The sequence below is a fragment of the Macrotis lagotis genome, chromosome 1 (assembly GCF_037893015.1).
Source record: "Macrotis lagotis isolate mMagLag1 chromosome 1, bilby.v1.9.chrom.fasta, whole genome shotgun sequence".
Taxonomy (NCBI): domain Eukaryota; kingdom Metazoa; phylum Chordata; class Mammalia; order Peramelemorphia; family Peramelidae; genus Macrotis; species Macrotis lagotis.
Window position 1 is genome coordinate 807,247,613 of NC_133658.1, and position 72,089 is coordinate 807,319,701.

Here is a 72,089-nt window from a genome sequence, read left to right on the forward strand (position 1 = left end):
ACAATTATGCATATATAGGGTTTAACAAACTAGATTTTTAAAAGGGCACAGGAAATGAAAGCTAGGTCAAGCAATCCAGGATGAGTATGGCATGGTCCTGTCAAAACTGTGGCAAGAGGGTTACCATTTTGAATAATAGGTTGGGAGAGTCATTAGCAGAAAACACAAGAACAACAAAGTTCAGCAGTCATTGCTATTTTTGCTGTCCTATTTGTTGTAGTTGTTGCTGTTTTGCAGCTATTTTATGAGACAAGAGAGGATTAAAGAAAGGATAAGACATTTGCTTAAGAAAGGTGGGATAATAATTATTGACAATAGGATTAGGAAGAGTTACTAAATTCTATTTGTTTTCCGTTTTCTCTAAAGGGAGAATAATCTTTCCACAGGAAATGATTGAACAAAAACAACTACAAGAAGTTGATACCTCAGATAAGACAACACTTTCCTGCCCTTGGTGACTTCAAATCTCCTTTCTCAGATGAACTAAATCTTTGGATCCTGAAAGAACTGGCAGATGTGACTGCTGAGCCACTGGCAGTGATTGTTAAAAATTCATTGAAAACAGAAGACACACCACAAGATTGGAGCAGAATAAATGTCCTGATTTAAAAACAAAAAAGGAAGAAGAAAATATCTGTAAATTCTAGACCACTGAGGTTGACTTAATTCCTGGGAAAATTCTAAACTGGATCATTAAATAAATAGTTGGCAACATCAAGAAATAGAAATAGGGATTACAACTAACCTCATTTCCTTTCTGATAGGATTACAAAATTGATAGATGAGGAGATTTCTGTGGAGAGAGTTTACCTAGGTGAGCAGTTGACTGTGGTTCTCCAAAGTTTTGTCTATGAATGCCTTGGGGACCAAGATCCTTTTGGGGAGTTTGTGGGATCCATACTATTTTCATATTAATACTAAAAAGTGATTTGTCTTTTTTGCTCTCATTCACTCACTGACATGGTTTCAAATTTCACATTCCAACTAATCTTTAAGAAACTACCATTTGTTATATTTTGGTGTATTATTAAAGAAAAATATTCTGTTATCGGGAAAAAAAGTCATTAAAATAATTCCTTTTCTAATTACATATCTGTGTGAGGTCAAATTTTCATCATATACTTAAACCAAGAGAATATATTGAAACAGACTGAATACAGAAGCAGATATGAGATTCCAGATGACTTCTATTAAACCAAATTATAAAGATATTTGCAAAGTTATATAAAATACTGTCATTCTTCTTACTAATTTTTTGTTCTGAAATAGTTACTTTTCCAAAATATGTACTTTGTTACCAAAATTATGTAATGAAATTATATTAAATAAATAAAAAATGTTAAAATTTTTTCATTTTAATTTCTAATCCAGAAAATATGGAAAGATAAAATCCAATTAAACAAAATACTTCACAGGTTTTGAATAATTTTAAGAGTTATAAAGGGTCCTGAGACCAGAGGTCTGAGAATAGCTTACCTTGATTTTCATAAAACTTTTGATTTCATACTAATCTCATGTGGAAGTTGAAGACAGAGGAGAATATGTTACAATCACATACATTAAAAATTTGGAAGACTGGATTCAAAGAGTAGTAGTAATAATTCAATGTCTATGTGACAAAAGTTCCCTAGTAAAATAGCACAGGGTTTTGTGCTTGATTTTGTTAGGTTTAACATTTTTACCAATGGCTTGGATAAAGATGGAGTGGGCATACTTATCAAATTTCCCAGTTACTCAAAGCTAGTCAATGTAGCTATCACACTGGATAAAGAGTCAGGATTCAAAAAGGTTTTGGCAGGCTAGGGTACTGAACTGAATCTAATAAGATGACATCCAACAGGCATAAATGTAAAGTCTTTCACTTGAATATTAAAGAACAACACAATTTTGTAAATACAATGAGGGGGGAAAGCAAGATTAGATAGCAGTTATTCTGAAAAATATCTTAGTGTATTTCAAGTTTAATGGGAGTTAACTATGTGATAACATCTAGCAACAAAAGCTAATACAATGTTGTGCTGCATTAAGGATAATTCAGCTTGGAGGAATAGGAAGGTCTTAGTCACCCTGTCCACTGCTCTTATCAGACTTCATCTAGAGTATTGTGTTTTGTTCTGGGTACCAATGTTCAAGAACGACATTGACAAGTTCTAGAGTGTCTTGAGAAAAGCAATCAGGAAAAAGAAATGCTCTTAGATAATGAATATAGAAGGATGTACTGAAAAGTGGGAATATTTATTTTTTGAGGAAAGAAACTGGAAAGAAAGTATATTTATTGTGAACAAAAGTAAACTCTAAGGTTGGGGGGAAGACATGATAACCATCTTTAAGAATGTGAAGTATTATTCATTAGATTGTAAGCTCTTTGAGATCAGGGATTGTCTTTGGTTACTCTTTGTATCCTTAGCATCTAACACAGAGCTTGGTATATTGTGAATCTTCAATAAATATTAACCAATTGATTGATTGTTATGTGGAAGAAGGGTTAGATTTATTGATAACATAAGTCAATTAGGAGAGAAGGGAATAGTTTATCTATTTGATCTATGGAGATGGGGAAAACTTATGACCAAACTAGAGATCAAAAACAATATAAATGCAAAATGGATAATTTTGAATACATTAAATTAAAAAAAAAGATTTTGCACAAACAAAATCAATGTAACCAAAATTATAAGGAAATCATAAAATTGGGATGCAATTTTTGTAGCTAGTGTTTCAGATAAAGACCTCATTTCTAAAATATAGAGAAAATTGAGTTAAATTTATGAAAATACAATTCATTTCCCAATGATAAATGGTCAAAGGATATGAACAGGCAGTTTTCAGATGAATAAATTAAAATCATCTATAGTCATATGAAAAACCTATTCTGAATCACCATTCAAGAGAGAATTGCAAACTAAAACAACTCTGAGGTACCACCTCACCCCTATCAGATTAGCAAATGGGACAAAAACAGGAAAATGATCAGTGTTGGGGGGAATGTGGGAAAAACTGGGACATTAATTCACTATTGTTTTTTTAGGGGGGTTGAAAGGCAATGGGTTTAAGTGACTTTCCCAAGATCACACAGCTAGCAATTATTAAGTGTCTGAGACCAGATTTGAACTCAGGTCCTCCTGACTCCAGGGTCAGTGCTCTTTCCACTGTGCCATCTAATTGCCACATTAATTCACTGTTGATAGAGTTATGAACTGATCCAGTCATTCTGGAGAGCAATTTGGAATTATGCCCCAAGGGTTATCAAAATTGTACATACCCTTTGATCCAGAAATACCATTAATAGATCTGTATCCCAAAGAGATCATAAAAAAGGGAAAAGGACCCACATTTCAAAAATATAGAATCTCTTTTTATGGTAGCAAATAATTGGTAATCAAGGGGATTTCCATCAATTGGGAAATGGCTGAACAAATTATAGGATATGAATGTAAAGGAATATAAAAAATGATGAGCAGGTGGATTTCAGAAAAACGTGGAAAGACTTTTATGAACTGATGCTGAGTGAAGTGAGCAAAATAAGGAAACAATATATACAACAACACACATTGTGTGGTGATCAGCTATGATAAATTTAGTTCTTCTCAGCAATACAGTGATCCAAGACAATTCCAAAAGACTTTTGATAGAAAATTAACTAAGATAAAAGCATAATATTTTCCCTTTTTAAAGTTTTTTTTTCATTTTTTCATTCTCATGTTTTTCCCTTTGCTTTGATTCTTCTTTCACAACATGACTAATATTGAAATATGTTTAACATGATTGTATATGAATAACCTATATCAGATTGTTTACTGACTCAGGGAGGGGAGAGGGAAGAGAGGAAGAAATAAAAATTTGGAACTCAAAATCTTACAAAACTTAATGTTGAAAATGATCTTCACATGTAACTGGGAAAAATAAAATGGTACAGAGAAAATGAAAAATATATATTGATTCTCTTTGACCCAGAAACAAATGAACCAGGAACAAAAGAGTAAAAATTCTAAGAGGAGGGGTGGCTAGGTGGCATAGTGGATAAAGCACGGGCCCTGGAGTCAGGAGTACCTGGGTTCAAATCCAGTCTCAGTCACTTAATAATTACCTAGATGTGTGGCCTTGGGCAAGCCACTTAACTCCATTTGCCTTGCAAAAATCCTAAAAAAAAATAAAATTCTAAGAGGAACATTTAAAACAAGTGGCATGTAAAGATTCCTAAAAATTAAAACACTCCAAAAGGAAAATGGTTGTTCCTGAGAGGTGGTGGGTTTTCCCTCTTTTCATACAGAGCTTGAAAGATCATATGTCATTTGTGTTATGGGGGAATTCCCTTTTGGATGTGAGTTGGATGAAATGGTTATTGAAGTCCCTACCATCTCTCAAATTCTGTTATTCTGTGACTTGGTGATCTCTAATCTTTCTAGCTCTATTTCCAGTATAATCCTAATACTTACAATAGTTTATGCCTAAATTCCTTGATGCCTGAGTCCTCTGTAAAATTGTTGGTTAGAGTAGATGATTCTTGATTCCTTCTAGTTTTAAATTGGATGATTCTTTCATCATATCTGCACAATTTATTGGTTTTCAATTAAATGTAGGGTAAAAAGAAACTGAATTTAAGAGTCAGAAAAAATGGATCTGCTACTCAAAGAGTCAGAAGTCCTCTAGTCCAATACTTTCATTTTCAGATGAGGAAATTGAGTCACATAGGTGGTAAGTGGCAGAGCTAGGATTGAGATGTAAAGCCAACTGACTAAAAACCCAGGATTCTTTTCACTGAAACACTCTGCCTTTCTCACTAAATGGGTACCTGAAGGGAAGCTATTCACCTGCATCTCATTTTCCTTGCCTTCCTTATTATTGGCATCATCTCTTTGGATCATATATTTCACATAGATATAAAAAGATGTAAAATATGTAAGATGTATGTGAAAACATTTCATAAATATGTAAAGTCATATTAATGTAGGTGAAATTTAGACAAAACTTCTCAATCTTTTTTAATACTATTTCCTCCTCTAAGACTATATCTATCTTATCCTGTCTATATTTTATTTATCTATAGTTGCTTTCATCATCTCTCCCAGAAATAATTATTTGTGTTTTGCATTTCTTATGTCCCTTGTTTAGCAATGCCAGGTAATTTTGTTGTTGTTTAGGCATTCAGCCTTATCTGATGCTTCATGATGTTGAGGACTATACTATCTATGGGTTTTCATGGCAAAGATACTGGAATGACTTGCCATTTCCTTCTCCACTGGAATAAGACAAATAGAGATTTATTTGCTCAAGGTAATACAGCTTGTAAGTATTTTGAGGCTGAATTTGAACTTAGGTTTTCAGGACTTTGAGTCTTAATGATTTCAGATCCAGCATACCACTTAGCTGACTGGTAAATAGTAAGAGTTTAATATTTAATTTGATTTGACTTGACCTGCAGGTTTCTTCTAATTATAAGACATAGAAAAGATCTTAAACATTATCAAGCATGATTCTCTCATTGGACAAATGATGTGGGGAAAAAGAGCATCTTGAGAGAAATGATTATCTGACTTTAATTAATTATTAACAATTTACTCCTGAATTTTTTCCCTTTCTCTTTCTTCATTCTCTGCTGGGTCAGATCAGCTCCTGATAAGTGGGACTGATAATGAGATTGGATTTAACTTTCTTCTCAATCTTGTTCAGATTCCACCCAAATGGGAAAGTTTATTGTTCTCTGCTCAGGCTTGGATGAGAGGGAATAAAATCCTTTTTCTAGAGAACTTGGGTTTGGAAGTGGTCTAGGAGTAAAAGCAACATAATCAAAGCCACACCTCCTCCCACCCTCTCATTATAATATTTATTCTCATTAATTGTTGATCATTTAGAGTTGATTGCTGTCTGTTAGATCATCCACACTTCTAATGGCATATAATAAACCTCCAAGATCTGTTTTTGGGCATTTGAGAATGCCACTACCTCCTTTTATTATCTACTAGTTATAATTACTAAAATGATTACTCAGAAAGTATGTTTTTTACACTTTTTATACATCACAGTCTTAAGGTTTACTGTTCCTTTAAGGAAAATATGAGTCTATGGCAGAGCTGGGACTAGCTTTACCATTGTATTGGGTAGCACAAGTTGACTTAATGTGCTCCTGGAAAACAGAACATGTTCCTGGGGGAGATAAACACATTGGAAATGAGAAGCTGAAACCAAGCCATCACAACTGGAACATGTATCATCTTGAATGTGAAGCAAAATTTAGCTCATGTCTTTGGAAGAGAGAAGAGAGGATTATAGACAAATATGTATGTATATTTTAAAAACAGGACAACATTCTGTAAAAATCTCCAGATGCTAGCTCCTAACTCCTAGTCTAGCTATTAAGTCTTGAACTCTCAAACACAACCTTATGATAAAAGGTCAGAATCTTAGAACAAGTATCACATTCAGAAGGTAATCTAGTCTTTACCGGGAATGTCTACTCATTAAAGACACATTGCTGAATGGAAAACTCTGGGTATACCATTTGGAAGGCTACCAGGTAACATGATGAGTAAGGTTCATACTGTGTCAACAAACTTCTACTCAAAACTCAAACAAGATAGCCACATTTTTCCTGAACTATAGAGGATTACGCCCAACCTACTTTTCAGTACTTTACAGGGAGAACTTGCTGGAAAAACATGATAATTATTTAAGTGAATGCAAGGATTAAGTGTGCTTAAAATAATTATTTTTTCTCTAAGTGACTTACAAGATGGATATTAGTTTTTACTATTTAGATAGGGACATACGTTAGTGGCAAAGTTAGAAATATATTCCATCTAATATCACTGAGTTATTGCTATAGTATTATCATTTGAGGAAGCATCAAAATTGATGATTTATGGAGTATAATTTCAGAGGATTTCAGAGAATATTAGGAAATCCCATGCTACTCAAGGATAACAGAAGATATAACTAGAATAAGTTTAAAGGGATAAAGTGGTCTTATAATCACAGACTCTCAGAAAGATAAGGGATCTCACAGGCTATAGAATCATGAGATTCAGAACTGGAAAGGATCCCAGAGAATTCTAATTCCCTCACTTTACAGATGAGGAAACTAAGATCTTGAAAAGTGGTAATAGGGGTAAGAAAAATCAGAATCAGAATTCAGATCCAGAGCTTGGAAACTCATCTAATCCAATCTGTATTTCACAAGAATTACCTTGAGAACATTCACAACAGGTAATCATTCATCTTCCACTAAAGATCTCTAATGATGGTGACTATCTCCCAAAATATGGTGCTTTTAAAAAGCTATTGTTGTTCTTTTATTATTCCTATAAATAAAGTCTATTTATTGCTTCTAGTCCTACTGTATGATATAAAGCAGAATAAGCTGAATTCATTCTCCATGGTATAACATTTCAGGTATTAAAATCTTCAAGAAGAATATCTAATCCCTTTACTTCAGGAAACCCTTGGATTCCTCAGAAAACACATCTATTCAATCCTCAAACCAAATAAATCATTTGTGTGGTTTTTTTAATTCTGCATCTCCCATTCCTGGTATAATCAACCAACCATCTTTCAGCTAGTGCCTAAATATGTTCCCTATGTGGTGAAGCCATAAAAAAAAAATAAACTTTACAATTCAATCTCTAGGTAGGGTGGCTATAAGATTGAAGGCATTCCCTAGTTAAGAATTTCCAGTCCTTTCAATAGAAAATGGAGGAGGAAAAAAAAAGCTATTATTTGGCTGAAAAACTCTAGCATTTAACAGCCTTTGCAACTTTTGTTTCCAACTAGAGTCATATAGCTTAGATCACTCTGTGTCATGGATGTAGGCCAAATATGCTCCATCTTATAACTCAAACACATAATGTTTCTCCCTCCAAACTTATTTATTTAGGTTTTTGCAATGCAATGGGATTAAGTGGTTTGTCCAAGGCCACACAGCTAGGTAATTATTAAGTGTCTGAAACTGGATTTGAACTCAGGTACTCCTGACTCCAGGGCCAGTGTTCTATCCATTGCGCTACCTAGCCACCCCTGCCTACAAATTTGTTGATAACTTCTAATCAGATTGAGACAAACCATGGCAAACAGAGGTCAAAGAGAATTCTGTTCCCAGAATTGCCACTGTTGGAAAATTTGAACTTTTATTTTTTCTATTTTTCCTCAGTGTATTGCTCAGATGCCTCTTTGTACCTGAGTCAGTCCTGAGTCCTCTCTCCACAGTTTTGAGTGTTTTCACACTGTTCAAATTACTTTATATACACTATGTTTATTATTTGTGTATATAGTAGACTATAAACTCCTTGTAAAGAGAGATTGCTGACTTTTCATCTTCATATCTTGTGCTTAGCACAATTACAAATTTAACACATTAATTGAATTGCACTTGAATGATGCAGTTGGATGCCAGGAGAATTTAGTTACTAGTCAAAGGACAGCAACTAACTATGATCCTAGAATTTACTGCTCTTATGATCCTAGACAAATCATTTTTCATCTCTTGGCCTTAGCTTCTTCATCTGTAAAGTGAGGGGTTTAGGCTAAATTTGCTCTAAGCAGCTTCCTAATTCCACAAGTCCCATATACTACAGTCTTTTATAGAAGGAGGAAGATCTCTTATGCTTTCTCTTTTATAGAAGGGGGAGGAAGATCTCTAAGGTTCTACCAACTTAGAAAATTCTGTGATCCTGTGCCTCTCTAGAACCCTTTAATACCAACAGTAGTATGCACAAGATACAATAAATGTGAACAAGTGCCATAGAAGAATACATAGGAATAGCATATTCAATTTCATTCATTCTATTTGATTGCTATTGCAAATCCAGAGAGATTATGAGAAGACAAATTTCTCTAAAGAGATTATGAAAGACAAATTCCACAAGAAATTTAGCATCCCAATAGAATGACTATATATTTACTTCATTGTTGAAGATACAATATTTTGCCATCTTGAACCCTTTATCTACCATTCACTCCATGCCATTGTCATTAAGAATTTCAATGAATTGGGGCGACTAGGTGGCGCAGTGGATAGAGCACTGGCCCTGGAGTCAGGAGTACCTGAGTTCAAATCTGGCCTCAGACACTTAATAATTACCTAGCTGTGTAGCCTTGGGCAAGCCACTTAACCCCATTGCCTTGCAAAAAAAAAAAAAACAACTAAAAAAAAAGAATTTCAATGAATTAATTTCTCAAAATCTGAGAATTAAATTAAAATCCCCAAATTTTCCCTTCCCCAATCAGGGAAAAGAACTCATTCATAAATAGTATATGCAAAATATGTATAGAATAATTAGAAGATAACCTCAGTGGGATTTTTTTTAACTGGGGGGAGGAGAGGACACAGGAATGGTTTCTTGCAGAAGGTAGCATCTGGCTTGAATCTTTAAGAAAACCTCAAATTCTGAAAGAGAGATGAGGAAGGACGGCATCACAAACATGAGTAGATAATCAGTACTAAGGCATAGAGATAGGAAAAATATGTCATATAGGAAGAAAAAGTTAATAGGGCAGCCTTGCTGAACCAGAAAATGGGTGAGAATGATGCATAAGAAGACAGGAAATATAGAAAAGGGTGAGATCATGAAGAAATTTGTGTTAACTTGAGGTATTTTTAGTTTATCCTAGAAATAATAGTGAGCTAATTGTTGATGATGATGTCTGTCCTTTATTCTGGAAGAAGACCATGACTTTGAGGGGGTGCTGGGCAAAGTCACCGGTCTCACTTTCTCTTCCAGAGCCATCTAAGTCCAGTGGCCAGATATGAGTCAAGATAACTTGAGATGGCCCTGGATGTGAGTTAATCAGGGTTAGGTGCTTGCACAAGGTCACACAACTAGTAAGTGTCTGAGACCAGGTCCTTTTGATTCCAGGGCTGGTGCTCTATCCACTGCTCTGCATAGCTGTCCCTAATGGTATTAATTGAATGTATATAGAATAGAAGAGACTATGAAGGGGCTTAAATTCCCTTGTCACTCCCATAATAAAAGGAATTAAAATTTAATACTGGAACTAACTGGAAAGCCCTGGTGTTTATTAAGAAGAATATTTATAACATGGTTAGATATGTACATTAGAAATATCACTTTTCCAGCTGAGTGGAGAATGGATTGAAAAAGGGAGAGACTTGAGGGAGGAAGATTAAATAGAAAGCTCCAGTATATTATTTTGCAACAGTTCATAATGAGAAGTGATGAGGGCCTGAACTTATGTATATGTTTGACTTCCTTTATATCACTTGTATTTAGTACAGCTCTTAATAACACAGTGCTTAATGGATACCTGTTAACTGACTAAATTTGGATGGTGGCTTGATGACTAGTTGGAGGGAACATAGTTTAAGATGGGTATGACATGAATGGAGAGTCACCAAAAGGTATTGAGGAATGGTCAGACATAGGAGAAAATCTACCTATCATACATAAAACATCACTGAATATAGTTTAATATTCAATATTTATATGTTGTTTTTTCAGTCCTGTAAATTGATTTATACTTCTTATCTCTTTGGAGACTTAGAACCAGTTAATTAGCAAATATTGAAGAAACAGGCTTAAAGAAATTGAACAATTTGCCTAAATTATAAAGTCAGTAATAGTCTAGATTAGAACCCAGGTTTTTCTTATTCCAAGGCTGGCACTTATATACTATGCTATGTTACCTCTCTAGCAGTTTAGGCAACATACTATCATCAGTATCCCCTCTTAACACCTCTGAATTTCTCAGACTGCTAAAATATAGACTGACATACGTGTAGATGTTTCTATACTACTTCTTCACTCTACTGTCTTCCAAGGAAATGAGCTACATTGCCTCAAACTCAACATGGCACCTTGATTTGTTACATTTGTAGTAATTTGATTTCAGTTTCAGATTTTCAATACCTTTACACCACAGTGACATTTTCTGCTTTCCAATAACACATTAAAACAACTTCTGCTTCTCTAGTGCCAAATGCGATTTCAACGTTGTGGTTTTCTACCCTTTTACTCAAATTGTCATTGGTGTGATCGTGGCATATTGCAGATGCCAACCAATATGTCAGACACTATGAAGCCTCCAAGGTGGCTGACTTTGCCAAGCCTCATTCTAAGCTTTGAGGATATAAATATAATGGACTATAAAGTGTGGTCACACTCACGGGTAACCTTCTATTCCTACCCCCAAAACAATAAGGCTGATAATACATACATATACATATGTATTAGCACTGGAAATTTCTTCAGCGCAAATAGTTCTATATTCATCTTTGCTAATTTTGAAAGAGGATAGTTGTTCAGTACGGACTGTGCATAGATAGAATAAGGGTACTCACACAGAACTGGGAACCAAGAGAATGTTTCCTTTGGCTTAAATGCCTTAGACCAGAATGGTAGGAAAGTTGGTGCTATATTTATTTCCTGAAAAAGAATCCCCATCACTTTTTGTCTGACTAAAAGAAAAAAATTCAGGTCAAGGAAAATCACTTAAATGAAAATGGGTTATTGTATATGGCATCTACTGGTGAATGCTGACCTGCAAATTAGTCTCATCAAAATCATGCCTAATAGTGCTATTCTGAATATCTAAAAAAAGTAAAAACTAGTAAAAATACACAGACTCCTAAAATACAGACTTGTCGCAAAATACTAGGAAGTATTATTTTTCTACACATAATTGCAAATATTTAATTAGCATTCAAATAGTATATATTTATTAGTGGAACATAAACTTGAAAAAAATTGGGGTGTCTTGTTTTTATGTCATCTACATATATGATATATACATGCACAAGAAATACAAACATGCATACATATTTGTATGTGTAAATATGTATATCCCTCCAAGATTAAAAAATAAAACACAGCAAAACAATTCAACAAAACTAACCAATACATGCATGAATAAAAGAGAAGTAGATGCATTTTCTCTTCTTTAGTATCATGTTTGGTCCTTGTAATTACATAGAGCCACTCAAGTTTTGTTACTGGTTCTCTTCCTTCCATTAACATTCTTATAATCACTGTGTACAAGGTCTTCCTGGTTCTGCTCACTTCATTAGATTTTAGTTCCTAAAAGTCTTCCTCCATTTTTCTGAATTCTCTATGTGACACGGTAATGTTTTGATATATTTCTATATCACAATTTATCTATTCCTCACTAACTATTTTGTTATCAGTTTTTGCTACTACGAAAAAGCTCTGCTGTAATGCTTTGATATATATATATATATATATATATTATATATATGCATTCATTCTTTCTCTTTTACATCATTGGTGTATATGCCTCATAATGGAATCTCAGATTAAAAGGGTAAGGACATTCTAATCATGTTCATAGTATAATTCCAAATTGCTATTTAGAATGATTGAAAAACTGGTGTACTTGTATTTCAATGACTGGTCTGAAATGTAATCTCATCTTTTGTCATTTTTTGTAGATGTGATAGGTGTGAAATAGAAATTCAGGAATTTTTGATTTGCACTTCTCTAAATGTTAATGATTATGATCAAATTCATATGATCATTAATAATTCCTTATATTTTGAGAACCATGTGTTCATGTCACTTGACCATTTTTTTTTGCACTGGTGGGTAACTTTGTATCTCATATATTTATTAAATTTCTCTCTTTTGAATATTGATCCTAATCAGATATTTTTAAAGCAAAGAATATTTTTCTCAATTAACAGCTTCCAATCTTATTGTTTTCTGAGATTTTATTCATGCAAAAGCTTGCCAATTTTTTGTAATTAAAGTTATCTTTTATATTTGAAATCCCCTTTATCCCTTTTTAGCTTGAGAATTCTACCCTTACATTAGTCATTGCTATTATAATATTTGGTCTAGTTTTGAAAGGTGTTTCTTTTGTTGGTTGGTTGTTGTCTTTAATTCTCAATGAGGATTGAAATAACAGCACTATATTAGAGGCAAGTTACAGTGTGTCCAACTGCTGTGGATCAGATCAATATGATCTCAGATTGCTTTGCCATAGGTTGGGCATAAATGGGCCATGTGAAAATGAATACATACTCAGAGCCATTAGATACACAGTTGAAGTCTCATTAGGACCTTAAAGAAATAAAAAGAAAGTCTCAAGCATGGTGGGTATATCATTTATGGGATCTATGCAAGGATACAGATGAGAAATACATAGGAAAAAGAATCATACAGGAGTTATGAGCTATAGCAGTGGAGTACATACCTGCCTCAGTATACCTATTCCAAAATTACATCAAAATACAGCAACCTTACCCTTCCAAAGACAATGATGTCTCATATATTTTAGATTGAGTCTTTGTACTACTTTGAAAGGCCTAAGAGTTGGAATCTCCAATAGTGTGCTAATGTAAGGTATACACTATTATGCATTGGCCTTTGAAGGACAAGTTATTCTCTTCTTTACCTAGTAGGCTGTATGTCCTCCCAGCTTATGAAAAAGCATCAGAGAGACTTTAATTGCTCTATGTAGTTTTCTTTCATAGAAAATTGGAAAAACCTACTGTAGTCATTGGGGAAGTCAGGTGTCTAGTGGATAGAGGGCTGAACCTGGAATCAAGAAGACTAGTTCAAATCCAACCTCAGATAGTTAGTTACTCACTGTGTGACCCTGGGCAAGCCACTTAACCCTCATTGCCTCAATTTCCTAAAGGAAAACCCCAAATATGGTCATGAAGAACAAAACAACAAACTCCTGACATATCTGGACTGTTTTGTGATCTCCCAGGATATGACTTGCTATATCAAGGGGATGACTCAAAAGAGTTCTCAAAGCCAGAAGTTTTATTTGAAAGTTAAAAAAAATATTCCCTTAGCAATTTAGGGCTAGAGAGATGGATGGGCAAGGGTGGGGATGGAATGAGGGAAGGAATCAAAGGTGCAATTACTACTATTACAGAAAGAACCCTGGATTTAAGATAAAAGGATCATGAGATCACAAATCTAGTGATAGAATTTACCTCAGAGGTCATTTAGTCTAAAGATTTTATTTTATAGATGAAGAAACCGAGGTTCAAGGGGAAACAAAAGGGTTAAGTGATTTATCTGAGACTGAGGCCAGGGAAATTGGAGATACTATCTCAAGTCAACATTAAAAATAATGATTTTCCAGTCCTCAAATCAATTTTTTTTCTTACAAAATCTAAGTGTGCAGGTTTGGCAGCACTGAATCATCCATTCTATTCATTTAATGCAGCAAAGATGAGAAAGAACTATTGATATACCTTTACTGGACCCCCTAACACATAGTACTTCAATGTCTTAGTACTTGAATAATATGCCTTAGAGGCTAACTGGACATCATTTTAAAACTATAATCATTTCTATTTTCATTCTTTCTTTTTTTTTAACTTTTAACTTTTTTTTTTTTTAGTCAGCATGTTAAAGTGGAAGAAATACAGGACAAGAAACCATAAGGTTGGAGATAGCTTGGGATAGGAATTTAAAGTATTGAATATGGAAGCAGAAACACTTGGATTGAATCCTTTGCTGAGACTGACTACCTGTGTGATCCTAGTTAAATCTCTTATCACACTGTATCTTAATTTTTCCTTCTGTAAAATAAGAGTGATCCTTCCAATTTTTACTCTATGATCCTCTGAGACATAGATTCAAATTCATTTCCACCAGTTACTAGCTGTGTAGCTTTGGGTTAATCAAAGACTTTCAGAATGGTTCTAGAAATAATCTTAATTCTCCATTTGCACAAACAAAATACCAGTTGGTCAAGATGATCCATTTATTTGTTTTCCTTTTTCACAGATGTAAGTACCATGCAACCCCCTCTGTACTGTAGGAACAGTTTTTTTCAAGATCTGACAATTGTTCATTCAATGTTCCAATCTGCCCATAGTTAATTCACATACTTGACTTACATTCATTTAATGCTTACTTGTGACAAGGATTATGTTAACCACCAGAATGGAAAGCATGACTTCTCAGATTGCTCAGTCCACTGCCATGAACTTGGTTCAGTCTTATTTTTTTTTCTCAGTTAAAGAGTGATAATACACTCCCATACATAGGAAGCCATATGATACAGAGAAAAGAACTCAGAAGCTGTTTTTAGGAGATTCTATTTGAATTCTACCACTTACCAGATAGGGCGTTTCAGTCCTTAATAATGGGATTAGATTGAAAACATCTCAAATTCTTTTATAATCATGATATTATATAGATATAGATATAGATATAGATATAGAGATAGAGATAGAGATAGAGATAGAGATAGAGATAGAGATAGAGATAGAGATAGAGATAGAGATAGAGATATGATTTTTATATACAACCAGGCCCAGCACTCTAACCACTGTACCACCTACTGCCACCTATTTCCCCCTCCTAATTTTAATATGCTAGGAGTTATAACAGTCTATATTCTCTACTGTTTATTAATAATGTCAATATTGTATCTGGAAGACAACAGCAATAGGCATTTTTAAGTGTCTATTGCATCTTTCTTCTTTCATTGTAGAAATGAAGCAAAGAGAGTAGGAAAGATTTTAGATTGGTCGAAGTGTTTTTGTTTTTTTGCACTGTTGTTTCTCTCATCAATGTCATTACAAAAAAGGAAGGGAGGTTTATTGGCAATGAGAATTGGGAGAGTTTTACCTGAAAATATATATAGTAAGGTTAAAAAAAAGCATCAATGAAAGGTTATTTTAATAGATATATTAAAAAATTCTATATTTTAAGATAGACTCCTACTCCAGAATGCTGCATTCTAGGTAGTAACATTCCACAATCTAACAGCCATTTCAGGTCTAATGTTCTAGTGTTCTGTGAAGTACCATTACAATATATCCAAAACAAGGTTCAAGCTGAAATTCCACTGTAGAACAAGGTGGATTGAATTCAGTTTCAACTTATCAGGAACATCTACACAGATTCTACAGTATTTCACATTTTTCTAGTTGGTAGTCATTAAGTGGGGGGGGGAGTGAAAAGAGGGTCTTAGTGAGTGGTGAACAGCTGGTGTTGCAGCTGTTGACAGGGAAACTGAGTTTGAATATGAATGAACGTTCATCCTTATGTGCAAGTATTGTTCCTAGAAGATAGAGTAATTCATTTGTCAGTCCCAAAGAAAGGATGATTACAGAGCCTATCTGCTATCACTCTGAGCCCTTTCCACTCATCCAGTTCAGCTATTAGGGCCTTTGTTAAACCTTGATCTCAGTTAAAACACAGAATTTGAACAGATCCTATAATGTGGTTAACATTTAAAATTTAAGTTAATGAAAAGATCCCTTGACTTTGAGCCAAAAGACTAGACTTCAGGTCCTAATTCTAATGCTCACTACTTGGGTGAACTTGCTCAATTCAATATGGTCATTCTAAGACACTTTATTCATCTGTAATGTGGGTAAAATGCTATAAAAATATTTGCACTACCTCCTCATGGAGTTGTTATATTCTGCTAACTGTAAAACATCACATTGAAGTCCCATCAACAATATCTTCCTCCTCATTAGCTGCAATGTAACTTACTGCAGAATTCTCTAAGGTTATCTCCTCTAACCTATAGGGAAGTAAGTTATTACACCTAGGGGTGTTGTGAGACTCAAAAGAGATAATGAAAATAAAGCATTTTGCAAATCTTTAAGTACTCTACAAATGCAAGTTATTATCATTAACCTACTGACACTCAACCTTTAGTCTGTTGAGGAGTTACTTCCCTGAGTTTTCTACTGCATTCCCACCAAGCATAAGGAACATCAAATAGAGGGGTGTCCTGGCAATTGTTTAATAATGCAGTTCTCTAAGGGAAAAATAATGTATGCATACACAATTTTAAGTTTAATCTTCATTATTAATTCCTTTTTAAGTATGAATAATCAAAAAACAATTTTTGTCATGTCTTTTTTGATTTTTCAGGACCCCATTTGGGGTTTTCTTGGCAAGATACTAGAATGGTTTGCCATTTCCTTCTCCAGTTCATTTTTCAGATGAGAAACTGAGGTAAATAGTTAAGTGACTTACCCAGGGTCACACAGCTAGAAAGTGTCTGAAATGAGATTTTAATTTCCAGATCTTCTGGAACCAGGACCAGCTCTACCACCTACAGTACCAGCTACTGCCAACAAAACAAGGAATAAGCCTTTACTTGTAACAACTGCTGATAACAAGCAAATTACTTTATGTGTAAGAGCTGCTGATTAAAAGAAAAAAAAAGAAAAAAAGAAATTAAAAAAAAGCAGCTAACAAAGCTAGAGTACTGGGTTTGGAGTCAGAAAGAACTAAGTTCACATAGAATCTTAGACACTTACTAGCCTCATTTCTCTGAGCAAGTCACTTAGCTCTATTTGCTTCAATTTAATCATTTAAATAATAATCTGGAGAAGGAAATGGCAAACCAAAAAAGAAAACCCAAAAGGGGTCATGGAGAGTTAGACTTGACTTAAATAACTCAACAACAACCAAGTATTTTTATAGACAGAGATAGGGAATAGTGTTACTACAGAATCACAGAAAGGTTAGATCTAGTAGTTAGTTTACAGATGATCCAGACTAAGTCCCTTATTTTGCAACTGAGTAAATAGTTTTAGAGATATGGAGTGAATTGCTTAGAATGATATAGTAAGTGGGAGCTTAGGAATTTGAACAATAGTCTTCTGAGTCTTTTGTAGTTGGGGAATGGGGAAAGCAAAGACTTGAAGGTAGGAAAGTATAGGGTACATTTGGGAAATGGTCTGTTTTTGGCTAGATTCTAGGGTAAATAATATGGAATAGTGAGAGATAGGTATTGAAAGGTAAATTAGGATCAGATTAACAAGGATCTTCAAAAACAAGAACAGAATCTATTTCCAAGTCAATAGGGAGCCACTGAAAGTTTTTGAGCAGCAAAAGAATGACATTTGAAGGCCATTAAAGATGATAATTATAGGGGATTAAACATGGAATACACTGCCGAAACAGATGAAGATTTCACCAACAAAGAAGGCTGTCAAGTAAAGGTTGAATTATGTCTCTACAATAATGTTTTAGACAGGATTTGTGCTCATGGCTAGTTTAAATTAAATGACGTCAAGAGTTCCTTTCAACTCTAATAGTCTATAATTGATAGGATACATAGAAAACACTAACTTTTAGATTTGCAGCCTGCTGTTTTGAAAGAAAATAAATGTAATAAGAAATCCTACTTCCTACTCAATATCTGGCAAATGCTACTTTTGTCATGATTTCCTAACTTGGAGCAGTTTTCTCCTTATCTGTTCTTTTAGAATTTTTAATCCCTTTTATGTATTTAAAAATTGATTTTAAATCCTGTTTATGCCTTTATACATCTTACCTCTGCTATTGGATGGTAAATTTCATGGGAACAAAGATCATGTCTTATGATTCTATTTACTCTTCTCCTCTACTCATAGCCCAGGGCAGAACTCTGCAAGTTGTTGGAGCTTTCAGATATTTGTTGAATCAATCAGTAAGCAGAAAACTGAAACTGATTCAATTTTCCAACAAAAATTTAAGCACTCATGAGCACAGAGTACTTTCTAGCTATTGTGTATTTTTTATTTAGGTTTTTGCAAGGCAATGGGGTTAAGTGGCTTGCCCAAGGCCACACAGCTATGGGGTTATAAGTGGCTTGCCCAAGGCCACATAACTAGGTAATTATTAAGTGTCTGAGACTAGATTTGAACCCAGGTACTCCTGACTCCTGGGCCAGTGCTTTATCCACTAAGCCACCTAGCTGCCCCCTTTCTAGCTATTGTTAAAAGTATAGGGAGATAAAATTTTTTGTTGTTCAGTCAATTTTTTCAGTTGTGTCTTGACTCATTGTGACACCATTTGGGGTTTTCTCAACAAAGATAATGAAATGGTTTGCGATTTCCTTCAGTTTATTTTACAGTTGAGGAAATGAGAGGCAAACAAACATATGTGACTTGTCCAGGATCACATAGCTAGCAAGTATTTGGGACTTAAACTCAGGAAAATGAATTTTCCTGACCCCAGGTCTGGCACTTTATCAACTAGCTGCTCCTACAAAGCCTTAAAGAACTGATGTATGCAATTCCAGGTTGGAAACTGACAGTTGGTATTGAACTAAGCTGACCCAATACCTGATAGATGCTTAAATCAAAAGTCACCAAGAAGAAAAACCCAGATTGGAAATTCACCATGAGGTTTTCTTCTATGCTGAGATAGAGTGACTCCTTATTGAGGAACAAATTATATAAAAAGTTTTGCTTTTGGCAATAGAGAAATTAGAATTTCAATACACAAATATTTCTGAAATGAAAAAGGTATTTCAGAATTTATTTAAGAAAAAAGAAGCAGACTTGTTAATCTTCCAGGTATCAGACAACTTGACTAAGGCTCTTTTTACTTTGGATGTTAACATTTCAAAGTCATGCTTAGATCATCAAGGGAACTGCCAGTTTTTTTTTTTTAACAAGTAACAAAAGTACAATTGTCATATTATACTGAAAAAATAAATGCACAGAATTGTTCTTTTTAGGTAGGAAGCAAGTAAAGCAATGGCTTCCTTAGGCAGCCTACAACATAAATTATATCTTAAAAATTTTTCATGAACAGTTAAATAGGGGGAAGTATTCTGGGAATAAGAAGACTTGGACTGAAGCACAGTTCTGCCAATGTCTTACTTGTAGAACCTGGGAGAGTTCATTTGACATAAGTGGGAAAAAAACTGGATTTGGAGTCAACACCAGACTGAATCCCAGAGACCAGATCAGATGATCACTAAGGTCACCTTCAGTACTAACATTTTGGATATAAATGTAGGTATTTAAAAAAAATAAGTCTGTGATTTCAGTCTATACAAACTTGTCTTCTTTTTGTTCACACAGGATACTTCATCTTTTTTCTACCTTTTCAGTGACTAGCACCTGGTTCATCTCTGATTCCCAGAACACCTCTCTCTTTAAGATTCAGTTCAACCACCAAGTCCTATGGAAAGACTTTCTTCATTCCCTCTAGCTGCTAGTGCCCTCTCTTCCTAATTACTTTGTACTTAACTAACTCATATTTATTTATGTGATGTAGAGTTATATATGTCCATGTTGCCTATCTTGTTACAATATAAGCTGCCTGAGAGTAAAGACTGATTTTCATATATATATATGCTCAGTGGCCACTATAGTGCCTGATACCATACATAATAAATCTTGCAAAAGTGAGAGAGAGAGAGTTCTCAGCAACACAAAGAGGAATAGAAAAAGGATGAAATGATATAGTTTCTAGAGGCTTTCTGGTGGGGAGTGGGGTGGTTAAAGGAAAAGACATCTATAAGTACAATAAACCAGGCAGCACGATATTTATAGCATCCTCAGCAAGGTCATGAGTCTACAGCTTCTGCTGAAGATTGTCCTTAAGCTGGTCAAAGCTGGTTCTGTGGTCCCAGGTAGTTACAGGCATCTTCAAATGCAGTAAGAGTTTACTCACAAAGAATCATTGGTATGGTAAGTAGTTTTGAGCTTCACAAATCCTTCCAATTGATTGGTTCTTATGAAACTTCATTGTCTTATTCCTTTGTGAAGAAGGGAAGTTCTAACATATAGTATAATTATTGTAGAGCCCATGATAACCCCATAGCTGACTTCCTTTTTTGCAGTTTATAATCTTGGAGAATTGTCTAGGTTTATAGTCTATTTGATTTCCTCAGACATGTAGGCAACATGTTTCAGATTAAATACTTGGACCCAAATTTTTTTGACTCCAAGACCAGCCATACTAATGGATCTCAATAAGATTTTTTTTTAGGATTTTGAAAGGCAAATGGGGTTAAGTGGCTTGCCCAAGACCACACAGCTAGGTAATTATTAAGTGTCTGCGACCAGATTTGAACTCAGCTACTCCTGACTCGAGGGCTGGTGCTCTATCCACTGTGCCACCTAGCCGCCACTCGATGATATTTTTGATAGCTTGATATTGTAATATATTGGTGTTTGCCCACTTGCCTATTTAGATGAAAGAAAAGAATTCAATCTGTATAATTGGGTTGGCAATTTTAAATTAACATTATCACGATTTTGCTGGTTATATGTTATCATCACTCCCTTGAATTCTGGTACCACAAACATGGGAGGGTAGAACTTTTACAAAAATCTATAAGGCTTATTGAAGATCACCTAGTCACATTACTTTCAATAAGGGAATAAACGTAGAAATTCTAACACCTTTAGGATACCATTATCATATTCTTTCAAGTCTCCCTCCCTCTTGATGAACTATCCTATCTGCCATGATATGTAGACTATTTTATAGGTTTATAAGTTCCATTTCCTCTATTTCCCTTTCCTCAAAACTGTGACCAAATGAAGAACCAGAAGGAATTTGGGGTATAATATGTCTGAACCTTGACCCAGAAGTCATTTATAGCCTTGTCCATTAAAGCATCATAAGAAAGGCATCCCTATAGACTCATCTGTGTCTACTTACCACCAAACTTTTTGATACCTTTGTCTCTTTGAACTCTTTAAGCACTGTTTTCTATAGGCTAAGTTTCCTTCCAGCTCTGACATTCTATGTTTTAAGGTACCTCCTAGGTTCTTTTTCTACCTTTGACATTCAATTTCTATATCTAAGTTTTCTGGGTCTGGCATTCTATGTTCTGAAATTTTTTTGTTTCAAACTCTATTTCAACTCTCATATTCTACCACAAAACTTTAAAGAAGGGGGTGTATGCTACCAACTCAATGTTGTGCTCTATAATGATTAGGAATCTTATCAGGCTATTAAGTAATACAGCTATATTAAAATATTTTAGTTGAGCTTATTATCCGCTAATAAAATTAATAGTACTGCTGAAGGGTAATACAAAGTAACATCTGCTTTATTAACAATTGTACTTTCCATCACTTGTTTAGACCCTGCTTGAACAATGATGATAGCATATGAAGGGAGTGGACAGATTGGGGGGAAAAAAAGGTCACAATTCTCAACCATGAGAGACTATTTTTTACAGATTTCCATCTATGAAGCCAATTTATTATTAAGATGTTATGCCCAAATTGGCAGTCAGTCTTCTGAATGAGTTTAGAAAATGTACGTTATTCCTTTGAAAATCCCTTCATCTTTTGCTTTAATCCTACATTAGGTTAACAAATACAAGCCATCAGTCTTCATTTCTCATGTGGGCTATGCTCTTACTAGGCCCTTTTAAGGGTGTGCATTATTTTCCTTTTTCTTCACATCTGTGTGAAGACTGGTATTTCCTCCAATTGCCTATGAATTGCATAAATAAGCAAATTCTCCTAAATAATCTTAGCACACCATTGGATGTTCAATCTAGAAGGGTTTTTGGAGATCATCTTGTCACACTGCTTTGATTTATTTAGTAGGTGAGCAAACTCAGACCCAGAGAGAGGAAAAGAAATTTATTATGATCATACAGTAAATTGTAAGCAAAGCAAGATCCAGAAACAGGTATGGCTAGATCAAGAGAGTTGATTCTTAAATTTTTAAATTTTGACATGAGTATTCACACTTCAGAGCTCATCATATACTAAGGATCAAGGTTTGATTTTATTATTTGGTCGATTGTTTAAATAAAGAAAATGATGAAGAAAATAATAATACAGATTAAATTTAAAGATATTTGACCCCTTTTCATAAAGCTGGCTGTTATTTAACATAGGTCTCAACTCTAAATCCAGTGCTCTCTCCATGTACTTATTGCCTAAAGGTCTGTAAGGTTTCAGGGAGTTCTAATAATTGGCATTTCTAAGATTCTGTGTTTCCTGAGAGTATTAATAAAGGGACAAAATCAGTATTCAAGCTTGATCATTGAAATGATTTGGTCCCCAAATTTCTGCTTGATTGTTTCCATAAGTTCTTCCATTGTTTATAAATATATTAGCTCTCACCACCCAAAGAGCAATCTCCTTTCCATTCTTTTCACTCTCAGTTTTCTGAAGAGTAAAGTCAGTCCATCACCTGTATCCCAAGATTCTTGTATAGAAGGCAAGAATTCTTAATAACCAGTACAAAATATCCATAGAGTCTGGCTGATGGACAAAGCCTGGTTTCCAGATGGGAAATCTGTCCTAAATAGGGCAGGGAACTGACCCACACATGTTCCTCTTAATGGATCAGAGATAATGGTCAAGTGTCACTTGCTTAGCCAAGGGGGAAATAAGATGTTAGAATGTTTTATGGATCATCATTACAGAGCTGCAGAATTGTAGAATCTTGGGGCTGAAACAAAATCCTACAGTATCTCAGAGAAGTGGTTATTTAGTCTCTGGTTGAATAGCTATCCTCTGCCTTTGCAGAGAAGTTCCACTAGTTCCAATGTCAGATTCAGCCTTCCTGGGTTTCAGGACTAGGGATGAGCAAAGAGATGGAGAGAAAACCATGAGAAGAAATTTAGAACCAGAAGTTGGGATATCTTAGGTTCAGACACAGGAAAGCAGTTGGGAGATACAGAACCGGAAAGTATACATACAAAGGGACTCAGGTTTGAGGAGAGGAAATGAAGATAGGAAGGATGGGAAAGAAGAAGGAGGGAAGGAAGGAAGGAAGGAAGGAAGGAAGGAAGGAAGGAAGGAAGGAAGGAAGGAAGGAGGGAAGGAAGGAAGAAAAGGAAGTAGGGAAGGAGAAGGAAGGAAGGAAGGAAGGAAGGAAGGAAGGAAGGAAGGAAGGAAGGAAGGAAGGAAGGAGGGAGGAAGAGAAGGAGGGAGGGAGGGAGGAGGGAAGCAAGATATCATTAAGTACTTGTTATGTGCCAATCACTGTGCAAAACATTTTTCAAACCATAATCTCATTTAATCCTTCCAACAGCTCTGGGAGAGTGATTGTTATTATTCCTACTTTATATCTGAGAAAACTAAGATAGGAAGTGTTTAATTGAATTGTTTAGTTTCACAAAGCTCTTAATTGTGACTAGGTTTGAAGGAAGGTCTTCCTGATTCAGTGCCCAGGATTCTATCTACAACACCACCTATCTGTTTCTCAAGGGTTGTGGTGATGGGAGTGAGTAAGAGATTGGCTCATTCTCAAGATGACATAATCACTAAAAAAGTTTCCTGAGTCTGTTCCTGGGTTCTTCTAGAATGTAGAAGGAAGCATTTTGGTTTGTAATTCAGGAGTGATGAGTTCAAAATTAATTCTGTGTCTGAATGACTTTGCACAAAATTTTTACAAATAACTTCCCCTTGGCGAGGGGCGGGGGGCTGGGAGGTTGGACATAGGAACCTTTCAACTCCCTTCCAGTTTCAGCATTCCAGGTTCTAAATGTGCCTTCCAGCTATGACATTTGACATTCTATTTTTTTTTTCTGTATTGGTAAGGCAATTGGGATTAAATGGCTTGTTCAGGGTCACACGGCTAGTTAAGTGTCAAGTGTCTGAGGCTGGATTTGAACTCAGGTCCTCCTGAATCCAGTACTGGTGCTCTTTCCACTGCACCACATAACTTATATTCCAAGAACTTGGGGGTACAGTTAAAACTGACAAGAAATTTTCTCTAAATCAGAAAGGGAAAGGTGCTCAAGGCCACCTCCTTCCTTGTGACATGACGGCTGAAAACCACACTCAGGTTAGCAAGAAAGGTAAGATTTCTCTCTCCTTTGCAAAGTCATTTGCATGTGTCAGCACTAATTTCCAACTGGATCCCAAGCAGGGAAATTGAAACTTGAGACTGGTAGCAGCTTTCAAGTAGCATTATCCCACAGCTGGCTTCAACTTCTACTTGTTATTAAAAAAATAAGCTAAATTGGTATTTTTTTTTATTGCTCTAATTAAGCCTGTAAAAGTTAAAACTACACAACAGAGAGGGGGAGGGACTGAGAGGATGGGAAGGAGGGAGGAAAAACTCCCTTTTCAAAAATGATAGTGCCAACTCAATAAGACTAATAATTAAAAATCTCTGGGGAGGCAACTGCCTTTCCCCACCTCTACAATCTGTAAATGTATGTGGGTGGGTTTGGAGGAAGAAAGACATTTTTTTTTTTAACCTTAAAAAGGAAATTTGTTATAGATAAAAGAACTCAGGTCTGGTCATTATTGTACTAAGTTTGAAACCTTAGCCTTTCCCCTATTATTATTAGGGCTGTCTGATTCTGAACTAATCATAATATCTATCTGAGATTCCAATTTTTCAATTGTAAAATGGCTTCTGTAACATCCTATTTAGTAAGTTTAGGTAGTTAGCAACAATAAAATGATATCAAAATGAAAGTTGTTCCTTGATGGACTTGCTCATTCCATCAGTGTAACAATCAGGGACAATTTGGGGCTGTCTGAGATGGAGAATACCATCTGTGTCCAGAAAAAGAACTATGGAGTTTGAACAAAAACCAAGGACTATTACCTTTAATTTAGAAAAAAAAAAACTGATATCTTATTGTCTGATCTTGCTCTCTCTTATACTTTATGTTTCTTCCTTAAGGATATGATTTCTCTCTCATCACATTCAATTTGGACCAATGTATACCATGGAAACAATGTAAAGACTGACAAATTGCCTTCTGGGGGGGTGGGGGAGGGAAGTAAGATTAAGGGAAAAACTGTAAAACTCAAAATAAATGAAATCTTTAAAAAAAGAAAAGAAAGTTGTTGTCACTGTCATTTAGAATGCCAATTTGTCATTTAATTGTTAATAATTATATGTAATTGTCATTATTAATGATAATCTAATCTTTCTGAGTCTTACCCTTGCAACATTAATAATAATGAGAATAATAAAGTTGCAAGGGTAGGACTTGGAGAGATTAGATAAGGTATAACAGAGAGTTGACATGGGAAAACAAGGACAAAATAATTCTTCATGTTTGAATACTGCTTTATAGCTTGTCACTTTCAAATATCAAGTCAAAGTAAGTGAAATAGCTTAGTTTTGGAGGGAGGACCTTAAAAGCTGTAGGAATCAGGTTTTCAAGCTTGCAGAAGATAACATAATAAAGCTGACATTTATAAAATATTTTAATTAATTGCAGAGTCATTTATAGCTATTAATTACCTTATTGGATCCCCACAATCATCCTAGGAGATAGATTCTATCATTATCCTTATTTTACATATGAAAAAATTGAGGCAGCTATTAAATGACTTGTCCAAGGTTACACAGCTAATAAGTATATGATGCTGGATTTGAACTCTAGGTTCAGAGTTCTATCCAATGAGCTACCAAGCTTCTAGGTGCTTGATATATGTTCTGAAGGAAACCAGGGTTTCCAGGAGGCAGAGGTAAAGAGAGAATGCCTACTGAGTATGAGGCACAACTAGTACAAATTTACACCCATGAATGGGAAGGCTAGGGGTGATTATTTTACATATTGGGATTTGCATCATAAAGGAAAATTAATAGTAAGAGGAGTAGTGCCTTGCCCAAGTTCCTAAATTAAGTTCATTGTCCTAAATTAGATACTAGAAAATCTTTTCCTCAACCCCAGGACATTGCTCCCTCCTTTGTCAGTGTGGTGCCAGGATCTGAAGGCCTCCATCTATTAATAACTCAGATTTTGTGGAAAGAGTTTTTGTTAGTCTAAGTGCTATTTGCCCCAAACTATGCTACTTATATTCATATAATTTAAAGAGATCTAGGGTAAAGCCCTCAAGAGATTATATGGCCCCTCCTCCCTATCTTGTGTCTCTGAGTGGAGAGCATGGACAAGAATTGAAAAGGGTGAGATGCTGCAATGCAGGGTTCATGATCCTATCACTGAGCCCTGATCATCAAGATCACAAGTCCAGAAACCCCTGAAGTATCATTTTCTCCTTTGTTACAGAGAAGAAAATTGTGCTTCCAGTAAATTTAGTTATTTGCTCTAGTCCTGTGATTTTGGGATAATAAGAGTTGGAGTTTGAAGGGATTTTAAAGGGACTGAGACCAACCCTTTCATTTTACAGATGAGGAAACTGTGGGTGAAGTTAATTAACCAATAAGGTTCTGAGACAGAATTTGAATTGAAGTCTTCATGACTCCTAATCCAGTATTCTATCTAATGGGAAACACAGAGGGGAAAGTGGCAAAAGATAGGACTAGAATTTAGATCTCATCACTCTTTTACCAGGAAACTTTTCACTGACCCCATGAACCTCCCTACCACCAAAAAAATCCTTATATGGCATATGATTGTTAATAAGTACTTAATATCTTTATAAGAATTGTGACATCCCACCTCCCACCTATCAGATTAGCTAAGATTACAAAAAAAAAACCTAGGAAAATGATCAATATTAGCAAGAAGGTAGGAAAATTGGGACATTAATTCACTATTGGTCGAGTTGCGAATTCATCCAGTCATTATGGAGAGTAATTTGGAACTATGCCTAAAAGGCAATAAAACTGTTTCATACCTTTCATCCCGCAATACAATACTAGACCTATATCCCAAAGAAATCATAAAAAATTGGTAAAAGTTTCATATGTTCAAAACTATTTATAGTAGCTCTTTTGTAAGGGGAAAGATTGGAAATTGGGGGATGCCCATCCACTGGGGAATAGCTGAGTAATTTATGGTATAAGAATATGGAGTACTATTCTCTAAGAAATCATGAGCAGGGACACTAGGTGGCACAGTGGATAGAGCACCGGCCCTGAAGTCAGGAGTACCTGAGTTCAAATACAGCCTCAGACGCTTAATAATTACCTAGCTGTGTGGCCTTGGGCAAGCCACTTAACCCCACTGCCTTGCAAAAAATAAAATAAAATAAAGTAAAAAAAAGAAAAAAAAAGAAATTATGAGCAGTTGAACTTTAGAGAAGCATGGAAGGACTTGAATGAATTGGTACTGAGTGAAGTGAGCAAAATCAAGAGAAGACTGTACACATTAACAATATTGTGAGATGAACAAATAAAATGGATGCTGCTCCTTTCAGCATTTCAGAGAAGAAGGACAATCTGAAAAACTGCTATGGACAATGTCATATTCAGAGGAAAAACCATGAAGACTGAAGGCAGAGAAAAGTATACTATGTTCACTTTTTAAAAACTTCTTTTATATTTTTCCTTTTCTTTCCTTTCTTCCCCCTTTGTTCTAATTCCTCTTTCACAACATGACTAATATGAAAATATGTTAAATATGATTGTACATGTACAACTTTTGCCAGACTGCTCACCACCACGGGAAAGGGAGAAGGAAGGGAAGGTGGTAGAAAAATGTGGAACTCATAAATTTGCAAATGGATGAGTGTTGAAAAACTACATTTGCATGTAATTGAACAAATAAAATAAAATTTCATTTAAAAAAAAGAAAAAAGCTCTCTTCCTCTATGGCCTGCAAACATGGCCTTGTCTTCCCCTATTTTTAAGTTTCTTAAGGAACTTGCCTTCTTTACCAAGCTTCTTAAGAAACTTTGCTAATTTCTATGTGAAATTTAGCCTGTGTTGCTTTCCAAATTCTTTGCAATTTGTCATTTGTTATCATAAACATTTTCAGTAACCTATGAAATAAAATTTATGCCCTTCCTTATACTTCTGGGTCAAAGAACCATGTGAATTTTTCTTGAATTGATGAACCCCACCCCCCCACCCTATCTCCTTTGATCTTTGGCAAACTTCTACCTCCAGCTGACCTCCAACTGGCCTAAATTCCCCCCTCCCTCCTTTCCCTCCTTTCCCCCCTCCCTCCCTCCCTTCCTCCCTTCTTCCCTTCCTTCCTTCCTTCCTTCCTTCCTTCCTTCCTTCCTTCCTTCCTTCCTTTCTTCCTTCCTTCCTTCCTTCCTTCTTTCCTTCCTTTCTTCCTTCCATCCATCCTTCCTTGCTTCCTTTTTCTTCCTCTATCCATCATTCACTAAAATATGGGTACTTGTTTGGGTTGTGATGGCTCAGGGTGAGTGTAAATAGTAATTGTTTCTGTTCTGGCCAGGAACCCTAAGGATCTTCCTCTTCCAAATTGATTTTTTTTTGACTAGGCAAATGAGTTCATCTTTTATTTTATTTATTACCCAACCTTAAATCACTGAGTGGGTGCTGTCTCAGACAAAATGAGACTTAAGAAAGATATTGCAAGGAATATAAATTTCCTGAAATAGAGCTTTGGAAAACCAGGCATAGATAAAGCCATTGGGATTCAAATGGAGCTACTTGATCATGACTTAAACCCAAATCACTCTGACTCCTTTTGACTGGCTAATAATAGTTCCCAATTCAAGCTTCAGTTGTTTATTGTTTGGGTTTTGTTGGCTCAGAGTGAGTGTAAATAGTAATTGCTTCTTTTCTGGCCAGAAAATCTGAGAGTCCTGCCCTCCCGGATTGACTTTTTTTCTTGAACTGGTAAAAGAGGCCATCTTTTTGCTCATTTCTTGCCTAGCCTTAATCACTGAATGGTCATTGCCTCAGATAAAGTGAGACTTGGGAAAGACTTTGGCTTAAAATGGCCAGGGTTTCCCACTGAACCTGGGGCCATCTCCAATCATTTTGATCAATATTTTGGCACTATACAGTAAGGCTGATATGGTCCCTTACTTAAATCCAATTCATTTTCAAGTTAAGACATCACTTCCTGATGTCTTTGATACTCTTCAAGAATGAAAGACAAACAACAAAAACACAACAAAGCACTAACTCACTGTGAGTGATATAAAAGACAATAGATTAAGGGGTATTCTCCTTTTGCAAGTAGGAAAACTAAGGGTGAGAGAGATTAAGGGATTTGCCTAAAATTAGTTTTATTGTATGTTGCACTCACTGTTATCAGACAGCCCTTATTGGAGTTTAATTTGGGGACTGAGTGAAGAGTGTAAGATGGTAAGTTTATTACACTTCTCCAAGTGGGCTGAGTTCTAAGAACTAGCAACTTGTGAAAAGATAAACAAAACTTTTAAAGGGAAAAGCAAGGGAGGGGGTGGGTTGCAAGGGGTTTGGGGAAGGCCTAGGAAAAGATGCCTTCTGCACAAGTATTTATGAAATCATTTCAGAAATTTTCAAGGATAGTTTGCTCATTATTTGGACAATATTGCTACCTCAACATTGTTAGTGTGCCTCAGTGGACCAGATGGTTATAGTCTATATCTGAGGCATGACAACTTTGACATAATATACAGTATGCAGTGTATATGAAATGGGGAAGTTTCTGATCAGATAGATTAGTGATATATTCTTTATCAACTCAAGGAGAGGCACAAAACAATAAGTTTTCCCAGAGATGTTAGAAAAGACATAACTTTACACAAGATGATCACTTTGTTCGATGAAAGTCAGCATAGAAAAGTGCAGGTTAAGTTATTTGCTTTCTGTTTAATATTTCCACTTCGTCAGCCCACTCCCAGAAGGAAGGATTAAGGCAATTGGTGATATTAATGGGGAAGTAGATGCCAGTTTAAATTGGAACATTTTATAATAATAATAATAATAATGATAATGATAGCTAGAATCACAAAGGTGGAAGTCAATAGAACTGAAATTCAAATCCACATCTTCTAATTACAATATTCATTCTGCTTGAGTATGCCTTTGAGTATGGGCACAAAACATCAGTCCCCACCTTGATCTGCGTTAGCTCCCTCAAATTGAGGGAGGCTCATTAGCAGAAGGTTGAACAGCAGAAGCTCCACATCTACATCTACAATTACATTTATATTGCATCATTTATATCACAAACACATACACGTGTGTATTTATATAACATAACATGTTGTTCAGTTGTTTCAGTCCTCTCCAACTTTTTTAACCCCATTTAGGGTTTTCTTGGTAAAGATACAGGAGGGGTTTGCCATTTCCTAATCCAGTTCATTTTACAGATGAGGAAACTAAACCAAATAGGAATAAATGACTTGTCCAAGGTCACATAGAAAGTGTTTAAGGCCAGATATGACCTTGGGAAAATGAGTTTTTCTGATGTCAGGTACCAGCACTATTCACTATGCCGTCTAATTAAATGTTTGTGTGTATATATATATATATATATATATATATACACACACACACATATATATATGAATATACATGCACACATGTGTTTATCATGTACACACATACATATGTAATTCCATATATATTTATATCTGTATCTACATCTATAGCCATGGACCATGATAACTCATGAAGGTCATCTACTGTGATGTGAGGAGGTGCTATCGTTGGCATTGATAGAGGGAGGCAATTATATAGGTCTTTTGAAAAAGTGAATAAAATCCATAAAAGAAACAAGGAAACCAATAGATAAAGTAATCACGGGTGAGTGGAGCCACATAAATGAGCGAGGCAATCTTGGGGCTGAACATAGAGCAGGCATTTCATAATGGGAGGTCCCCAGTGGGAGAGCAGTCAGAAGGGCTTAACTTAGGCCTCCACTGGTTATAGAGGAGAGAACACTGCTTTCTTTTTCACACTCAAGCAGACTCAGAGCTGACACATTTGAATGATTTACAATGCAATACTGGAAAGGAAGGCATAAACAGAATGCTGAGCCTAATCGGAAACACAGTTTGTATATTTTTTCCATTATCTGCAAACCTAATGTTGAGAAATAAGATGCTATGGTTTATAAATTCCCAGTGTTCTCCACTCCCCAAGGAAAGTGGCCATCTGGCAAATGTTAGATGATTATGGTCAAGAAGTCTGTGTGTTTTCAAAACCTAGGTTTTGTATTAGGTTCGTATATTCATGCAATGTCAGTGTTGGAAGGGACCTTGGGAATCCTTTGATCAAAGCCCCTCATGTGAGAGATTGGATTATCATGGCCATGTCTGTAAAATGCAAAAATCTAGTAGATTTAAGGAAAGGTCAAAGGGTTCCACCTAGGGAAATATGACTTCGTCAAGGTCACACATAATAACAAGACAACAGGGTCATGACTAGCAGACTGACACTGTACCCCAAAACTCCTTACTCCCCTATTTTTTCTACTGCTGCAGATTGCTGGTAGAACTAAATTGAAAGAAATGTTTTTCAATTAAATTTGACTTATTAGTATGAATTACATCGGTTACCTAGATATTTTGATTTTACTCTTATTTCCATGTACTCAATATCTACATACTCAGCCAATATGTCTAATCCAACCAGGTTTGTTATTTAAACAAGTTTGAGTTTTTGTTTTGGGGGCTTTTTTTTTTTGAGAATTTAACATGGTCAATAGTATCCATAATTTTTCTCCACAACATAATAGAGTATTAGCAAAGCTGCTTCAGAGAAATATAATTTATCAGATTTCTGTCTTTAAAGTTTTCAGAGTATTTTCCTCAAAACAACCCTGTAAAATGAGTAATATATTATTAATTCCAGTTTAATGGTGAGTAACCTAAAATTCAGAGGAATTAAGGGACTTGCCTAAAGGCATGTATAGGAAGTGTTTCAAACAGAATTTGAACTCGAGTCTCCTGACTGTGAGTAAAGTGTTGTTTAAACTTTTCTAATTGATTATAGATATATATATATAAATTTAAAAGAAACAATAATCATTTCTGTATAAGAAGCCAACTAGGATCTCATTACCTCTCATATTGAAGACCTGCATGAAACTAATTAAAAGTAGAATTGAAGGTAGGGAAAAGATGAACTTCCTAAAGTAACTGACCAAGATAAGAAATTAAAAGAAGCACAGACCCAAAAGGTTCTAGGATTCATTAATAAGAAGAGGAAAGAAAGGAAATAAAGAGGAAAAAAAGAAGAAAAGAAACAAATATTCATGTTAACTTACTTAACATCAATACACTAATTAATTAATTTTAGCAAATATTCATGTTAAGCTCCTTATGAATAGCATTTCATTTTATCCACAAAATAATACTGTTGCTGTTATTATTATAATACACATTTTACTAGAAACCAAGACAGATTGTGCCCAGGACTACACAGCTAATAAATGTCCTGACTCCAGGTCTAGTGTTCTACCTACTCAACCATTCAGCTAGTTCTAGAAAAAAATGGATTGGTAAGATTTACCACTGGATAAAGAAATTGACTTACTCTACATGCTTAACTTCACACCTTCCCTCCTGATATTCCCCCAATCAGTACATTATCCTTTCTGTTAAACCTTGAGACATTTAAAAATACAATTTCCTTCTAGGAGAGACTTTGTAAGAGGACTACACCAAAAATCATTAACCATTAATGCTATTCCTGGTTCAGCTACTTAAATTGCTGGGAGATATTGGACAAGTCCTTTGCCCATCATTTTTCTCTCTCTGATTGTTCTTCTCCTCAGTAAAATGAAGTGGGAAGTATTATCTCATGTCTTAGATGCAGATGCAGCTAAGTGGTACAAAAGATAGAGCACTGGACAGAATCAGAAAGACCCCAATTTAAATCTAGCCTCAGTCATTTATTAGCTGCATGACCCTGGGCAAGTTTACTTAGCCTTTGCTTGCCTCAGTTCTCTCAATTGTAAAGTGAGGATGATTACAACACTTCCAAGGGTGACTGTGAAGATCAAATATGATAATATATTTAAAATATTTATGACAATGTCTTGCACAAAGTAGATGCTAAATTTAAATGCTTTCTTCCTTGCTTCTTCTTAGGTCTCCTTTAGCTCTAAATCTTATGAGTAGATCTTGCAAGGAACATAGATTTCATCTACTTCTACCTCCATGTCTACTTCCTCTGTTTTTAAAAATCCTTATTTCTCACCTGGTTGCACTATTCTGGGACATCTCTTATTGGAAACTCATCTTTCAGGTCAACTCATCATCCTATAAGATCTCATTGGTCTTGATTAATCCACTTCATTACTATCCTTTGCCTCTTTGATTGGAGTGTAGAATCATGAATCCTAAACCTCCATTTAAGGAGAGAGAGCTTAGTTCAGAAAACTCATCGCTTCTTACTTGGTTGTACCACAATGGAACTTTTCTGATTTCTCCATGATACCCCTGCATCTACTCTCTTACCTCACATACCTTTTCAATTTCCTTTTGTGTTTTATTTTCTCCCATACTTTGAGGAATGGACTATATCCCTAAGACAGAGTATGGAGTCTGCCTCATAGGAAACCCTGGTCCCTTCCAACACTGACATTGCATGAACTATTAGGAAGAGCAGCTATGATTGGCAGACCGAGAGTCTTTTAGAATCTCCCAATTAACAAATGGACCTTCGTACCCAAGTTGTGTTCCTGTGCTATTGAGTTGTGTTTAAGAGAAGGTGCAAAGTAGACCAATAAAAACAAATACTGATGTGAATAGAACCCAATCCTGCCTACTCCCCCCCTCCATGTCCAGAACTCTCCTTCATATCAGTTGTTTTTGCTTCATCTGACAAGAAAGCTTATTCCTTCTTAACATCTCTTCTCAGTTGACTTGCATTTCTCATGGACTTTCTTTCTACAGATATTGGTGAATATAACTAAATCATAACCAAGGCTTCATCTTTGACTTTTCCTCCTTTTATCTCCAGTCTCCCCATAGTCATGTCATTATGTGATGTAAACTCTATCTCATTTGTCTTCTCTCTCTTTACCACCCTTTCTCCTGGGTGATTTAATTACTTTGTAGCTATTGATTTGATTCCTAGTCCTCTATTTCCAATGTCTTCCTTTTTCAATTCACCCTTAAAGTTATTGCCTAATTAATCTTATTACCAAAGGGTGGAAAAAGACTTTGAAAGCAATGTTTTATATTGGGAAATAATAATGATAATTCTGATTTCCATAGAGCTTTGAAATGTCCAAAACTCTTTCCACCAGAGGACGAGAAGTCCTGGATTTGGAGTCAGGAAGACCTGATTTAAAAACTGCCCTCAAATTCTGAAAATTCTTAAAAATTTCATGAACTTGAATAAGGCACTTAACCTCTGTCCACCTCAGTTTCCTCAAATATAAATTGGGAATTGTTGTGAAGATAAAATAAGATAATATTTGTAAAGTGATTTGCAAGTCTATCAAGCATTCTTGCTCTCTCATCACACATACAATACATATGCATATAGATACATATATACATATAAACACACACAATGTCATTTTTGTTAACAATACTGTGATCACAGGAATCTTGGTGAGGAGAGTAATGTGAGAATTATTGTTGCTATTTTGCAAATGAATACACTAAGACAAATGAAGTAAAAAGGTCTGTTGAAGTTCATGTGGCTAATGAGTAGTGAAAATAGCAGAAAGTCTTTGAATGTCTATTTCTAAAAACTTTTATAATAACATTTTATGTTTGTTAAAATTTTACCAAGCACTTTGCACATATTGGGGCTCAAAATAAAGACAGACAAATATTATAGGGTATTACAAACATTGTAATTAAAAAAAGTTTGTGGGGGAAATGAGGTCCAGATCTGTGCTTTGGTTGGCATGAAAAACTCTTGGTTGAGAAACTCTCTTTCCTGATTCAGATTCTCAGTTTTTTAGCAATCTTATATTGTTTTCCAGGACATTGTTTTTACTTGCAGAGGGTTGAAGTCATTAGGATTCAGAGGCAAGACTTGAACCCAGATCTTCTAGAATCTGAGGCTAATTCTTTAGCCACTATTCCATGATACCTATCAGGGCAGCTAGGTGGTACAGTGGATAGAGCACTGGCCAAACCACTGGCCATGGGTTCAGGAGGCCAGGAGTTCGAATCCAGCTTCAGACACTTGTAACTTATTAGCTGTGTGACCTTGGGCAAGTCACTTAATCCTGATTGCCCCACATCCAGGGCTGGCTCCAGTCTTCCTGATTCATATCTGACCACTGGACCCAGATGGCTTTGGAGGAGAAGTGAGTTTTGTGACTTAGCAAAGTATCCCCCTCATTCAAATCCAATTCACATGCTAGTCACAGCATCAACTCCCTGATGTAATAGTCTTCTTAGAAAATGAAGGAAAAAAAAAAAAAGAAAATGAAGGACAAATATTGGCAATGATACTTATCATCCCTTCCCTCTTGCTTATAGAGGTGGCAACTGAGGCTCTGCAAGACTCTGAAACTAACTTACTCATCAGCACAATGCTAGAAAATGTCTACAGCAATATTTGAGCTCAGATCTTCCTGAGTCTGAGTCCAACAATCTATCTAAAAATCAAACTTTTTACAGAGAACATTTCTTCCAGAATGCTATGTCCATCCATTTGTCTAGGTATTTAAGTTTAATATATAGGTCATCCCACAAATAGTTCAATACCTAATACACACACACACATACACACACACACACACACACACACACACACACACATACATATATATGAGATAATTGTCTTATCTTGGAGGGAAGTAGTAGGGTTGGATTCTTCTGTAAATAATTTGGGTCTAGCAATACAGATTTACTTTATAGAGTTAGACAGAGAAATAGAATACTATCTCCCCTCTCCCTTGGCCCAAACAGCAAGAAGAAAAGCCATTTTTATTAAAGATTAGAAAGGGTGCACACATTCCATTATTCCTTCTACATTCCCACTGTTATTTCCTTAAGACCACTCTAAACTCCCAGCATCTAGACAGGTATTTTTGTAAAGAATAACATTTTCTAATCTCAACTACCCTAGGAGGTAGGAAGACAGTGAAGGCATGACAAGGCTTATAGCTTTGAAGTTTGACTGAAAGAGCTAACCCTCTTCTGGTTACTGGTTTGAAATCTCTGATGTATTGCCTATTCTCCAGTCATTGGCATTTAGGAATGGGAATTTAAAAGAAGTCAAGAGGGATAGGGACCCGGATAACCTCTTAGATCACATTGAATCCAATTATGCCATCCACAGGAGATTGCAATGTGATAGAGAAGATGGTAATTGAACTTTGAATAATTGGTAGTTGAGTCAAATTCCACTTTGGATACTTCCTAGTTATGTGATTTTGGACTAGGCATTTAATTTTTCTGTGCCTGTTTTCTCTGTAAAATGGAGAGAAGGGACCTGATGGTTTCTAAGTCTCTCCCAGTTCTAAATGTATAAGATCCTACCATCTATGTACCCCAAGGAAAGCAAGAAAACCCTATTCATCAGTATTCCAAAGGAGAAAAAATGAGAAGAATTGAGTTCTATCAGTTACACTAGGTGGGTTCAAGCAATGAACTTCACTCATGTGAAAATCTATGACTTCTACACCAAATCATAATCTATATTATTTATTTTTCACATGATTTTGGGAGGAAAAAATCCATCCATTCATCAAATACTTATTAATTATCTTCTAAGTATGATATGCTATACTCAATGATGGAAGTGGGTAGATCAAACAATAATAAGCTCCAGACTTACAGCATCGAGGCATACAAAAAGATAGAGATGATGCAAAAAGAATAAGGAAGAATATAGTTGATACAATAAAGGAGTATATAAAGTTATGCAATCATAACAATTTCTACTCCTGTGGCCACATAGGAGCATGCTGTGGGTAGAAACAGGCATTTGTAGGGTCTTTGAAGTATAGTAGAAAGAACCCTGGGTTAGGAATCAGAACACCTGGTTCAATCTATGTAATTTTGACTGGGTCATTACTTTGTCTGAGGAAGAGAAACATTTTGTATATGTTATCCCATTTGATGCCTACAGCTGCCATGTGGAATATGTAGTAAAGGTATTACCGTGCACTTTAACAATTTTATTTATTTAAGATAATGGGGTTAAGAGTGACTTGCCCAAGGTCACACAGCTAGGCAATTATTAAGTGTCTGAGACAGGATTTGAACTCAGATCCTCCTGACTCCAGGACTGTTTCTTTTTATCCACTGCATCACTTAGCTGTCCCCTACACACTTTTTACAGATAGGAAAGTTGGGGATCAGAAAGAAATGATTTTCCCATGGTCACAAAGAATATGAATGAAATTGCCTTGCTCAATAATCAGTTTTCATTCCACTTTGATTGACTTCATTCTGGTATTGGTCCTTGAAATATAAACAGAGAAGACCTTGAAAATACCTCCAATTCTAAAGTTCTGTGATTCCTCTAAGGTTAACAAGAATTCTCTTTAAAAGCTTCTTTCCAACCTATTTATTGATACTATAGAGCTATTTTGTAATGTTGAAGTCAAAGGGGAAGAGTAACTCCATCTTTTGCTTTTTAAAATGGGCTCATTTATGATGGGAACTAAGCAATGAATCAGAAGGAAATATAGCAACTGGTGGAGAAAACAGGTTGGTTATTTTTGAGTGTAGTGTGTTGGTTTTATTTGTTTATTTGATTTATGGCACCTGAGTAAGAGAGTCCTGCTTTAATTCTTGCTGAATTGGAGTCCAATCAGGTCCTGTTTATGCTGCTCCCTTATGGAACAGTGTTCTGTAAGCATAGCAATGGAGTGAAGGTGGGCTAAGAGGCCAAGGGCAAAATCCATTTAGGGAAAAAAAGACTCTTGCAAAGAAATCATGCACAGATTTATACATGAATGCATGATATGTGCAAACATGCATATTTATATGTGAATATACAGTGGTTAGTACATGGTTAGTGCTTAATAAATGTTCTGTCTCTAACTCTTTTTCCTTTTTTTCTCTTTTACTTTCTTCCTCTCTGTATAGAGAAATAGATACAGAGATAGAGAGAAACAAACTGACAGGTCAGAGAGGCTGGGCAGAGAGAGGGACAATAAACCAAGGAGTCAGCTAGGTGATCAGAGTTCAAATCTTGCCTCCACAACATACTCTCAATTTCTCAAGTCCTTTGAATTTTTAGAACCTGGTAAACTCTCTAGAATCAAAAGTAATAGATGAATTGCCAATCTGCCTAATGAGAAAGAGCTTCTGGCCCAGGTGTTCCATGCTTCTGTCAGATTTAGATGGATGTGGATGTGTGTAATTCATGTATATATGACTATGTGTTGGACAGCCAGGAGCTGCAGTGGATGGAGTGTCAGGTCTAGAGTCAGGAAGAGAGCTCAAATCTGGTTAGCCTCCTATATTTAGTATCTGGCTGACTCTGGGCAAGTCACTTAACTCTGCCTCAGTTTCCTCATCTGTTAAATGAGTTGGAGAAAGAAATGGCAAACTACTCCAAGTCCTTTCTCAAGAAACCCCAAGTGGGGTCACAAAGAGTCATACATGACTGAACTGAATAACAGCAAAAGTCTATATGTAAGAAATGTTATATATGTATGCTTGTGTGTATATTATGTTGCATACATGTATATTCATACACATGTACTATAACAATAACAATTTATATTTATAAAGAGCTCTAAGCTTTGAAAAATAAATAAATCATCTCATTTTGCATAAATTATCTCATATAATCAACCCGTAGAATTGATGCTATTATTATTCCCATTTTACACTGGAAAAAGCTAAGGTTTTATAAAGGTTAAGTATTTTGTACAGGGTAATATAGCTAGAACTTGTCTAAGGAAGGATATAGGGAAAGGCAGCACAGAACAGTAGAGTCCATTATGGAATAAAAGTTCAAATCTATTGTCTTCTAGTTGTGTGATATGTGAAGTTGCTAAAATACTACTTTCTTAGGTAACTGTTTAAGCCTTATCTACTAAATGATATAGGGGGTTGTGATATGCTTTGGTGGAGGGAGTTCCTATACTGAGAATTCAACCATACTGAAGAAAGAAATTATAGTTTCTTTAGGATGTGAATAGATAGGTACACATCAGTCTGTTTAAGATTACATAACTTATAAGTGTATACATTCAGACTCTCATTTTTTTTCTACCTCTGCTCAAACTCCTCAGTTAGAGACCACCATAGTAGAGAGTGACTCTAATCCTTGGGTTATGTCATGAGAGCATTAGACCTGTCAAGGGCCACTAGGCTCAAAAACCTTCATGTATAGTTATGAACTATGCATGAAATTTAACAAGCAACTTAATCAACTCTGGAAAGGTCAAAGGGTTAACTAACAGACCACAATGACTCAGAAAACAAATTAAAATTCTAATGTCCCTCTATCCAATGTAGCTCCCCTTTACTTTATCAGGGAGTTTGAAGAAATGAAAGAAGAGAGGACCTGTAATTAGATGATAGTCCTCCATACAATAATAGATGGCCTCTTAGACTTACCATGACTAAAATACTCATCTCCAAAAATGGAGAACTGAACCATTCTCTCCTATAAAATCCTCTTGGGCTTGGAAATAATCCTGGATTCTGCTCTGACCACTGATATGCAAATTCTGATGGGTTCTTTCAAACTGGAAGGATTACATAACCTAAGGATAGAGAGGATCTTCAACAGAAGGTTAATAGTAGTAGTGTAAAATCATGGATCAAGAATTGTAAGGAACCTCAGAGGGAATTTGGTTCAGCTCCATCAGTTTTTGAATGAATGAATGAATGAATGAATGAAAATGAATGAATGAAAATATTTATTAATGGTATGTACCAAGCACTAGTTTAAGTGCTGGTGAAACAAAATGCAAAAAGAAAGGAAGTCTTTACCATCAAGGAATTTTAGTCTACTTGTTGTTCATTCATATTTAGTCATTTCTTATTCTTTGTAACTCCATTTGGATTCTCTTGGCAAAGATCCTGGAGTGATTTGAAACTTCCTTCTCCAGATGATTTTATGTATGAAGAAACTGAGGCAAAGTTAAATGACTTGCCCATGGTCACACAACTAGCAATTATCTGAGGTCAAATTTGAATTCAAGATTAGTCTTCTTAACTCCAGGCTTAACACTTTATCAAATGCCGTCAGACTTCTCTTTCCATTCTTAATTGCCCTTGTATCTACTGTAGCTCTCCTTTATTTCAGCAGGGAATTTGGAGAAATGAAAGAAGAGAGGACCTGTAATTTTGTATAAATTCTAACTCTATTCACTTAATGGCCAGAAATTAGTTTGGTTTGTTTTTGTTGTTGTTGTTGTCGTCTCTGTGTGTGTGTGTGTGTGTGTGTGTGTGTGTGTGTGTGTGGTGTGTGGTAGTGTTGGGAGAAGTCACTGGGTAGATGGAGCTTGGCTGGTTGGTTGATTCTTGTCCTTTGTTATTGAAGAAGACCAAAATGACATCACTATATTTGAGACAAATGACAGTGTGTCCGACTGTGGCAGATCAGACCAACATGAGCTCAGTATGCTCTATCACAGGTTGGAGAAATAGTCCATGTGAACACCTGGGGTGGCTATTCTAAACTTATGTTTGTCACATTTCCTTTGAGCTCCTTCAATTCTGCCTTCCTCAGAGAGTGCAGCACCCTCACTGATGATGGCATGCCATGGTGGGTGGTCCTATGCCAGTGTCTCCCATGCTGTACAATCAGTTCTAAAGATCTTCAATGACACCTTCAGATGGACTACAGGATAATTGATTGTTATGTAATTTCCATAAATAATTGTATTTATTAGATTATTTGATTTCCATATGGAAAATGGTGTGGGAGAGAGGGAAGGATACTTAGACCCAAAGTGGTTAAGTGAGTTGACCAGAGTCACATATGTCAGAGGGGAAAATTTGAACTCTGGTCCTCTCACTGCGGAGTTGATGTTCTTTCCACTAAACCAGACTGCTGCTAGATGATGAACATTTGAATAATGAAGATGCTAATGGAAGGACTATGATTTGTATTCACAGAAGGAGGACACACATAAAGAAAATCACAGTTTTGAAGAAATATCAATCAACCAATCAACAAGATATTTATGCCAGGTGCTTTGCTAGATTGGTTTAAGCATAGACTGTCTCTAAATGCAGCCTGTGGAACTGACAAGAGATCACCTTGAAGGAAAAGTGTTTACACATATTTCCTGAAAAATAACACTGATTATAGGTTGCTTTCAACTTTTCTAGAAGCCAAATGTGAGGGGGAAAATAGCATAACCTATATCCGAACCAGTGTGGTATATGTAGCTTCAAGCACATGAAAACACTCCACCTACAGAGACTTTCTTCATCTTAGGGCCATTATATCAGAGTACCCTGTGGTCCTTCCCTATATCCCAGCCAATCAACTGTCTTTGTTCTACTTCTAGTATATTTCTGGTACCTGTCTTCTTCTTTGTCCTCCTAATTGCTACCATCTAGTTCATCATCATGCTGGACTATTGCAATAGACTCCTAATTGGTCTCCCTACTTTCAGATTCTTTTCTCCAATACTCTCTATAGAGCAACCAATTTTGTCTTCCTACAATACAACAATAACACATATAGAATGCTTTTGGCTTTATGTGGTACTTAATATACATTATTCCATTTAATCTTCTTAACAATCCTTGGTTTTTTTGGAGGGGGGAAGGTGCAAAGGGAACCCCTCTAGCATATCAAAATGGGGAACAATTTATAGACTTGGAGAGCTCCTGAGAACACTGGGAGGTCAAAGGACTTAGGCAGTTATTGTCAGTCTATGTCTGAGGTAGGAAAACAAAGAGATTTTCCTGATTCTGAGGCAGCCTTGCTATCCAGCACAGTATGGAGCCTATCATAAAGCAAAGAATAAGTGAGGTATTACTATTCTCCAATAGAAAAAAGAAGCTAGAACTAAGAGAAGTTAAGGGACTTCAGTTGAAATTAATTCAATTTAATGATAGAAACAATGATTCAATGCCTTCTACCTGAGAGACACTTTTGCATAAAAAGTCACAACCACCAAAAACTCATTCTCTCAAAGGGTTATATGTTACCCACTGATCCATTTTCATACAGCCACTAAATATCAGGAATATGGATCAAATTTAACTTTCTCCTGGCTCCATTTGAAATAGTTGACCTTTCATTATCTCTATGTGCTTAAGACTAGAAGTAATTGAAAACATGTGTGTGTGTGTGTGTGTGTGTGTGTGTGTGTGTGTGTGTGTATGGGGTGGGAAGTGGGTGGGTGGAGGGGTTATTATAGTTGTCTGGGTACAGAGGAAATATTATGAAATGCAGAATACCAGCCACATACTTTATCAAAATACTGAGATATGGGTTAAGATGTTTCAAGTGACAAGACATCACTGGGTTGGTAATTAGTATCTTTGTCTTTGTAGAGGTGCATCCTTGCAGATACTCCTCCCAGTAGTTAAAACCAAGTTAGAAATCATGGCAGCTGCCAACTATCTTGGCTTCTTTGGAGTTAACTACCAATGATATGGTCACTCTGCATATGCCTGTGATTTAATATTGTGAATTTGTAGAGATTGATGAAATATAGAAAAAACAGGCAAAGACATTTGAAGAAATAGCTCTTGATGCATCACTAAGGATGGTTCATAGTGAAGGGAGATTAACATTGAAAGTTCAAGCAGAGGAAACTGTCTAGGTCCATGTATCTCCAATTTATTTTTCCTCTTCAATTAAGACAGAAAATAGCAAAGTGTCAAACAGAGGCTTCCAGTTCTGAATTTCTCCAGAAAATTATTCCCTAGAAATTTCCATGAAGTAATTTCTGGATAAGGGATTTCTCTGTGCAGCTCTAGTAACATGATGATATTTAATCTCCCACAAGACGTGTTTTCTGCAAACATTGGAGGTAGTTCCATGTGAACCTGAATTAATAGCTATTCCACCTGAATGAAACACAAGGATATTTTTTTCTGGAATAATAATGTATGTTGTTTCCCTTTCCTTCTTCTTCTTCACTAACTCAGATATAAGTTTTGAAAAGTTCATGGATCATCTTAGTAAGAAATATCTGGCCAAAATTTGTCAGTGATGAAGTTCCAGCTAGGTCCATCCCTCTGGTTGGGGCTCCAGCTCCAGGCCTCCAGTGTCCCAGCATGCCCCCTAGATCTTTCTATCACACAAAAGAGATCTTTCTATCACACACCCTTGACTGGGTGCCTGGGACTTCCTGGAGAGTGCACAAAGCAAACCTTTCTAACTCACCCTTTGTGTTCTATCTTTAGCAAGATGGGAGGTGTGGAGGCAGCCCAGGCAGCACTCTGAGAGGCAACTGAAATGTGAGCTGGATGACAGCACAGTAGCCACAGCCAAAGAGATGACCTAGAAGAAGAATGGCAAGGTGGTGAGGCAGCAGGACAACAGGATGTGGAGGGAGAATTGGGGACTTCAAGGGATGAGGTAGCCAAATAACTGGAAAAATAGGCTGGAGAACAAAGGAAAAGAGAATACTGAAAATGAGAAGGAAGGCATTTGGTGATATGGTATTGGAACTTTAGAAAGAGACTGGGTCAAAAAAAAAGAAAATGACTGGGTCATGGATCTATAGATCTGAGAATAATGTACATGGAAATGGTCTTTGAATCTCTGAGAGTTGCTGAGAGATCCTTGGGAGATATACTGTGTGACAGAGATAAAAGTAAGTATGACATGAATGAAGACATAGAAAAAGGGATTGGGAAAGTGTCTGTAGATAAGTAGGACAAGAAATGAGAATGTGCAATGTCACAAAAAAAAACCTGATTGATTTAAGAGAATGTATCCTGGAGGAAGTGATTACCAATGTCACATGGTACAGTAAAGTCAAGAAAGATGGAGATAGTGAAGATAAAGCAGCAGGAAATAAGGAGAAAAAAAGAAGCAAATACCAAGGCATCCTCAGTTCCCATTTGTGATCTATATTCCAGTGATGTATTTCCAAAAGGCCAAGAATACACATACCTCTCAACAGAAAATAAGCATGGGTAATTTAGAGCACCACAAGTGAAGAAAAGAAAAAAAAAGTTTTAGAGGCCAATGAAGAGATATGGAAGGATTTAACAAAGTTTCAGAGCCACAAATGAGGAAATACATAATGAACTGGATCAAGCCCCCAAAGACAGTGATAGAAATATGTGAAAAATCTGTGGAAAACTGGAAGATTGCTTCCATAAGCTAATAAAAGAAAATGGCCTAAATGCTGGCCTCTTCTTCCTTATGGGCTACCTTCACAATAACTATGCAATCTACTCCACTCCCAAAGCTGGAGATCCCATAGTCTTGCAATCTGACAACATCTACAAAATAGATTTTGGAACACACATCAATGGTAGGATTATCAATTGTGCTTTTATGGTCACTCCAAATATGATACATTGTTAAAGACTGTAAAAGATGCTACTGGCACTGGAAAAGAGTGCTAGAATTGATGTTTGTCTTTTTCTGACTTTGATGTGGCCATCCAAGAAGTGAAGTAATTCTATGGGGTTGGAACTGATGGAAAAACATATAAAGTAGAAACCATTTGAAATCTTAATGGACATTCAATTGAATCATATAGAATATATTCTGGAAAAAATGGGAGGAATGTGAAAGGAGAAAATGGAAAAAGGTGAAGTATATGCCATAGAAACCTTTTGTAGTACAGGAAAAAGTGTGGTGCATGATGCTATGGAATACTCACTTTATATGAACAATATTGGTGTTGGACATGTGTCATTAAGGCTTCCAAGAGCAAAACACTTATTAAATGCTGCAATACTATTAGATGAAATGTAATGTTTAAGTATGCAACCCTCCCCCCCAAAAAAAATTTCAGTGTGAAGGATCATATTTACTCTGACTGTCTGCCACAGATGGCTAGATCACCTAAATACTTAATGGCTTTCAAGAACCTGTAAAACTTGGGAATTTTTGCATTATTATGCTCCAACTCCCTTATGTGACGTCACAGGCTCCTATAAAGTACAATTTGAGCACACCACACACACACACACACACACACACACACACACACACACACACACACACTCTCCATGAAAAGGTTTTCAGCAGAGGAGAAGATTATTAAATGTAACCTGAGGCTACCTCAGCAACTTTATCTAGGTTTTGTTGGAATATATTATATCAGAATTAATTTGCAACATATTGTCTGTTTTTAACAGTGGCCTTCTGTAATAATTTACCACGTGTGAAAAGGAAGGAATTTAATCAAAGACAACTCTTCTAATGTAACTTACCAAGGAAAAAGCTTCCAGGGTTTTAGAGATATATCACAAATGTTTAGTTCAATATTTTGGCTCAGAATAACATGCTAGGAAGTTCAATTTTTAGTTTGGGATGAGTTTTATATTTTGTTTTGAACATTTACTGTAAAAGATGTACTTCAGATATTTATATTACCATATTCCTTGAATGCTTTGAATGACCACCCAATTGTACTATACTTTAGACCTCTGGGACATTGACTTTTAAATTCCCCGCGTTCCATTTTGCAAATAAATAAAGACAAATTTTCAGATCTAAGAGATATTTTGTGGTTCTAATTCTGAGCAAGAAAAACCTGTATTTAACATAAGACAACCCATGTATTTCTCTTATAATCTGAAGTGTAATACATTTCCTACTGTTTGTGCAATGAATCATGCTGCCTCAGTGTGCACCAAGCAAAGTTGGCTCCTGTTTTTCTACTAATGGATACCCAACATGAGTAGTCACTGGTCTTCAAGAATTCATTTTCTTTCTAGGACCCTATTAATCCTCATTTTCTCCAATCAATGGAAAGATACATTAACTTTCAAGCATTCTGCCAATCTTAAAAACTGGCTCACTAAAATGGAATCTTTGTCCTGATTGTATCCACACTTGAAAAAAAACAAAAAATCTTTTTTTTTTTATTCACTTTCCTAGTAGAAAATGTACCTGGAAAAGGAGTCTTTTGAGATTGAAGAATCATAAAGGAAAGCAAGGAAGTTTTTAGGTTGAATTATTGTTTTAATAGAACAATTAAAATTGTAGTCACTAGACTCTTTGATAGAATGAGCCAGTTTGATGAGGTTAGCTTATTAGCATTTCAAGTCAAACCAACATCAGGGACTTACAGAGATGATTTTGCAATGCAGTTAGATGAAATGTAATGTCTAAATATGCAAATCAGTGTGAAGGGTCATATTTACTTTGGTTTGATCTGAGACTGCTACTTTTAAAGGAAAATTCTAATTTTTCTTACTTGTAAATACTCATTGGGACTTCCCAAAACAACTTTAAAATTATAATGACTTTTTTGGCTTGGTATTTTGTACCAGGACAAAGCATTAACAATGGGCATACTTTCTTGAAGTATGCTTCAGTGCTGTTACCATCAGTTCACAATGTGATTGCCTGTGGGATATTGGTTTAGTTTTCTTTATTCTTGGTCACCATCACCATCCTATCTCATACAAAGAAACCTATGACTTCTTCAGTGAGAAAGGTGTGTTGTCTCTCAAGCTTAAACAAGTAGTCTATCTAAAGAATGTTACTGCCATATCAGTAGCAGATCTTCCCCCTTGACCTTGGATGGTGAATAGAAAGCTAGTTCCTCCTTTTGGGTTAAAAGTGTCTTGGAGAGAGAAGAAAAAAGTTGGGCGGGAGAGAAGAGATGTTGAAGACAACAAAAAGCATACTGTACAATGGAAACAGTAATTCACCTCCACTTATGTTTAATTACAAATAAAACACAGCAATTTTGTTACTGATACCAGTATTTACAAAGCTGGAGCTTGATGTGATGCTAATATATACAGATTTCTTGGATCAATTATGAGCACAATATCTCCTCCAAGTTATTGGGTATGTTAAATCCTTTAATATCCTAGGATATTAAGTCCTAGATTGGCTTAAATCTGGGGAGATGTGATCTAGTTAAGGAGGAAGGCTATGGATTTAAAAAATGTTTAGCTACTCACTTGGGGTACCTAGGTGTTATAGTGCACAAAGCATGAGTGCTGGAATCAAGAGGATCTGAGTTCAAATTTGGGCTCAGACACTTGGTACTTACAAGTTGTGTGATTTTGGGCAAGTTACTTAACCCTGATGCCTCACATCCAGGGCCTTCTCCAGTCATTCTGATTTATATCTGATCACTGGATCCAGGTGACTCTGGAGGAGGAAGTAAGGTTGGTGACTTACCAAAGCATCCCTCCCTAAAATCCAATTCATGTACATGTCATGTTATCACTTCACTGATGTTATAATCTCCCAGAATGGAGGACAAACAACAAAATACAATCCATGCATTATCTCTTAGGATCATTTTGTCATGTTAAAATAATGATGATGATGTACTTTATTAGATAATGTGATTAGTTTAATATTTAAACAATAGCATCCTTAGTAAATTACTTTACAATAAAAAATGTCAATGATTCATGAATAAGTTAAATTTTTACTCCTTTGTCTAGAATTTGAATTCATGTATTCTGGAGGTATCTTACATTTCCAGCTAGATTTCATCATGTTTTCCTCTATATATTCTACACTTCAGCCAAACCAAATTATTCATCATGTTCCAGACAATTTATGCCTTTACTCAAATAGTTGCTAACAACTAGCACATACTTTCTTCCTATCTGTCAGTAGTATCATGTCTGTTAATAGTAGATCGCTAGGAAATACTTGATGATAAAATTTTCTAGTGGAGATGCTCCATGAGGACAGAGGTTGGATCTAGTTTGCCTTGTTATGTCCCTCAGAGCTGATGAGCACAATGTTGGTAAACCAGTCATCATATATAGCTACTGATATAAATTAAAAACTCAGTCTTTCATTTGATTTAACAGATCACTATGTGCCATTATATATACAAGGTAAAAGGTAATATGGCATACTAGGAAGACAGCTGTCCTTTGAGTCAGTAAAAACTAGGTTCCAGGTTCACCTCTGACAGGTCCAGGTTTTGTTATCCTTGGATCTTAGGCTACTAAAAACTCTTAGATGATAAGTTTTAGAACATGTCTTCTTGTGTACTGACAAAAGAAGTTCCTCCCCATGAATAGTCTATGAAATCATAGGACAGGTGATCAAGGGATTGTGCATACAAAAACTTGAAAAAGAAAACACCTTTGCCCTTTGACTTAAACTATTTTGGTAATATATAACAGATTCACAGATAAATAAATACAATGGGCAAACAAAAAAAGTAATTTCTGAAGGTATTTCCATTCCCCTCCCTCTTTTTAATGACCTTCACTTCAATGAGATTTTTCTCCCAGAATGCCTCTTATAGACATCATATTCCAGCCAAACTGAAATGATTGTTCTTTAAACATGTTCCAGTTTTTCCCACCACTAAGCCTTTGTTCATATCTTGCCAGCTCAAATGAATTTTTATTTACTTAACTTTTATAATATTTCATTCCCCAGTAAATGTAAACTTCTTGAGAGCAGAGACTGTTGCTTATTTTCTACTTGTTTTGTTCTTATCCTTGTTCCCCAGACTCTTGTCTTAGATATCATAGGTCATTAATAAAAGCTTAATTAACCAAATTGAACTGTTGAATATGGATAAAGGTAAATGATACATTTCTTTTTCCTTGGAAACTTTTTTTTAATATTTTGGAACCAAAAGAGGACTGTAGTCACCAACATAGAGTCCCTGCCTCTTCCTCTTCCTACAGCTAAACGTAACATTTGGTTTTTTGTTTATAAATCTACCACTGTCCCAGGGTTGGTTTAGAAGCACTGAAAAATATAATCATAAAATCTACCAACTAGAACAGAACTCAGAAAACAACTTGTCTAACCTGTAGCTGACCAAGGATCCTCTCTAAAGAAGCCCAAAAGCAGTTTTGAATTTGTTTTGGGGGACTTAGAGTGACAGAGAACTCATTGCTTTATGTGGTTTCTCTCATTTATGAATAACACATATTTTTAGGAAGTTTCTTTTTGTCACATGCACATCTGCCTCACAACATGTCCCTACTATGTGTTAGACACTGTGCTTCCCCTACTTTGGAGGAAAATTAATACTTCTTCTATATGACAATCCTTCAAATTTTTGAAGACAATTATCATTCTCCCCGCCTTTCACAGCTTGGGTAACTCCTCTTGTAATTAAATATCTCTGGTTTTATCTAATTTTTGTATTCTCGAGACTTCATACTATCCTCAACCCTTTCTTGACAATAGTCATCATCATCCTAATCCTCATCCTCATCTTCCTCATTTAATCAACAATAATAATAACTAACTTTAATATATATTATCTCATTTGATATTAATAGCTAGGGGATGTAGATTTTATTGTCAGCCCTACTTTATAGATAGGGGAAAGTGAAACAGAGAGGATTTACTCAGGGTCAGATCCTGTAAGTGTCTGAGCAGGATTTAAATTCAGATCTTCCAGGGGGCAGCTAGGTGTCACAGTGGATAGAGCACCTGCCCTGGAGTCAGGAGTACCTGAGTTCAAATTCGGTCTCAGACATTTAATAATTGACTAGCTGTATGACCTTGGGCAAGGCACTCAGCCCCACTGCCTTAAATAAAAAAAAAATAAAAAAATAAATTCAGATCTTGCTGAATCCAAGTTCAATTTCCACCTGGCTACCAATGACATTCTCTAACTTGTCTAATGTCTTTCCTACCATGTAGTGATCAGGGATAAACACAGTTATACAAATGTGACCTAAGCAGGACAGAATACAAAGTAACTATTACCACTCTCATTTTGTATATTAAATTTCAGCGGGAAGACTCATATACATGTGTTCTATTCTAATCTAGATACTTCCTTGTGATCCTTTTAAATTAACTTGTCCCTGTTTACCTCAGTTTCCTCAAATGTAAAATGGGATTTTACGTGTCTTTGAAAAAAAAAGGGGACATGAACAACCAGATATAATTTTTAAAAATGACCAAACAATAACAATAGCAGCAATAAAACCAAGGCTAGAGAACCTTTAGCATTAAATTGTGACTTCTTTGAAAATAAGGACTATTTCTTCTTTTCTTAGTAACCTCAGCCATATGACACATTGGCTGACCTATAGTAAACACTTAGTAAGCACATGGTAAGCACTCATTAACTTGACTTTTAGTGCTATATCAAAATATAGATAACTATTAAGCTAGTATGTGTTAAACCCTCAAGATTTTTTCCCCTTGAGAATTGTTGTCTGACCATACTAATTTTTTTTTGGCAAGGCAATGGAGTTAAGTGACTTGCCCAAGGCCATACAGCTAGGTAATTATTAAGTGTCTGAGGGTGGATTTGAACTCAGGTACTTCTGACTCCAGGGCCGGTGCTCTATTCACTGAGCCACCTAGCTGCCCCTACCATACCGTACTTTTGAAGTTGATTTTTTGAAACCAAATATAGAACTTTGATTATTTTCTCCAGAGTGGGAAAGAAAAGAGGAAAAATAATGTTACATATCAGCTTTATTATATATTTAAAAGGAATAGTCAGTTGCACATAATAGATTTGCGGTTTCATGTGCAATAATCTTTTAAAAAGTTCTACTCTGTTATGGAAATGGTTGTTTTGCTTCAGAAATTAATAATAAAATTAAATTAAATTAAAAGAATATCTATTCATATATGTGTGTTTATTGTGTATATGTATGTAATGTGTGTGTGTATGTAGTTGAGAAGTAATGGTTTAATATCAAATTAAAGCCCCTCCAAAAGAGCATCATCTACCTCTCAATGAAGTTTATTCCACTTTGGAAAAAATCTTATTGTTAGGAAGTATTTCGTGACATCAATCCTAAATTTGTCTCTTTGCAGGTTCTAAAACTATTTCTGGTTCAGTTTTCTGAGGCAAAACAGCACAAATCTATTCTCTCCTATACATGGTAGCTACTCAGATATTTGAAGATCACTATCATATCTCCCCTGAGTCTTTTCTTCCCCAGTCTAAATATTCTCAGTTCCATCAAAAGGTGATTTCACATGGACTCAAGGACCTTGATTCTCTTTTTTATCATTCTTTTGACATTTTCTAACTTATCAATGTTCTTCTTAAACATGATGCCCAGAACTTAACGCAATTCTCCAGATATAGCTGATGAAGACAGTGTATAGTGAGTGATGCTGTTACTTATCCTGTGCCTAGAAGCTATGCTCCTCTTATTACAGACTAAAGACATAATTTCCCTCTCATATTATATCTTGATGATCCTTTCCAAAACAGCCAGTGTCCAACCCTACATCTACCATTTTAAACTTAATATAGTTGATTTATTTTAGGGACAAAAAGGTTTATTTAATTATTTATTTAAGTATTAAGTAGTGTGTGTTTATATATATATATATATATATATATATATATATATATGCACATATATGTATGCATGTATATATGGTATAGTACATATGTAAGATAGCAGAAGCTAAGGGAAAGAAAGAGTAAAGGCAGTTGGAAGCCAGCAGCAGCACCTGCTTCAACATCTGCCACTATGAGAGAAAGAGCAGCCTTTAAGGAAAGGTATAGGATCATAAGAGGTTACCTAGGGAATCAACTCATAGTTGATTTTTTCAGTGCATTAAATATAAAACTCATATTTCTCCTTATTGACTTTTAATCAAACAATGTCTATTTATTATGTGTCTACTATGCTAAGCACTAAGGATACAAAAGAAGACAAGAGGCAGTTTAAGATGCTTATAATCTAATGATCATGATCATCTTCTTAGATGCTTAAAACCTAATGCTCTAGCCTGCCAAAATCTTTATGCTACTTAGTTTTGTCACTGGCAAATGTGATTCTTTATCCAAATCACTGATAAGAAAATTAATCAGCACAGATCCTTGAAAAACTCCACTATATATCTGCTACCATATTGCTAACTCACATCATCGACTGTTGTTCTAAGTCCAGAGATTTACCAGATCTGAATCCATTTGATTTTATCTTCACATCTACATCTTCCTTTCTTTTAAAATATAGATGCACTTTAACCATAGCATTCCTTTCATCTACGTATTTAGTAATTTTATCAGAAAAGGAAATGAGGTTAGTCTGCCATGACCACCTATTTCTTCATTTTATTTACAAGTGGAGTATGGGAGACTTTGTCAAATGCTTTGCTGAAATCTAATCAATGTTATAATTAGATTTCTAGTATATTCTAAGGTACTTAAATTTAATCATTTAATTCTTCTCTGTCTCTTTCTCCTCTTCTCTCCTCTCTCCCCCATTCCTCCCCTTCCCTCTCCATCTCCCCCCTTCCCCTGTCACTGTTACCCCCCTTTCTTTATTCCCTACTCTTCCTCCCCTTCTCTCCTCTTCCCCTCCCCCTTTCTCTTTCACCCTCTCTCCTACTCCATCTCTCCTTCCCTTTCTTCCTGTCCCCTTTCCCTTCTTCTTCTTCCTTCTTCTTCCTCCTCCTTTTCCTTCTCCTCCTCCTCCTCCTCCTCCTTCATCTTCTCTCTCTCTCTCTCTCTCTCTCTCTCTCTCTCTCTCTCTCTCTCTCTCTCCCTCCCTCCCCCCCTTCCCACTCCATCTTTCTCTTTCTTCCTCCCCCCTCCATATCTGTCTTCTGTCTCTCTTCCCTCTTTCTCTCTCTCCCTCCCTTCCTCCAAACATGTAAGGAAACTTGGTATAGTGGAATAACCTCATTCTTTGTAGTCAGGCAACTTGGGTTCAGAACCAGTCCCAGCTACTTGCTGGATAAGAGACAACATTAGGTACCTACAGGGCTACCTACAGGGAACAAGTACTTTACAAATCATCTCATTTGATACTTCTCAAGATTTAAAATGAAAGAAACTGAAGCAGATAGAAGTTCGATGACCCATCCACCATCCCACAACTGTGAAGCATCTGAGTCCATATTTGAAACCATGTCTTCCTGCCTCCAGGTCCTTCACTTCAGGACTGGAATGTGCAATCTAGTTGCCTATAAGAATATATGTAGTGACTCCTGTACAATAGTTTTGCAAGGAAAGTGCTCTATAATCCTTTAAATGAGGGAGAATTTTAAACTACTATTATTCCTTTTAAACTTTTCTTCTACTCTTTTAAGTTATTATTATTCCTAAACTGCAAGACATTGTTGGATGACCAGACTGTTCAGGGCATCAGCTCTTTAAGATTCTGAGAACTCAAGAACTCTGGAGTTCTTTGAAGTCAAGCAACCCCTCTCAATGCCTCAGCTGTCTCCTATATAAAAAGCCTGCATCATTCTCCCTTATAGGATTATTAATGCTTGTTGATTATTGATTGCTATGATGAATGCACTTGATCATCCCTTATAATTCAATATTCAGATAAAGATAAAGATAAAGAAATGAAGGCCTAGAGTGTCCAAAGTCACAAACTATTAAGTATCAGAGCCTAGACTCAAACATAGGTGCTAGGATCCCAAGTGAGGTGTCACAATGAATTCATGGCAGGGCTTGGATGAATTCTATTACCCAACTTGAAGTCAGGCTGTTATATACCATGTTGTCTCTCTTACCTGCTTTCTTTCATTTATATCATTTATAAAGGAAAACTAAAAAGCTTTTAGTTTCTCAATATGGTGTCATATGTAACTTTTCCATCATAACTCATTAGATGGAAAACTCCTAAAGCAGAAGGGCAAAATTTTTTTGGGCAGAGATTCAGTCATCCACAAACATTCCACAGAATGACCTTGTTGTAGATTTTCTGTATAATGAAGAGGATAACTTTTGTATTCACTGTAAGCTTCAATTTTTTGTAGTAAACAGCAAAAATGCCAAGTCACTGGGATTTGGTTAATCATTAAAGACTCCATTTAAGATAGTATCAGAAAGATAGAAGCAGGGTTTGGGATCCAGGTTTTGCCCTAATGAAACCTTGAATCTTCTTGCAGGAAGAGATGGCTCTCCAAGGCTATCTAAATAAGGAAATTTTCATTATGGTACCAGGAGGTTGGATGTCATGGCCTTTTGAGTTTTTAACATCTGAGATTCTGGAACCTACTATGACCAGTTTTGAATTTCATTTCCAGCAGGGTCTAAGAAAGGGATTTGCTTTCCTCTTCATTGATCTCAATTTCCTCATTTGTAAAAGAAGATTGAAATAGAATGATCTCTACATGCTTACTTCGGCTCTGGAATTCTTTGAATCTCTGACTTTCATCCTCCTACCCTAGAATACTGTAGTGAAGGTCAATAGTGGAAGTGACCATAAGACAGGGAGATAATAGGTTACTGTAACAAGGACTCATATTTATGCAACACCTTGATGTTTACTAATCATTTTTACATAGATCTTAGTTGCAGTAAGAGGACTTGGGTCCCCATGCCAGTTCAACCATTTACTAATGTGACTTTGGGTCAATCATCAGACCTCTCTGGGTTTCATTTTCCTCATCTACAAAACAACTTGCATTTAAATAGGATTTACTATATCCTGGGGACTGTGCTGAGTACTTTGCAAATAATATCTCATGCAATTTTCACAACAACCCTAAGAAGTGGCGGGCTACTGTTATCCCCATTTTGGAGAAATTTGGGCAAACAAAGGTGACCTTTTACACAGGTAGTATAAATATCTCGTTATATTTGAACACCTTCAGACCTAAAGTTCTACTTATTGTACCATCTAAACTAGAATAGATAACCATTAAAATACTTTCCAGCTCTAAGTCTACGATCCTATGATTATTTGAATCTCATAATAATCCTGTGATATTTTGAAAGCAAGGATTATTCTCTCCATTTGACTAATGAGAAAAAAACCAAAATTGACCTTTCTAAAGTCACATGAATAATGAAGTAAGTTCTAGAACTCAGTGTTTACTTAACTTTGTCCTCTATTGCCTCTTTTGGAAACAAGGATGGATAATGGAGGACTCACTTTTAAGGCTGCTGTGAAGCAACCTTGTCTTTTGAGGAGGCAATGATTCTTTTTAACAAGTATTCCTTAGGGATGATCATTTTGCTACCTTTATATAAAATGAAACTTCCTATAATAAAATAAATGTTTTCTAAACTTATCATCTTTCAGCTTGTCAACTAGAATCCCACCTAATTCTCATTTCCAAGGCTTAGAAGATAGCCAAATTCATTTTTTTTCACTCCTTTCTTAATTCTCTAGCCTTTTCTTATAGTTTTATTCAGCTCTCCCAATCTTCTTAGACTTAAGAGCCTTGATCCCTTTGTTCTAGACTCCTTCCTAATTCTCTTTATGGTTTTTAGCTTCCAACCAAAAATACTCAATTCTTTACAGGTGTACAGAATGGCATGCTATGGGGGGGGGGGGTTGTAGTCTTATTTTCCAGAAGTAGTACCCACCTCTGTGAGATCACAGACCCATTATGATCAATGGCAGAGCAAGAATCCTTCTTCCTGGGTTAAGATCTGAAGTATTCAAAGATGAATAAACCTTAATCCTTGTTCTCAAATTTAAGGATTAGGGTTATGGACTAGATCTGAAATTTTATTGATTTAGGGAACTTCAAGATAAGGAAATGCTCTCTACCAATGCAGGTTGGCACATTCTTTGCAGCTTATAGTCTTAGAGCAGCATTTCTGAAAGTACAGAAACCTTTGAGTGGGTCTGTAGATGAAACCTATTCTTAAAATAATGGAGAAGCATCTAGGTGCCTCAGTGCATAAAGTACTGAGCTAGGGACTATGCTGAGTACTTTCCAAATAGTATCTCATTCAATTTTCGCAACAACTCTAAGAGGCAGCAGGCTATTGTGATCCCCATTTTGGAGTTGAAGAAATTTGGGCAAATACAGGTGACCTAGTTATACACAGCTAGTATATACCTAGATCCTGAGCTCAAATTTGCCCTCAGTTACTAGCTGTGTGACCCTGGGCAATCACTTAACCCTGATAGTCTCAAAAGCAACTGTAATAATAATGTTGACATTTTAATTCATAATAGAGTCAATATTTGTGTGTATATGTGTGTGTGTGTTTGCATGTGTGTGCAAAACCCTTATAAACAAAAGACCCCTTTGTTGGTATCTTCCATAATTTTTAAGATTATAAAAGGGTCCTGAGACCAAAAGTTCCAGAAACTGTTTCTTAGAGAGCTTCCTAGAGAACTGAGAGTGACTTGCCAACTGTGTGTAAAGGTAGGACTGGAAACCAGGTTTTCCTGGCTCCAAGTTTAGCTCTCTGTGCTATGTTTCTGTCTAAATTTAGTAGTATTACCTCAGGATTTAATTAAGAAACTGAGTTTTGGGGAGGTTAAGTCACTTGTCAAGATCAGCTCTCTATCTAGGTGGTACAATGGATAGAATGCAATACTTAGAATGCAGGATAACCTGAGTTTGAATCTTGATTCATTCACCTACTGTCTGTGTGACTCTAGACCAGTCAGCTAACCTCCCTGCCTCAGTTTCATCCTTTGTAAAACAGAGATAACAATAGTATGTACCCCATAAGACTGCAGTGAGGATCAAATAAAACATGTAAAATGCTTTGCAAATCTTAAAAAACATAGCATAAATTCTCTTATTGTTGTTGTAATAGTAATAAAAATAAGAATTATTATTATTAGAATGTTTCTTTTCATTACTCTCAAGAAACTTGCCCTGAATTATGCTATGTTCAAACCAAGAATGTTATGCTAATAGCAAATTTAGTGTGTTTAAATGTAGAAAGCTTTGGGTTTGAAATCAGAAGACATGGTTTCTATGTTCTATTTTTACTAATTATTTGCTGTGTGATCCTGAATAAGTTTTTTTTTTTACTTCTTGGTGTTGTGGTTACTTGCTATGACTCATCCTATTAATAATATTTTACATACTTTTTCACATATTTGCCTTCATTCTGTCATCACAACACACCCCCAAGATAAATGAAACAGAAATCTATATTCCATTTTAAAGGTGAGAAAATTGACAGAGGGGTTAAGTTTGACTATATCTATCAAATTGGAAATTCTTATTTGAGAACAGTAGAATTTAAGCTTTTGTCTTTTTTGGCCCTGAACATAGTACAGGGCCTTGCCTAGAGTAGGCAGTTAATAAATATTTACTGAATTTAATCTAGTGCTTTGATTCTAGTTCTTCAAAATCCAGTGAGAGGGCAACAAGGTGGCCCAGTGGATAGTACACTGGCCTTAGAGTCAGGAGGACAAGAATTCAAATTTGGCCTCAGACACTTACTAGCTATGTGACCTTGGGCAAGTAAGTCATTTCATTCTGTTTGCCTTGCATCAAGAGCCATCTTCAGTCATCCTGATTCATATCTGGTCACTGAATCCAGATGATTCTGGAGAAGAAAGTGAGACTGGTGACAGCACAGCATTACCCCCACCCCACTCAAATCCAATCCATGTACTTATCATGGCATCACCTCCCTGATATGGTTTTTTCCGAGAACAAAGGACAAAATCATCATCATCAGTGCTACCTAAATTATATCATAATGATTCTCATATCTAGTATTAGACCTCAATCCACTTGACCAACTTAACTTATTGACTCTCATCACCTTTTAACTCTCAATCTGCTCTAACTAGAGCTAAATTCTTCTCTCTCTCTTTTTGGGTTAGGGGGCTGGCTATTAGCATCCTCTTGCAACTGTAGCTCATTCTGATTTTCTTATCCCAACAGTTTTAATATTTGAATTCTTTAAAAAACAATTCAGAATTTACCCCCAAGAAGGCTTCCTAGTCTTTAGGGTTTATACTAAGCACGATACCATATATTCCATTCATTCTGGATCAGTTCATCCATTTGGGTACTGATTGTTATGTTCCTATCAAGAATAGATATATTACATGCTATGACTATAGACCTAAGTAAATAGTTTTTGAATGAATAAATAAATATCAAACTGTTTATCAGGGAAGAACCACTACAAAATTTATAAATAAAGATTATATTTGTACTAGTATGTTGAAGAAGGACCATTTTTATTAACTTAAGATATAGCCCATACTTTGCCTACAGTAGGTATAAGTATCAGTGCAGTTTAGGTCTTGTTGGAAATACTAAATGTACTTATAAATATTCAAATTTATTATCACTTACATATGGGTGTGAATGTCTTTAATTAAGGCAAAACATTTTACAGTTAAAGAGAGAAATTATCTTGAAAACAGAAGCATAAAAATAACCCCAATTAATAATATTACTAATTGATCTTTCTAACTATGAGGATTAGTCGACCATGACAGATTTAATTAATTAGTCAATCATGACAAATTTAAATTATTCTGGCTCACAAAGAAGAACAATTTTGTGAATAATCAAAAATGATAGATGATATAAAAGTTATATTTGGTTAAGAAATGACTATATTTACTTTTCTCATTATACTTTCCTTATATTAACTGAGGAAAAATAGCAAGGCATAGTAGAAGGAACATTGGTCTTCCAAATAGAAAATCTAGGTTCTGACCCCTGCTAGTCACAGGAGCTTAGGCAAATCACTTCTCTCCTGGTTTTCTTATCCTCATTTATTAAAAGTATTGTGTGTGCTATATACCCTAGAGTAGAAGTTAGTTTTTGTAATCTGCCTTCTCTTAATAGATGTGTTGAGGATGGAGACAGTATCTGCTATCACTAAAATAATCATGATAGTCCATATTTACACACATTCTCTATAGCTTACAAACCCTCATTCTTGTCTTGAATATCTTTGTAAGGCAGGTATAGAATATATATATATATATATATATATATATATATATATATATATATGAAACAGGAACCATGTGAACTAAAGATCACTAAAGACCCCAAGACAAGAAAAAAAAGTCCATATCCTAAAGAACTTATCTTATCAATGAAGAATATTTTAATAAAGATAATAACTAAAAATTATATAGTGCTTTGTTTCCCAAAGTATTTTATAAAACATTACTTCAATTAAGCCTTATAAATGCCTTTAAGATAGATATTAATAATATTTCATATGGGGAATCTAAATGGTGATGTCGATAAGAGCACAGGTCGTAGAGTCAGAAAAATTAATTTTCTCAAGTTCTAATCTGGTCTGAGGCATTTAACTAGCTGTGTGACCCCGGGCAAGTCACTTAATCCTGTTTGCTTCAGTTTCTCATCTGTAAAATGAGCTGGAGAAGAACACGCTAAAAAAAAATGACAAAACAAGAACAAAATTAATAGTACTATTACCCTCATTTGTTAGATGTGAAAACTTATGTAAAGGAAGTATCTTGACTACAGCAATGAGTTGTAGCTAGTTACAATTAGTTGGTAACAGTTACAGGTCTAGTATCTAGGTCTTAGCAGAAATGATCTATCTAAACCACAGAAAGAGACAGAGAGAGATGGGAAAGGGAGAGACAGAGTTGAGAATAGCTTCTAGGTATTAATACAAATGATAAATTATCAATCTTAAAAAAATAAATGTAGCATCCTCCATTTAGCTTTTTTATTGATATTTTATTTTTACAAATACATGTTATGAAAGTTTTCCAAAATTCATCTGTATGCATATGCATATTTTTAAGTTACAAAATTTTCTTCCATGCTCCCTTCCCATCTCCTTTCCCTCAATGGCAAACTGTTAGGTTAACATTGCACATACTTATTTGTGATAAACATGCTTACAGATTAGTCATTTTTGATATAAGGAATTAGGATTAAGGGAGAGGTATTTTTAATAAAGTGTTCATCAGATTATGAAGGTTTGTTTTGTTGTTATTGTTGCTTGTTTTTGTTTCTCTTCCTCTGGATGGGGATAACATTGTCCATAGCTGGTCTAATACGTTGTCTTGGTTCTCTATCTGCTGAGAAGAGTTGCTTCCATCAAAGTTGATCATCTCACAATGTTATTATTAATGTGTACATTGTTCTCTTGGTTCTGCTCTCTTGTTCAGCATCGGATCCTGTAAGTCATTCCATTCTTCTCTAGAGTCTGACCATTTATGGTTTCTTATCTCGATTTAGCTTTTAAAGCTCCATAGGCTTTAAAATCCAATGAGCATTGATTTTCTAGGTTCATTGGATTAATTACTGCTACATCCCCACTCAGTAAGCCGCCCAATTGTCCTCTATTTCTCACCTACCACATCCTCTTTTCTGTCTCAGCACCTTCACTCAAGTCATTCTATAGCTATGCCTGGAATGCAATCTCTCCTTATTTTCTACCTCACAAGTCTCACTCTTTCCTTTCATTCTTTTTTTTGTTTGTTTATTTGTTTTTGTTAGTTTGTTTGAAGGAATCAGGGTTAAGTGTGTTGTCCAGGGTTATGCTAAAAATAAGTGTCTGAGGTCAAATTTGAACTCAAGTCCTTCTGACTGCAGGGCAAGTGCTCTCTCTCTTCATTGTACCACCCAACTGCCCCATCTCTTTTTCTTTAAGACTCAGTTCAAGTACCATGTTCACCAATTCTAAATTGCCCCAAGTACTAAGTCCTCTTTCCAAAACTGCCTTGCATTTAATTGTATTTATTTACTTTATGTTTAAATTGTATTTATTTTTGAATGTACATTTTCCCCCTCCCCAATTATAATACGATTGAGTTATTGGCAAATGGAATTGATGTCACTCTTTGTACTTGCATCCCTCTAACCTAACAGGGTGTCTGGCAAATAAAAGATACCGAACAGATACTTTTTGATTTATTGATTGATTAAGGAGGTGCTTGGGACACTGAGAGGCTAAATGACTTACCAAAGTTTATTTTGCTCATAAGTATCTGAATCAGGACTTGAACTCAGGTCTTCCCATCAGTAAGACTTGCTCTCTTCTATAGATGGATCCTGATTAGTTCAAAAGAAGTTGTGAATCATGTCATTTCTTCAGATGAAGGTGCTGAGACTCAGAGATGAAAAAACTGAGTCACACACCTGTGAAGCCTTGTAGGAGACCTGAAGTTCCAGGTATCCAAATGTCTAGGTACTATACTGCCTCTTCTGGCTCCAAATCTCTAGCTGAGGTAGTGTGGTTTGATGGAGGGAGCATTGAATTTGGGCTCAAGAAGACTTTGGGCTAACCTTATCTCAGGCATTATCTAACTCTGGAATCCAGGGCCAATCACTTATATCCTCCTTGTGGGTCCAAGTTTCTTCATCTTTGAAATTAGAGTATTGGATTCAATGGCCTCTAGAGTTCATTCTAGCCCCAGATCTCTAAATCTAAGGCTTTTCATTTATTAAAAAGCTTCCTCATTATATATTATTGTGCACAACATTCTCTTTTCTTCATCCTCTCTACTATTGTGTTAGTTACCATTTTCCACTTGATCACGAACCTTTTCTATGCAGGTTAATGTCTTGGTCAGGCTGATATATGTCTAGGAAGATTAGGTGGCTATCTTAAATATGGTATGATTTTAAAGTAAAAGGGAAGGTCCTTCAACTCAGAAAGATCTCTGCATCTTTGCTCCTGTCTGTAGCCACTTGGTGATTCATTTTTGTTATTAATATGTATTCCTGTTAGATTGTCAACATCCCAGGAAATGGAGCACATTGTACTGTAATATGTGAACTGAACCAAAAGTCAGGCATTCTGATCTTAATTCTCAATTTTTTCCTCTATAAAATGGGATCGGGGAAGGTTTAGACTAGATCAGAGATTTGTATTAGGGGTTCTGAAACTTTAAAAAATATATTTTGATAATCGTATTTCAACACTATTGGTTTTCTTTAAAATTTTAATATGTATTATATTATACATTTGAAGACATTGTTATAAAAAGGGGGTCTAAAGACTTTCCTGACCTGCCAAAAGGGCTCATGACACAAAAAATTTTTACAAATTCCTAGACTAAACAGTATCTAAAGAATATATTTAGGTTCCATTATTCTATGTTCTAAGATCCTTTCCAATGTTAAAATTCTATCTTCTTAGTTGAATGATGGAGTAGGATGGAGGGCTAGAGCACGAGACAGTAAACCCTTCAAAAGATGTCAAGACCCCTTTCCCCTCCCCTTATGATGACCTCTTCAGATGGGATGGGGTATTAGGGAGACAATGTGGCATTGTGATAGATATGGCTTATAAATCAAGACAAATACAACATTTTAGTTCAAAATTTCTCAACCCACTGTGTGTTCTTAGAAAAACTTTTTTTTTCCCTCCAATCAATGCTTCAGTTTCTTTGTTTTAAAAATAAGAAGAGTTCCTTCTAGTTCTAATATATGATGAGTCTATACCAGGGATCCTTAACCCTTTTTTATGTTATCTCTTCCTCTGGTATTCTAGTGAAAACTTTGGTCCCTTCTTAGATTATGCTTTTAAATGTATGATAAAACATATATAGGCTTATGAAGGAAGCCAATTATATTGAAATAAAGTTATCAACACACACACACACACACACACACACATATTTAAAAAGTCCATGGGCCTCAAGTTCAGAACTCCTCTGGGTCTATTAGAAAACTTCAAATGATAACACTTCTGTGACCCAATATGATCACTTAATTTAAAGGAACTTCAAAGCAGAATTTCCCTCCTAACCTTTTCCTCTGTATGAAGAGTGAATGATTCCTCAAGCATCATAGATGAAAAATCGTGGAATCAGAAGGTACCTCATTCATTCTGACCTTGAATAAAATTCCAATGTAGGGGCAGCTAGGTAGTGAAGTGGATAGAGCACTGGCCCCAAGGTCAGGAGAACCTGAGTTCAACAACTGGCTAGCCATGTGGCCTTGGGCAAGTCACTTAACCCCATTGTCTCAAATAAATAATATTTAAAAATAGAATTTAAAAAAAGATTCCCATCTAAACTACAATCAAATAATAACCTGGCCTTTGCCTAAAGACCTTCTCTGAAGTAGTGATAAGAGGGAGGAGGACCCACTACTCTAAATGTAGCCTGTGTCCCTTCAGGAGAGCACTCATGTTTAAGATGTTTTCCCTAACATTCAGCTTAATGTCTGCCTCTATATTTCCACTCACTGCTCCTAGACGTGGCTTCCAGGACCAAGCAGGGCAAATCTAATCCTTTCTCCATATGACATGCTAGAAGCCATTCATCACAACCCCTCCTGCTTCTTCTCTTTCGAGGCTGAACGTCCCTAGTCCTTTCCGCCAGGCTTCCTGTGCAGATGTGGGATTTATTCAGCCCCTTGCCACTTTATCCTAATTGTATCCTTAGAGGGTAGGACAGAAAGGATTTCACTTCCTGCCCCCCAATGGTGAATGGCAATGACTGCCAAAGGTCATGGTGAAATGCAGATTAAAAAGCACTTCAACTCTCATTTGAGGAGAAGGAATCAGAGGCCCCCTCACTCTGCATGGAAATCATACAAGGGAGGCATAATGACCTCTGGTCCATTGCTTGTGAAAGGAAAAAAAAAAGCAATTTACTTGTGTCTGTTTCAGGGGGAAAATAGCCTTGAGCCAAAGTTATTGATGCCGGGTATTTATGTAGGGTTGTAAGACAGATTAGGCCATCAGCAAATAAGGTCAGAGGAGCAGGGTGTATTACTGGTAAAAATGGGTGGCACAGATAGGACAGGGTTTTCTTTTACTGCGTATGAACCTTGTAGCCAGTGAATGATATTTTTTAATGACTTTGGTATAAAATGAATCATTTCCCATAAGCCCTTAGACCTTTGTGAGACATTTTTCATCAAAGGAATATTATTACCTTCTTCATCTTCATCATCATCCTGATCATTTTTATCATCCCCATCTCACATTTCCATAGTATGACAAAATGCTCTTTGACATCTATTTTCAATTGATATTCACAACAAATCCATGAGAGACATAGTCCAAGAATCTTTATACCCATTTTAGAGATTGAAGAGTCTCAGGCTTATGGGGAAAAGTGATTTGTTCAAAATGAACACTAGAACATATTTCCACTAACACCAATTCTATTGTTCTTTCCATTATACCACTCATACCTCCCCCAAAACTCATAAAATACAAAATGAAGAAAAATGAAGGAAACTTGAGCAGATCATATTCATGGCGATGTTGTATAATGGAAAGAATAGTGCTTCTTACTGCTATTCACTATAAATTTGTGACAAGTGACTTCACTTTCTTGAGCATCCTTTCCTCAATTGTTAAGTGAGGAGATTAGATAAGAGCATGAGAATTAGAGCAGAGGTATGAGACTCATATAGAAATGGTCAATCAACTATACATAAAAATCCCTGCAAGCTGTATATTGATTTAGATTAGCATATAATGGCATTGTTTTGCTATATTTTTATTTATTTGTTAAATTCTTCCTATTTATATTTGATCTGGTTAAAGGACTGATAATGTGACAATTCTAAACCAGATTACTTTGAAGTTATCTTTCATCTCTACATCTGTGAGCCTATGATGAATGGGAGCACCTAACAAAATGTGAAAAAAAAAACATAGTATAAATATAAGAGAATGAAGTCAAAGGATCTAAGTTCTCTGCCTGTTTCCCTATTGGTAAAATGAGGGGCATTAGACTAAATGTTGTCCAAAGACAATTTTTGCTTTTTCTATTCTATTATCCTATTTACAGCAGTATGTGGACAAACTTATGGGTTTGAGATTCTAAAATCAATGGTGTGGTTACTCTTTATCAATCATTCTGGATTGTTAGCCATTTTATATTTTTCTTCTGCAATCCAGTCAGTAATAGAATAGCTCAGTGAAAAAATCCAAGGGATCTGGAGCTTCTCCTTAGCAAATGCTTATATAACCACTTAATAGTTGGCAGACCCTGTGTAAACCTGGATATAACTATACAGCCCTTTGCCTCTGGGGGAAAAGTCTTGATGGATCTGTTCCATGGTTGGGTAGGCTATGATCCTGCAACAATAAGGATGAGATGTAGTGGAGAGAGCCAGAGAATTGGAATTGGAAAACCTGGATTCAGATTTCAACACTGCCACTATCTATGCAACTTTGCAAAACCCATTCACTTTTCAAAATCTCAGTTTATTCATCTGTGAAATGAAGATAATAATACTAATTACTACTTGCCTTACAAAGTTGTTAAAAAGAAAATGCTTTAAAAAGCTATAGAAATGTGATCTATCATTATAAAAGGCCAAGGGATAATTAGGGCCAGGCAGGTACATGAGGTGCATTTTACTACTCCCCTTCTTCACTTTTTATTTTTGTTATTCCTTGTTGGAGAGGCAATGGGGTTAAATGACTTTGCTAGAATCACTCAGGTAGTAGGGGACAAGTATCTGAGATCAGATTGAACTCAGGTCCTCTGAATCCCAGATCAGTTCAGTTCTCTATCCACAGTGCCCTCAACTGCCCCCCACACACACACACTTCCTATCTGTATATGTGTGTGTGTGTGTGTATGTATGTATATATGAAACTCTGATTGTGAAAAATCCCTCTACCAATCCAGATCAGAGAAAGTTATCTGGGCTAGCAAGAGACTCAATGACCTGTCCAGACTTACAAAGGCAATATGTATAAAAGATGGGACTTAAACTAGGTCTTCTTGACTTCCAAGACTATTCTTCTATCTGCTAGGCCATGCTGTCTCTTTTCAGAGTTTTCATATCTGCTTATCACATTCTAGTTTTTTTTACATTTACCTAGGTATGTTTCTCTACTATTTGTAAAGGCAAGGACAGTCTTATTTTTCTTTGTTCCCCCACCTATCTCACCTTCCTCTCAGTTCCTAGTTTGTACTCATTCTTCTACAAATTCTAGAATCACTAAACATAAATCCAAGAATCACTAAATATAAATTCTAGAATCCTAAATTATTAATATTTATTGCATTAAGGAGTTATGAGTCTGTCAGCCATTAACATCTTTAAGCCAACACTTCCCAAGCTCTTTTCTGTGCAATGTAAAAACTTTTTGAGAAAATATGGATGCTAGTGAAACTTCTACCTCCAAAATAGTAAAAATAAAGTTATATATATATAAATTTTCGAAACTTTATTATAGGGAGCATATAGAAGGGGGAAAATATAATAAGGAATTTTATTTCCTTAATTTTATTCCAAAATTCCTTTACTTCCATTCTCCCAGAGTACATTCCATTCCTCCAGGGACCCACAGGTTAGAATTTATGAGTTATTTTGGTATCTTTCTTATCTTCCATGTCCAATAACTTTGATCAACACTTGTTACTTCAACCATTATTACCTCATGGTAATGAGTGCCAGGATACTACTGCCTATTACATAAAGGAGGTCTGCAGAATCATAGCCTTAGACAAAAACTTCAGGTCAATCAGTTCAATTTGTACCTGATAAATTTCCAACAAATATTCAGGAATAGGAAGCCTAGTATCTTTTGAGGGAGCCTATTTCACTTCTAGGCAGAACTAAATTTTATTTTTTCTTTATATTATGCTAAAATCTTTATTTTTTTGTTATCTTTCCTCACTTCCTCTCTGTTTGGGGGAAAAAAAGTGATGTTCACTGCCAACTTCACTTTATTAACAATCCTGTCCATTTATGATATCATTATCTCTTTCCTCCCATATCCTTTTAGTTCAAAATCAGGACTAGGGGATAGATTAAACCAGCAACTGCCTATGATACAACATGAATTGGGAGAAAAAATAAGGGGAAATTCTAATATGATTTTTTTATATACATATGTTGCTGTTTGTTATTATTCAGTAATTTTTCAGTTTCTGACTGTGATCCCATTTTAACTGATATTTTATTTTTCCAAAGTTTTCAACTTTCATTCCTATGGAGTTTTCTTGACAACAATGCTTTATTTTTGTCATTTTCTTCTATAGTTTATTTTATGGATGAGGAAATTGAGGCAAATTGGATTGACTTTCCCAGGATCACACAGTATGTGAGGCCAGATATGGACTCATGCAGATGAGCCTTCCTGAATCCAAGTCTAGCACTTTTATTGAATGTGTCATTCAACTGCCCTTTTGTAAACATATAGAAGTAATCTTGGTGTAGTAAACAAAGAGGTGTTCTGAAAGTCAGGAAGTCCTAAGTTCAAGTACTGACTTCTACTTGTGCAGAGGTCAGGTAAGTCATTCCTCAGGGACCCAGACAATTCTCCAACATTAAACCAATAATTGAACTATGTCAATGATGGAGCAACTACATCATTGAATCTTGGGGAGGATATCAGTGTTTGGAAGCTTTTCCCTACATTGACCCCAAATCTGAATTTCCTTTATTATTCCATTGCTATGATTTCTGCCTTCTGGGGTAAAACAGTTTAGTTAACCTTTCTCATAAGCAATCCTAAAACAGGAAAAAAATCTGCAGACAACAATGGAATGGCAGAGGTGAATCTGTTCCCTGGTTCTTAGGAGATCAGAACTTCTGGGAAGGGGTTCTGGGAATTCAGACCACTATTGTTCCCTGTATGACCATGGGAAAGCTAAAGGGAATGCAATCATGATTTTATATTTTTTTAAAAGAAAATTCATATATATCCTCTTAATTTACTCTTTGGGCATTCCTAGCCTGTAAAGCTATGTCAGCAATAATATTTCTATTCTAGATAAGAGCAAAAGGAGTCCTAGGAAGGTTGGCACTCAAAAGAAGATTTAGTTAAGGTAATCATGAAAGAACTTTTTGGTTTGCAAAAGGATTAACATATTTCAACTCATTTGGTCCCTATAGCAATCAGTTAGGTAAGTGCTATTAATAGCTTTATTTTTTGTGTGAAGAAACTGAGGCCGAGAAAAGTTTGACTTCTCTAGGGACACTGAGCTAGAAATTTTCTGAGGCAGGGCTTGAACCCCTGATCTTGGTCTTCCTGCTTCCAAGGCTAGAGTTCCATTTACCATAGCACTATCTATTTCCAAGAATGGATAAATGAATAAATGGATTATAGATTTATATTACATCCTTTTCTTCCTAGAGAACTTGGAGAAACTTAGAACCATAGAGTATTAGGACCAGAATGGAATTTGTTGTTGCAGTTTACTGGGTCTTATTCTTTGTGATTCATTGGACCCCATTTTCCATGATTTTCTTGCCAAAGATAATGGAGAGGTTTTTCATTTTCTTCTAGGTTACATGACTTGCCTAGGTTCACACAGCTAGTATCTGAGGTTAGATTTGAACTCCTGTCTTTCTGACTTCAGATTCATCACTCAGTCTCCTGAGACCCATGGCAACCTCAGAATGGAATTTAGAGATTATCTAAATTAGTTGTCTTATATTTCTGATGTACTACAGATATTTGATCAATGAACACATACGAAGCAACTACATATAGTCAGGCATAGTTCTAAACTATGAGGATACAAGATAAAAAATATCCATCCTCAGGGAACCTACAGTCTAATGAGGTATTAATACAAGGAAGTAAGTTGAAAAGAAGGAGCAAAGGGGAAAGTTTCCAGTCTAGGAGAACTGGGAGAAGTCCAGAGAAGTGCAGGGAAATGAAGAGATGGTTGACTTGGATACTTTCTTCAATTAAATGGAAATGAAAGGAGGAGCCCTCATCTCTTGTCTCTCCACTATCCAATCAGAGGTTAGCCCAAGGGAAAGGGGAACTGATCACTTCAGGACTGAAGTGGATTTGCTGGATTGAAACTAGTTCAAAATGGAACCCTGCTATTTGTTACATGTGTAGTCTTGGGTAATTCCTTTCTTTATAAATTGGCATATAATTTCTACATATTTCCCCTCCTTACAGCTAATTTCAAAGATGAGTTTTTTAAATTGTTTTCCTGTTGATGTATGTAAACTCCAAAGTAATTCACCTACAGGTGCACTTTTGTATTTAGTTTTTAAGATGATATTGTTAAGATTTTTTTCATTTGCAACCCCAATACTTGCCATAGTGCTTGTCACATAGTGAATGTTTCATAATCACTGATTCATTTACTCATTAACATGACAAGGATCATGATGATGGCAAGCATGAATTGCCACAACCATGAAGATATGAATGGTGATGGGCATGTATATAGTGTGTCACATTTTACATTTTTTTTGTTTCCTTATTTCATATTTTTTTAGTTGAAGGGATATCATTCTATCTAAAATTTACATGTAACTGGATTCTAGGTCAAGGTTGGGAACCTTCTAAATAGATATCTAATAAATGGATCTTTTTACTGTTCTAATAATTTTGTGAAGTAGATGAGTAATCTTTGATCATTTTTTTTGTCTTTTGACTGCATCCCTAGTATCTACAAATCTACCCATATCTCTTTTTCCCCCAATGCTCTTATTCCTCCCATCCATCACCCTTAATTATCATCTCTATTTACACCCTCCCTTTTGTGGCTAACTTAATTGGGAAGATAATTTATAATAGCTACCTCCATTTCCTTTCCTCTCACTCTCTTAACTTTCTACAGTCTGATCCCAACCTCTTCATTCAATTGAAACTATTCTTTCCAAAGTTACCAGTGATCTCTCAATTGCCAAATCTAATAGACTTTTCTCAGTCCTCATCCTTTTTGACCTTTGTAGCTTTTGACACTATCAATCATACTCTTTTCCTTGAAACTCTCTTCTCTCTAGGCTTTAGTGATTACTATCTCCTCATTTTGCCCATATTTGGCAGACCATTCCTTGATTTTCTTTTTAGATTTTTATCCAAGTCATACCAGCTAAACATGGTTGTCCACCAAGTCTCTAACCTGGGCCCTCATTTGGTGATCTCTTTTGCTCTGATAGTTTCAGTTATTGTTATCATTCTCAGATCTATTTTTCTAGCCACAATTTCTCTCCCAACCTCCAGTCTTGAATCTGCAAATACATATTGAGTATCACAAACTGAACATCCTGTAATTGTCATCAAGTCAACATGTCCAAAGCCGAACTCATCAACTCACCACTCTCCAATCCCCTCTTCTTAAGTCTCCTGTTACCAAGAGTGTTACCATCCCATTCTCAGTAGCCTAGTTTCTCAAATTAGGCATGATCCTCATCTCCTTGCTTTTTTTCACCTCCCCATATACATTGTTGACTCTACCTTCAGGACATCTATTGTATAAACCACTTTCTTTCCATTTATGCTACTATTATCCTTGTGTAGCCCTCCTAATCCCATACTAGGTCTGTTAAAACAACCTTCTAGTTGGTCGTCCTGCCTTAAGTCTTCCCCCATTCCAGTGCAACCTTCTTCCAAGTGAAAGTCTGATCACATCACCCTCCCTATGCATGAAATTCCAGTGATTCTTTATTATCTCCAAGATCAAATATAAAATCCACTGTTTGGCTTTTTAAAACCCTTTAAATCCTTGCCTCTTCCTATCATTTTAGTTTTCTTATATCTTACTCCCCTCAAGTATTCTATGATCCAATGATACTGTTCCCCTTTGTTCCTTGACCAAGGTATTCCAACTACAAATTACCATTTTCACTGCTTTAATTTTATTCCTGAGATTCTCTCCTACCTCATTTCCATCTCCTGGTTTCTCTGATTTCCTTCAGGTCAAAGTTAAAATGTAAGAAAAACTTTCCAAATATTTCTTAATTCTATTGATTTTTCTTTGAGATCATCTACAATCTGTTTGTCTCTACATGGCTATTTTCAGGTTGTTTCCCCCCATTAGACTGTGAGTACCTCCAGGACCTTTCTTTGCATTCCTGGGGCTCACCTGTGGTAGAGTCTTCTGAGATCATATTGTTTTAATCAAAAGATGGACACTATCTTGACTCTAAAATAGTGATGTCATTTTGGTCCTCTTTCAGAATGATGGACAATAACCACTATCTTCAGAGCTAGCACATCCCCAGGGCTTATAACACATGGTAGAGATTTAGTAAATGCTTGTTGAGTTGACATCAGTATTATCATCTCTATGTCTTTAATGAGCAAACTGAGATTTAAAGTGTAAAAATGATTTGGTAGGCATTAACCTGTCAGATGTATCAGAAAGGACATAAGACATAAGTTCTAAATCTACTGCTCTAGCTATTGGAGGGTCAACTATGTGGTACAGTAGATAGAGCAGGAGGATGGGAATCTAACCTCAGACTCTTGACACTTATTAGCTATATGACCTTGGGCAAATCACTTCACCTTAAGCATCTTGCATCCAGGGCCATTTCCAGTTGTACTGATTCATGCCTAGCCACCAGATCCAATGGCCCTAGAGGAGAAAGTAAGACTGGTGACTTAGCCATAGCACCTCCTTACTGAAATCCAATTCCTGTACTTGTTATGACATCACCTCCCTGATGTTGTGGTCTTCTTTGAAAATGAAGGACAAGCATTGATTGATCTGTTGGAATTACAATAATCATTCTCATAGATCAAATGGAGTTGTTGAGACCTTTAAGAGCTTTGGAGCAATATGTAACCCAAGTCTTTTAACAAAAGAGCTGAAAGTTCTACCACAATCAGCAATACAGCTAAAACTTCTACTGAGGTTTAAAATATTTTAAAATTCATGAAAACATCAATTTATAAAAATTTGGAAGGAATGGTCACCTTTGTGCAAAATCTGAATCAAATCAAAACTCTTTGTCTTATGCAAAGAAACTGGGTCTAGTTGTTCATTTAGAAAACCAAGGTTTGAAATAACATAAAAACCATATCAAGCTTGTGACCTCAAACCCCTCTCCAGGCCTCTTGTGTGAAAATAATTCTTTTATAGTCTGCTTCCAGGAGTCGAGATTATTGAGATTTTTGTAAATGTTCATGTGTCTTATAATGACCATCTTTCCACTTCAGTGGTCCCATATGCTTGGAACTCTCTTCCTCCTCATCTTTCATCTAAGTTCTCTGTCTTCTTTTAAGTCTAGTTAAAATTCCATCTTCTATAAAAAGTATGTCTGGGGTACTTTATGTCAAATTCCCTTACTTTACAGATCATCTCCCATTTATCATGCATATATTTTGTTTATACATAATTGTGTGTTTGTTGTTTCCCCATTATACTGAGAGTTTTTCTTCAGGATAGACTTTTTTCTATTTGCTTATTTGTTTTGATGTTTTTGTTGTTGGTTTTGCATTTTTTATTATCCCAGTGCTTACTCACAGTAGGCATTTAATAAATACTTTTTGACTGAGCTATGTTCTAGGTTTTAAGGCTTCCCACCAGCTCCAACAATCTCTCATAGGAGACACATTTCACT

The 72,089-nt window shown here is 35.8% G+C and overlaps 1 pseudogene; it reads left to right on the top strand.

Annotated features, from left to right (window-relative positions):
• Positions 1 to 17,848: 17,848 nt before the first annotated feature.
• On the top strand, positions 17,849 to 45,023 carry LOC141507197 (methionine aminopeptidase 2 pseudogene; annotated as a pseudogene).
• Positions 45,024 to 72,089: the final 27,066 nt, after the last annotated feature.